Source organism: Pyrus communis, chromosome 13 (assembly GCF_963583255.1).
Source record: "Pyrus communis chromosome 13, drPyrComm1.1, whole genome shotgun sequence".
Lineage (NCBI taxonomy): Eukaryota > Viridiplantae > Streptophyta > Magnoliopsida > Rosales > Rosaceae > Pyrus > Pyrus communis.
This window is the reverse complement of record NC_084815.1, coordinates 7,290,650-7,362,738: the sequence shown is the minus strand read 5'-3', so window position 1 is coordinate 7,362,738 and position 72,089 is coordinate 7,290,650. Positions and strand designations below refer to the sequence as shown.

General features: G+C 37.7%; 3 protein-coding genes across 3 annotated transcripts; 1 reads left to right on the top strand and 2 right to left on the bottom strand.

Moving 5' to 3' along the window:
* Positions 1 to 1,424: 1,424 nt before the first annotated feature.
* On the bottom strand, positions 1,425 to 6,338 carry LOC137713429 (triacylglycerol lipase SDP1-like). Its single transcript, XM_068452720.1, has 3 exons — positions 4,023 to 6,338; positions 3,240 to 3,383; positions 1,425 to 2,956 (listed from the first exon to the last, which is right to left on the bottom strand). Exons 1-3 carry the CDS (start codon positions 5,436 to 5,438, stop codon positions 1,958 to 1,960), a joined length of 2,559 nt encoding a protein of 852 aa, XP_068308821.1. The 5' UTR covers positions 5,439 to 6,338; the 3' UTR covers positions 1,425 to 1,957.
* A 32,592-nt stretch (positions 6,339 to 38,930) lies between these two features.
* LOC137712905 (calmodulin binding protein PICBP-like) lies at positions 38,931 to 43,349 on the top strand. Its single transcript, XM_068452104.1, has 3 exons — positions 38,931 to 39,495; positions 39,686 to 42,994; positions 43,211 to 43,349. Exons 1-2 carry the CDS (start codon positions 39,223 to 39,225, stop codon positions 42,986 to 42,988), a joined length of 3,576 nt encoding a protein of 1,191 aa, XP_068308205.1. The 5' UTR covers positions 38,931 to 39,222; the 3' UTR covers positions 42,989 to 42,994; positions 43,211 to 43,349.
* LOC137712906 (endoribonuclease Dicer homolog 2-like) lies at positions 43,245 to 47,818 on the bottom strand. Its single transcript, XM_068452105.1, has 10 exons — positions 47,635 to 47,818; positions 47,214 to 47,289; positions 46,761 to 47,029; positions 46,217 to 46,662; positions 45,940 to 46,043; positions 45,408 to 45,604; positions 45,087 to 45,296; positions 44,527 to 44,928; positions 43,964 to 44,242; positions 43,245 to 43,759 (listed from the first exon to the last, which is right to left on the bottom strand). The coding sequence occupies exons 2-10, from the start codon at positions 47,275 to 47,277 to the stop codon at positions 43,541 to 43,543; spliced, it is 2,190 nt and encodes a 729-aa protein (XP_068308206.1). The 5' UTR covers positions 47,278 to 47,289; positions 47,635 to 47,818; the 3' UTR covers positions 43,245 to 43,540.
* Between the last annotated feature and the right edge of the window lie 24,271 nt (positions 47,819 to 72,089).

Genomic DNA, 72,089 nt, shown 5'->3' with positions numbered 1-72,089 from the left:
GCTGCTTTATTAAGAGCATGAATCTCGTATTACGAAGAGAAAAAATTTTACATGTGCTTATTTTGGCAATGTGATGTAATTAGATCCTTCTTCGATATCAAGGCCCTTTAGAGAAAGGGGCGAGGCACAGGAGGATGTACTAGGCCAACCATGACCTTTTCAAGCATTTCTTTCAATTGCCGCCTAATCTCCTTACTGGCCAATGTCAACGTCCTGAAACGCCGTTGGGTAAGAAAGCTCCCTGTGTGAGTTCAGACGAGTTACCATTCATATTTTCCATTAATTTTTTGATGAAAACTCAATTTCTTCATAGTATGAATTCCACATCAAAAAGAGAAAAGACTTATGCATTACTTTGGATGCTGGGAACACAATAAAAATATATTCCCAGAATGCTAAAATGTTTAATACTTTTAAGTATGTGATGTATACAGAATTAGAAGTGGAATCCCAATTTAGGTTCTGGAACTTTCATACCTTGAAATGGGGTTTTCGATGTCATGTCTCTGTGTGTGTGAAAATTGGAACCCATTGGTCCCACTCTCTCCCATTTAGGAAAAGTCCTCTCTCTCCATTATGATTATGAAACAGCAGAACCAGAAAAGAAGTCGGTCCACTTTGGACACATTGTAAAAGCAAGAAAGGAAAAGATGAGGCACCTACGACAAATCAATTAATCTGTCAAAGATTAATAATTTGACCGAAGGGATTTCATTGCTTTCTCGTTGTTAACTGTTCCCGTTAGTACTACCAGCAATTTTCGTTGCTAGCAGCTATTCTTGTTAATGCATGATTTATAAATTCATATTTAAATTTATATAGATGGTAATTGACAGTTAGTTGTCATGCGTAAATCCTTTCTGATCAAAATTATGGATATATATGATGATGAGACTATCTAATCTCGCTAGACTTTTTGTAACCAAAAGGAAAAGAAAGATCATTTCAAGCGTTTCCACGAGAAGAAGTAACATTACCTTCGCTCACCTTTAATCAAAGCTTCAACCGCTAATATCAAAAGCTACGTGATTTTATTGCTTTCTTTTATATATTATCTTGTGCACTTCTTTTTATGAATTTATCTTGTTTTAGTTTTTGTTATTTTTATATAAATTTCTCTTCACCATCGGGACAAGGCAAACCTTGGTGCCTAAATTTAGATATATAATTAAAATTAAATAAGCGTCACACATGAAATGCGTTTTAGGGATGACAAAGTTGTGCAATATTTTATAACAAGTGGTTTGACAAGAAATTCCATGAGACATCCATCCACAATCAAGTTTCTTGACTTTTGCCCACATGAACGTTATTGGATGATATCATATAGCTTTGTATTGGCTAATTCGCGAGTTGGAGATAAGCAGACTCAAACCGGTGACATCCGCCACATGGTAAACTACTGTCTCTCAAGCCTTCGACTGATTCTACTATACAAGCCAACGATAGACAATAATTCCCCCCTGCACACAGCTTACAACTTTCATCGTACTGTGTTCTCCAAAGAGCAACTCTTCTCAAAATCTCAAAAGGAAACGTGTTGAGTTGGAATCCCATTCTAACTAAGGGGGTTTGACATGATTCAAGGTTACTACCATTTGATTTGATATCAAGAGTTGAGATAAATCATTATATGCACATCAATTTGTTTCCAAATATCGATATTAAATCTACGGATGAGCGACCATGAGAATATTTCTAAAACTTCCTAATGCACAGAGAGAGTACTCCTTTTTTCATTCATTGATCCATATGAATCACAATCGTGTACAACTTGTGTAAGCAAGTAATTTACATATTCATGGGCTACATGTATGCAGAGCTCAAGATCATTTTCTTTTACTAATTACTGCAGAAGCAAATGAGTGCAACGGTAAAACGTAAGCTTCAAGCAACTACAGTATTTATTTTGGATCGAATTGTCGAAAAAAATACGTAAGCAGAACGTACCTTCAAATTAGCCATCCACAGTGCTCTGATGATTACAATCTTCTTCCTTAGGTTGATCCGTTGACAGGCAATTGGGTTCCGTTTCATTTAAGAAGGCTGCGGAAGTGATATCGGCATCATCATCTTCAGATGCAGACCTAGCGTCCATGTCATTTTCCAGACTGTCAAGTTGCACACATTCAGCTTCTTCACTCCCGTAATTTTCCCCGTCATGACTACTCCTACTTGACAATGTTTCTTTCTTCACAACATTAAATACAATCCCATTAGGTATCCTTTCAGGCTGCAACAGATCACCTTCAGTCACCGTGATGCTAAAACCATTTGCTGAAACCATGCTTCCAAACTCCCTCTTATCAAATTTTATGCTTTCGGGACTTCTTTCAGGTGTTGTACCTCTCGGGCTTTGATAATAATGATTATTGCCTCCCATCTGAAGCGTCATTGAGTTAGGATTAGTCAGCACACTTCTGTTCAATTCAGCATCAATGTCCAAATCTTGGACAAAGTCGATGAGTTTATTTGCTGATGTTGTCCTCATCAAGGGTCCACCAGATCTCGTCCAAGAATTAAAATCAACGTTCTCGGATTGACTGTCACTTCCATCATGTATATTATGGTGGGTTTGAAAGCTTTTACCAGAATGAACTCCACTGGTAGATGCGCCAACACCATGATGGAATGAGGAACCACCATCTCCAATGAGGTCTTCTTCAAGGGAACCACTTGAATTCTCTCGAGCAATGCAATTCCAAGACGGAATTCTTCTAGATGCACTAAATTTGTTTGTACTAGCTAGGCCATGAGAAGAAGAAGAAGCCGCAGCTCTTTCTGCACTCCTTTTGAGTCTACGCATGTAGTTGAGAATTACAACACACTCATCAAGAGCAAGCTCAATGCCACAGTTTGCTTTTATGGCCGAGAGCTTCTCCCAAGTGCACCTTCTACCTTGGTTGGCTGCCTTTTGAAGCTCAATATGTGTTGGGTTTTGTATAATTTTAGAGTACTGGTAAATATGTCAGAAAAACAAAACGCTAGTTAGTCTCCATCAAGGATTATTAAAATGATCCAGATGATTGAAGAAAATAGAAAGATATCTTCAAAATAGTCCCTAACGAAATTTGGTAAACTTGACTGTGATCAATGTTCAATGTAGTTATCAAATACTTTAACGGAAGTTATAGAAAGAACTTTAAGTAAGGTTCCATGGAAACAACGACCAATCATAATTCAGTAGTTAATGCCTAGCCGATACTCTGACCATCATAATCATTATTTTCTCCGCGCACCTGAGCAAGTGTAGCCGGCATAACAACAGTAACGTCACCCTCCCAATCTTGAGCGAACAGCTTGGCAAGTCCACCTAATGGAAAACCAAGTTCCAGGATCTGATTACATCTATGCTTCACCTCCATTTCAGCAAGATGAGCAAGCTACATAGTTAAATACTAAAATGGATTAATATTCATCTCATCAGAATGTCAACGTAACAAAATCATGTAAAAGACCGAAAAGAATCCAAAGAATATGTTACAACCAATGCACAAATGATAAGAAAATCTAGCTTAATGTTCCTACACTGTCAATAAGGTGTTTGCTAATTAACCAAGATGACAGACTAATTCAATTGATCAAGAATGCTTTTTGCAAAGCCATCGGACAAGTCCGTAAAGATGTGGCCTGAAGCTTAGTTCAAAACAAATAATCTTAAGCCAGTGCAAATCTAACCACATCTCAGTGATGCATCCAGGGTTTTTGCATCAGCTGTTATCCCAACTGAGGATTACCTTTTTTTTTTTTCGGCTTGCTACTGAGGACACCTTTAGTGCTAGATGATCATACAACATTTCATCAGCTATAAGAAAACATCACTTTTTCCTTCTACCTTCTACAAAGTTGTTAGGTACAGAAAAGAAAAAACAGCATTAAGAAGGCAGATGCATGTTGATAAGCATAAGCCATTTCATATTCCTAATTAGCAAAAAAAAAAAAACGACAGTGAGAGACGCAAAAAAAAGTGGATAAAATCATAAATTTCAAAAGGATATGAATTGAGGTCCATCAAACAATACCTTAGCAGCAAAGTTGCCTCCACAAGCTCTCACAAATTCCTTTAGCCTTAACAATGGTGCAATATGAGGATTTGCCTGACTGACAATAAAATGATTAACGTTGAACAGTTCTTTCAGTTGCATCATAGGTAAATCTATCTCCAAGCTACCATCCCTCCACCTACGCACTGGCATCGACCCTTCCTCTGGACCCAAATTAAAAGGAGGATGATATGGAACAATCTCTCCACTTCTATCCTTTGCCATTAGTTCCTGAGCCTCAAAAAGGCCAGGAAAAGCACAAGAAGCTGTCACTGCACTCCATATGACAACATGAGGTGAAGTCAAGTAATTAAGGCATCTAGGTGGCTCATGCTTCCTTGGCGAGCAAACAGTTATCCCAAGAATTCGACCTGTCATGTCATAAGCTTCTTGAAACGTCAGGTTACTCGTTAGATGCCTTAGCATCATTTGTAACTGCCTGATCTCATGAACTGCCCCACGTGTCATGACCCTCTTGACAACTGTAAAAATCCCACCCATCTGATCAAAAAACTGCAATGAGTGCCAAGAATCCTCAAAAAAGCCCTGGAGCTCAGGCCAAGACCTAGTGGCAACAACAGAACACATAATGGATCCTACACTGGAACCAGCAATTATTCTCGGCAAAAACTTATGTTCGACCAGCGTTTTAACCACACCAACATGGAAAGACCCAAGAGAAGCGCCCCCACTCAAGAGCAAGGCAGTTCTCCCAAAAGCATGTCTAGTTTCATGCACGAAAGCCAGCTTTTCTTCCAACGAGAGCTCTTCTGAGTCTGAATCACAAACCATTCTCAACTGAGTTGAGACCTCATGTATGTATTCCTTGATGAGTTTGGGAACATGAAGTTTCTCCTTGTGAAGCTCAGGGTTGCACATATTACCGAGATTTCTAACAAGATCTGCTCTCATGCAGAACATGATATCTCTGAGAGAACCCTCTTCACGACGGTGGTGGAGCTCTTGAAGCTTGTTCCTAACTACTTCTTCGTCATAAAGGTCCGATTCATCCATCTTAGGTGTCTCTTTATCAAGCATCCTAGCAGCATGAGCCCACTCCTCATAGGTCAATGCCGTTCTCATCATATTTCTCCAGAATTTCCTTCGATAAGCCATTTCCGCCTTGACTTTGACATTTGTATATCGTTTCAACAGAAAAGCAATGATTGTCACCATTGCCAATATCCCTTGAGGGTTTCGGGGATGCAACCATGAGAGCATGGGAGCCAAAAAGTTCTTGAATCTATAGACGAGACTCAAACAGATATGAAACATTTGATGCCACAAATGTGACATTGACTTGCAAAATAAAACCCTGAAAGCAATCGTCCGGCCAACAATGGTTGAAGGTCCAATAGGAAATGGTTCAACACTGGCATCATTACTTATATCCATGTTTTTGGAGTCAGGAAATGTCTGTATTTCTCTATTTCTACGGCAACAAAGCTGACGAGCTATAAAACCTACAGCAGATTATACAGCTACAATACGGTTTTCGAGCTCTCAAGGTTTTCAAAAGAACGACAAATCAATCCTGGATGTATGAAGAACTAAAAACACAAGTCGATGAGATATGATTCCAAATGTTCAACAAATAGATTTATCTAATGCTACAACCTTTTAGCTCAAATGAAAGGAAAAACTAGTTGCAGATGAAATATTAGTTACCAATTTTCCAAGTCTGGAAGCTTTTCCAAATTCCAGAGAAATCTCCCAAATGCAACAAAAAGAGACAGAATTTGACCCCAAATTTTCCAGCAACCCCACCAACTCAACAGTTAGGTGGGTACTTTCCCAATCCTCTCCTACCAAAAGCCCTAAGAAACCCCCAGAATTTCAAATCCTTCAACTCCACCCAAGAAAAACTTGATCAACAAGCAAAACAAAAACCAACTTCGCAAATAAAAAATCCAACTGGGTTCCTTCGACCTCAAATCCTCATGGCAATCAAATTAACAGACAAATGGGTTATCAGATCAGAACCCAAGTTTCTCAATTACCTCCAAAAACAACCCCAAGAAATTGAAACTCCAAACATCAACAGGTCCTTCAAATGGATTGGGATTGGATTATATTTGCTTAAAGTATTATTGGGAATTGTGAAGGGATACAGATATCGGTGTGGCGACGCCGCCTCGATCAGTTTGAATGGGATTCGGATTTGGGAGAAATTTACAAAAATATGGATAGGGTGGCAGAGAGGGGGGAGAGAGAGAGAGAACCCTCCGGCTAGGGCCTCCACCACCTATCTGACACAATTTTCTGTTTGATGGAAGTTTCTAATTATACTTCTATTTCTGGAAAGTTAACAGACAAAATGGAACGCCCAAAAAACAAAGATGAAACAAAAGAGTGTTCAAATTTTAGGATCTTCCGTAGCAAAAACTTTTAGGTGCTTCAAAGTTGTGGCACACATGCCCACGCTTGACACCTCGCAACTATCTTTGAAATAAGACTGCATTTTTGTTTTTGCTTTTTAAACCCGGAATAATAGAATTTTAAACTTGAAATGCATAAGTAGAAATCTAATACCTAACTTCTGTGATATTGAACCATATGCGAGAAAGTGGTTTTGTTTATCATCCTATTAATTAGAGTTAAAAGACTTAAGTATGTAGTCTGTAGGGGAGTTTTCTCATCTTCGTAGGAGACTAATATAAACAAAGCCTTTGTGTTGCTGCATTTTCAATATTAATTGATTTAATTTATTACCACTCAGTACTATGGTCTAGTGATATTTTTGTTTGCTTAGAATTGAGAGGTCTTAGGTTCGAATCTCGTAGATGGTGATTTTGATATCAAGTTAAGCTGCCTATTGTGTGGCTTAGCCGAACTCCCCCTCTCTCTAATGTAAAAATATTGATGTACTCAACAAAAAAAAATTATTATTTTCATTATTATTATTCGTAGTGGGGATTATGAAGGAGTTTTTATTTTTTTATTTTTTGAACAAATAATAGTATCTACACTAAACGGGTGGGGGAGTGGGTTAAGCCCTATAATGGGCTTGCTATAGTAATGTGGTTCAACTTCTTATTTGATGAGAATCAAACCTAAGACCTTTCACTTATAAATGAAGAGGAATACCACTAGACCGTAGTACTAAGCAGTGTTTTAAAAATCGCCCTAGACGCTCGGAGGTGGGGCCCCGTTCCGATTTTAGCCAGGACGTTTACAAAAAGCGGAGAGGATCAGGCGGTCTGGGTGGCCCTAGGCTGTAGTCTAGGCGGGTTCTACAATTTCCGATTCATCACCATCTGCAACTGATTCACCATCTGCAACTTACATCTGCAACTCGCATTTGCAATTTTCGACGGCCTCAAACTTATTGTTATGCTTTACTGAGTGAAGATTGGTTCTGCAGAAGGTGGTTTTGAAGGTGGGTTCTGCACAAACCCCAGAGGAGGAAGATGAGAGTGAAAGTGGTTTATGCAGAGACAGAATGAGAAAGGAGGATGAGAGTAAATTGCAAAGAGTGAATGGAGAGAGACTTCGCGATCTGCACAGAGAATCTATTATATTAAAGCTATTAGATGGACAAGGATTAAAGAGTAGGTGGGTGAATTCCAGTCTCCCAAGGTAAAAGCAAAAATATTAAAAAACTTATTAATTAACTATTTCTTTGACCCAATTATCTAGAAAATTTAGCCGTTTGAGAGAAAAGTGAGGTGGGTGGGTGACAGCTATTGGTTTGTGGTTAGAGTTTCTTTTATTAAAAGTCTTGTGACGCCCAATAATAATTTAAAATTTATGATATTAGAAAATTTTTAAAATTTTACATAATACTCATATCTTATAATAAATATTTATTTATGTATTCTTTTATTTTTCATTTTATCTTCTCAAATTCCCTATACAAGTATGTTTTTTTGTTGTTGTAAACATATATTTATTCATATATTATATAATAAATCTATTTAAAAAATATAAATTCGCCTAGTCCCGCCTAGGTGCTAGGCCCCAGCTCGCCGCCCGACTAGTGTCTAGCATTTTTCAGAACCTTGGTACTAAGTGACTTATGGATGAGTCTTTTACACCTTTTACTTTCTTATAACTTGTGTTACTCACCATTAACAGAGAGACCCTTGAACTTTTGTGTTACTCTTCATCTTTTCATAGTTTTTTCAATACCCAAAGAAAGGTGTCTTGTGATGGAGATTTGGACTATATCTTTTGTTCATATAGGTTTGAGTCATAAACGATTTAGTTGGATGTTGTATAGGGAGGCGACAAGTTTGTGATGCATTGTGTGCAATTGTTTTATGTGTACTTAACAGATTGTGATTAGCCTACACCAAGATGCAACAATATTACTATTTGAATTTATCACTGAACTTAATATAGTGTCCTGTAGGAGTACAACTCTGACACACCCCGACCCGGAACGTCCACCTGGACTTCGAATCGAGCTGTGTCGGCCGACATCCGAAGGGTGACGAAGCCATAAAATGCAGTGATGTGGAAATGTGAATAAATTTAAACCTAAAAGTGCCTAAATATAAGGGTGCGCTGTGAACGAAATAAGCCCATTTCACACGTGATGACAAAGGATAAGTAAAGTACAGTAAGGTAAAGTACGAGTTATACCATCAAAGATAGCCACCTATACTGAGATTTTGCCAAGAATCCTCATCAATACAAAAGTTCAACTGCTAAAACCTAGAGGAGCAAAAAACATGGGTGAGTGGGCCTAAAAATAAAGTTTTGTAAAAACCTTTCTAAAAATATTGTAACCCCTCGTTGTAAAACAAGTATAGTTTCTAAAATATACTTACTACGTATAGTATAAAAATACTTATCGTAGCTTGCAAAATCTCAAGAATTCATTATGGCACAATATCTCGTAACTAAGGGCAGGATATCCAAAATCACAAAATCTCAATAGTAATATGAGTAAAATCAGGTGCTCAAACAATCTATGCTAACACATAAGTTGGAGTCACCTAATGTGACTTGTACGATTGAACTGATGCTCATCAATCTATGCTAGCACACGAGTTGTAGTTGCCTAATGCAACCTGTACGACAGGACTGGGTGTAATCATAATACACACTTTAGTGCTACAATCACGTGAAGACTGACACTATTTACGATCACCTACGAGTCAGAGTTGCCTAATGAAACTTATACGACAAGACTGGCACCTACTTGGATCCAAGGCGAGCATGCGATGCGGAGGTGAACATACAAGTGAAAGACTAGCCTTGGCCCTAGGTGAGAACTAACATCGAGGTGCAACAATGATAAGCAGACTACATAAATATAAGCATGCCACAATGATTAGATAGTTCTAATCAACATACTAACATTCATAGCCGTAAACATAATTATGAAATCAATAATCATACCATACTTGTGCATCCCTTATGATGTAGCATATTTCATAAGTTCCACCATTTTGCTAATTCTTATAAACTTTAGTTTGATCCAGGCATACGTAGAGGATTCTTTTTCAAATGTATAAATGGAAACTATCAATCATATATATTTATACTATAAAAAGGAAAAGACCCACGCACAAAACATGTCGTTGGGTCGAACCCGGCATGCGGGCTTCGAAGATTTTTGCAATGCGTTTCACCAAGAAATGAAACCATTATGTAATTATGTATAATGTATTAACGTATAAACGCATTTTTCGTACAAAGTACGGCTAATGAAGAAACTATTTTAAAACGATCGAATTTTGGAAAACGGATGGCGGATTCGGGTTCGGCACATCGAGAAACCTGAGAGACCTTGGGTTCCTCTATGTGCCGCCGCATGCACCCCCACAAGTGGCTGCATTGGCAGCCACGCGCCGTAAGTGCCGATCACCAATCGTGAGCCCACTCGCCCACATGCTTGCGAGTACCACAGTACTTGCATTCCTCGCAAGAACTTGCAACTTTAGGTTTTAGCCCTAAACTAGCTTTTCTACTTCAACCTTTCTGGCCTAAATTTGTTAGCCTGAAATTATTAAAGAATAAATTTAGGCTAATTTTTTCTTTTAAAGTAATTTTTTTTAAAACAATTATGTACACTATCATAATTTAATTTTATGAACATTTTAACCTAAAAATATTTAAATTTTGATAAATATTGAAAAATCACTAAATTTAGGTGAATTTTGAGTTAAATATTTTTTTTAATTCTTTTAGCTGTTGAATTTAAATTTGGGCTGTTAAATCTTTTTTTTACTGTTATATTTAATTATATTCGATCTCATCCGTTGGATTCAATAAATCCTAGGAGACATGCCCGTGTGGGTGGGGTTCTGCTGGTGGTGTCCACACCATTTTCTGGGTTAAGTCCTGGGGGGAATTTGGCTTTTGTTGGCTTTTAGCTTTTAGCCCACACATTTAGCATGGGTTGGGTTGGGTTTTTGAGGGGGGGGGGGGGAATAAAACCTAAAAAATAGCATTTAGCCTAGAGTTGGGTTTGGTCTTAGGAAACACGAGGGATAGGGGGAAAATGGGTTGTGGGCCCCTACATGTCTCACATTTCAAAACAAAAATATCCCTAAACATGGAATTACCAATTTGCCTTCGATATTCGATGTTTTGTAAAATTTTAATCGTAGCTTCGATTTCGATTCCGCTTGCGCCTACGCGTTCGTATTGTTGAGCACTTCGAGAATATGGTAAAATAGAAGCTCGTACACGTCACGAAATGCCGGTCAATAGAAGTCGACTATTTTGCTTCTAGTTCATTTCCGTCATTTCATTTGTTTAAAATTTATAAAATCGTAAAATTAGGGATGGGTTGTCACAACTCCTTGAATATATTACATACAAACAACTATAAAATTATATATGTAGACAGAGCCATGGAGATAACTTTTGTTTATCTTGGTATGGATGAAGTCGTATAACTCTCATAATTTTAAAATTCTGAAATAGTTTGTTTGCTAAAATGCTGAATTTGGCATGAGTTTATGAAATTTCCGAAATTGGAAATGACATGCATGTTAGAAACTTTTTAGACTGGAATAAGAAGCATGAATTTCCGATCTGATCCAACCGAAAATCAAGCTTATAGGTAAATCATTTGATAATGTATGATTTATGAGTCCAAAGTTCCTGCTGCTAGTCTTGTGTGCGCGTTATTTTCTCTTTGTTGGTTAGGTAAATCATTTATCTTTCTCTTTATGAAGATATTCAAAGATTGGTAATGACTAAATGGTTGTTTCTGCAATTGTTCAATATGAGGCGCGCTGAAGGCCATCTCCAACCGAGGGTTGGCTAAAGAGCTCGTTTTAGCCCTCTGGCCCTCCAAGATTCTCCAAGATATTAATATTTTAATGAACAGTACAAGGCCATATTTACTTCCGTCTCCAACTGAGGGCCAGAGGGCCAGATGGCTCGTTTTAGCCTTGCCACAAAAAACCGTCTCCAACTGAGGGCCAAAAGGCCATAGGGCCAAACATAATTTATTATTTAAAAACTACAACTTAAATTCAAATCTAACGGCTAAGTGACGTCAGCTAGCCATTGGATTTGAAATTTTCTTTTGCTATAAATAGGGTGGATAATGGGCTATAATTCACACAACTTTGAATTCAATCTATTTCAACTCAAGTTTGCAATGAATTCCAACTTTGGATCCTCTTCGGATTCCAACTGGGGGTCCTCATCCAATTCCAAATTAGAAGCAAAATGGGTGCAAATGAGATGAGAAGATGTGGAGTCTGATGAAGAAGTTCAAGTAAGGCACGCCAAACAAAACATAGCAGCAGTCATGGTGTGTTAGCCAACTAAGGAACAACCTTAATAAGGTGGCTCTATTGCTGGTCGTTCTTACAAACCACGAAACAGAGCGATGTCGCATGCCAATCTGATGAACAACTACTTCAACCCCAACTCGGTGTACACAGAAGAGGATTTCAGACGTCGCTTCCGGATGAGGCGTCATGTCTTCGAGCGTTTACTTCATGATGTCCAACAAGTCAATCCATACTTTCGACAGAAGCAGGACAGAGCAGGTCGCCCTGGTTTCTCACCTCATCAGAAGGTTAATGTTGCACTCCGAATGATGGCCTATGGCTCCTTAGCTGATTCGATGGATGAAATCCATGGTATGTCTGAGTCTACATGCCTTGATACTCTTCAATAATTCTGTGACACAATTGTTGAGGTTCACAAAGACGAGTACCTCCGCGAGCCAAATCAAGAAGATCTGAATCGGCTCATTCGCAAAGCTGAAGACCGTGGATTTCCGGGCATGATAGGGTCATGAGACTGCATGCATTGGGATTGGAAGAACTGTCCCACCGGATGACAAGAAGGCTTTAGCGGAAGGTCGAGAAAGCCAACTGTTATGTTAGAGGCTGTTACCTCATATGACACATAGATTTGGCATGCTTTCTTTGGAGTCCTTGGATCCCAAAATGACATTACAGTTCTTGGGCGTTCACCCCTCTTCAATAACTTGACGGAAGGTAAAGCATCTCAACTTCACTACTACATTAACAACTGTCAATACAATATGGGGTATTACTTAGCAGATGACATCTACCCAAAGTGGGCGACACTTGTCCAAGCAATTCCAAACCCTAGGAATGACGCAGAAAAGTTGTTTACCTTACACCAAGAGGCATATCGAAAAGATGTTGAGAGAGCTTTCGGTATTCTACAAGCACGGTGGAAGATTATTAGTGAACTGGTAAGAGGGTGGAGTCGAGAAAATTTGGACTTCGTCATGATGTCTTGCATCATATTACACAATATGATAGTGGAAGATGAGCGAGATGGGTATATTGATGGAGAGTCCGATAACAACCAAGAAGATCCAAATAGGTCAAGAAGGGCTCGTGAAAAAATATATGATGGGTCTAATTTGCCTTTCAATCCAAGAATTGGTAGTATCTCTATAAATGAGTACATGAGGTGCTATAGAATGATATGTTCTCGTGCCACAAACAAGTACCTACAACATGATCTTGTTGCACATCTTTGGGCCAAAAGAAGCATGGAGTAGACGTTTAAGTTTTATGTTGTTAAATGTTTTTTAAAATGTTGTTTAAGTTTCATGTTGTTAAATGTTTTTTTTTTATGTTGTTTAATTTGTATGTTGGTTAATGTTATTTGATATTGTTTAATGTTGTTTCATATTACTTAATTTAATTTAATGTTGTATAATGGCTTAGGAAGTTATAGGAAAAAAATATAATTTTAAAAAAAATATGAAACAAATTTTGTGAAATAAAAGTTATAGGATAAAAATAGAATTTAAAATAAAATAAAGCAAATTTTGTGAAATAGAAGTTATAGGAAAAAATGGAATTTAAAAAAAAATGAAACAAATTTTGTAAAATAAAAGTTATAGAAAAAATAGAATTAAAAAAAAATTAAAAATAGAAGTTATAGGAAAAATTTTGTAAAAAAAAAAAAAAAAAAAACTAAAAAAAAAAAAAAAAAAGTCAAATGCAACGGCTAGATGACGTCAAGAAAACTGAATTTTCTAGCTAGCCCTCTAGCCCTCTCCAATTCCGCGGGGCCCTCTCAGATTCCAGAGCCCTCTGGCCTAGCCCTCGATTGGAGACGGTTTTCGGACTATTTTCTGCCTTTTGGCCGTCTGGACCATTCGGTTGGAGATGGTCGAAGAAACCTAGGCGAGGCTATTCAGTTTCTTTCATGATTTCTTTATTTTTGTTTCTTATTGTTTTTATTTTAATTCAGTATACCACATGTCACATCCCAACCCTCAAGCTCCAGTGATATTGTCCGATTTGGCATTCCCTGCCCGAAGACAGAGCTACCGCACGGTTTTGTTTCTGTGGACCGGTACTCAGCCGTAGCCAGCGCCTGCCCTCCCCTCAGGGAGTCCACAAAAGGCCTCATTGAAACTTAAGGTTGGCAATGGATATATAAGGCCCAAAGACCAAGCCCTCACGGGCGATGTGGGATACTACAATCCACCCCCCTTAGGGAGCCCGACGTCCTCGTCGGCACACCACGACCGTGAGTCTGGCTCTGATACCAAATTGTCACATCCCAACCCTCAAGCTCCAGTGATATTGTCCGCTTTGGCATTCCCTGCCCGAAGACAGAGCTACCGCACGGTTTTGTTTCTGTGGACCGGTACTCAGCCGTAGCCAGCGCCTGCCCTCCCCTCAGGGAGTCCACAAAAGGCCTCATTGAAACTTAAGGTTGGCAATGGATATATAAGGCCCAAAGACCAAGCCCTCACGGGCGATGTGGGATACTACACCACAGCCCCAAACGTTAGTAATGTATCCATCGAGTATTATATTTGAAGGGAAATAATTTGCACACCCTATTTCCTCCATCTGCCCTCATTTCAAAACCAATTCTGTTGTGGGTCACGGGAAAACTATCGATTTTTTTGCAAAATCCGTCACGTTTGAAACATTACATTAACACCATTTTAGACTTTAATTCATTTTCACATAACCCCTTAAGTCAAAATTCTGCTAAAAAATTGCTAACTTTACCCTTATGACTAATTACTTAAACAATAAAATGTTTTTGATTGTATAGAAAAAAATATTAAAATAAATAAATAAAACATTAAAAATGGCAAAACGACAACACCATGAATTCCCCTCCTTCCACTCCATTGCGACCCCAGCCAACCCTCATTTGGCTGTTTTCCCAAAACCACCACTCCAACTTCAACAACAAATTAAAAATCTGAAAAAATGACGTCGACGATCCGGTTAATAAATGACCAGCTATTGCAGGTCAGATCGATTCATTTTAGACATCGCGTTCGCGTCATGGATTCTTGATCTGCTGTGCTCAACTTCATTTATACCCATTTGTTCGACTTGAACCGACAAGTCCAATTTGCTCGAATTAAGCCGCCAACAACCAAATTCAAACCCCTTTCCCAATTTGCACACCTAACACTCTTAACATCTCTAAATTTGGCTCCATTTTCCATCTACTCCTGATCTCTGTCTTAATGGAATCTCTCTTTATCTCTTTGTCGGGATCGATGTGGGAGGGGGTCGAGGGAATGAGAGAGACGGAGGGTTGCGTTGTGGGGGAATGAGTAATGGGTTTTCTTTGGTGCAGTGAGGGTGGCACCGAGTTACTTGTTCCCTATTTTTAAAGTTCAGTTTATTTTTAAATATTTTCTTTTTTATATAACCAACATTTGCCTATACACTTTGTGTGTATGAATACATTTTTTTTAGAAAATGAGAAGGTAAAAGGCAGAGAGAGAGAAAACGTGCGGGGAGTGAGAGGTTTTTGTTTTTGGTTTTTTTTTTAATTTTTTATAATTTTAAATATTAGAGATATTTTAACATCACCTGTACATGAGGCTTCAATAAAAAACAGTAAAATTTGGACCGGTGAAATTAAATTATTGCCCATCATTTTTTTTTTGTATGATAGAAGACTAAGTTGTCTTTTCACCCTCTTTTGGTTGACAAAAAGGGTTTCATTAATAAATAGAGATTATAAAGATTTTCTTTATTGTTTAAGTAATTAGTTATAAGGGTAAAGTTGTCAATGTATTAATCAGCAGCCTTTTAACTTAAGGAGTTATGTAAAAGTAAATTAAAATTTATAAGGGTGTTAGTGTAATGTCTCAAACGTGAAGAATTTATGAAAACTCAATAAACGTCATATGGGTGTTAATGTAACTAACCTGATTTTTTCAAAGTGTGTTCAAACTTATCCCGATAAAAAAGTTTCAAACTATTTTGATTTTTATAGTTATTTACTCAATTTATGTATTTTGAATCAACTTTTATATTTTATTTTATTTATTATTATTTTTTCATCAAACAATATTATCTACATTAAGGGGAGGAGGTGGCCTCAGAATGGGTTAGCAAGAATGTGATTCAAACTCGCATTTGGCGAGAATCGAACCTAACACCTCTTATTTCCAAGTGAAGAGGAATACCACTACACCGTAGTACTTTAAATACTATTTGTTCATTGTTTTTATATTCACTTGAGTATTTCATTGTAAAAGATAAAACATATTGTTTCCATGCTTCCTTTTTTTTTTATAACAATGCATGAAGCATTCTCCATTTGCTTTTCAAGGTCTTAAGAATTGGAAGAGGGTAAGTTGCGAAATGGAATGTTTTCTTCGCAAGCATGTAGGGCATTCTGTTTCTTATGACATCGAAGTTACATATCAAATATCAGTGCATTTAATTGTGCAAGGAACATAATATAATCTTGTTTGGGTTAATATTTGAACATTGGGCTGTAAGCGTGAGAAAGCCCAATGGTGCCAATTAAAAGAAGACTTGCCCGAAACCTAGCACCATGCCCATAGACAAATTGGCGCCTCCCCATTAATGCATAGGCCATGTGCCTATGATTTAAATGTCAAGTGATCGGGACTAACTCACAATCAGCCAAAAAGTACTTTTTAGTGGCAATACAAGTAAAATGCTAATGACTCACTACCCTCCAAATGCTTTCGGGTAAGAGCAAGGTCACAGCAGTCGAGCTAATTTGCCTATAAAAGGAGGAAGAGGCCCTAGAGACAAGGACACTCAAACAAACAAACATACAAACTCTGCTCTCAAGCCAGATTTGCATCCAAAAGCTGAAATCTACCCAGATTCAGTCTTTTTTAGCGACAAGCTATCTTTCTCTCTAGTTTAAAAGCTCTGCTATCTCCCTCAGTGGTGTAGTATCGATTCCCTTGTGTAAACTTGTTTACCATCTGCCCATTTTTAGCATATAAACCCCTATAAGAGAAGTGACTGTAAGAAGTTCAACCTTGACAGACAAGGTGAAATCTTGCTCGAAGCTCTTTGTTTGTTTTATGAATTTGTAGATCTATTACGTAATGCATTCTCTAGTATGTATTCAAGTCATATCCACCTATTTTTCTACTTTAAAAGTCTCATTCACATTTGGATCTAGTTAGTTTAATGGATATGTTATCCTTAAAATCAATCAAGAACCAAGCAGACGACTAAATGGCTTAAAGGGGATCTGGACTCCCTTCATTCAAACATACAAGACTATGAACTAAAAGTCTTTGGTCACAAGGCAAGAAAAAGAACTTAATGTGGACTTAACTCATCCACGATGATCCCTTGATAACAAGAAGTCTGAGTAACTTGGGGCGCAAGTAATTGAGTAAACACACTATTGTTCTACATTTGCTATACTGAGATAACAGTGGCATGCCTAGCATTCAGTTAGTTTTGATTGCGAGCCTCAATGCCTATGCCTAAGGCCCCATAAAGGCACTTTTCAGAACTAACTCTATCTTTTTCGCCTGAACATAGTTTTGGCATGCCTGGTGGGATAATAATAGTTTTGTATGCCAAGAAGAAGAATGAAGGAGAAAACCTTAAGGTGGAATGTAGAATCCGGGCCACCCCAGTGTCTACCAAGATCAAGCATGACAAATCATCCAGAGGACTTTCATTCCCTGCAAGGAACAACTATTCTAGAAAGCCCGACTTCATCTGAGAAGTTAGGAGGGAGGGTCACCAATGAAGATTTGAAGCCACCATGGTGCAAGTGCTGAAAAATATGGAGAATATTACTCTGGAAACTAAAGGAGATGTAAGCAGACTTTGTTCTTTTACAGGGAGTATGCAAAGAAGATTAGATCTAGAGTACTATACTCCAAATAATGGTTATGCCATGAAATGATGAGGGAAAAAAGCCTTTGAAAGAACCAATTATTCCCCTATTTCCTTTGCTTGAAGAAAAGAAGGATAAAGGAAAAAACAAGGAAGGATCTGGAGCTAGTCAGCCAGTGTTGGAGGAAATCCTAGATGCGGAGTTGCCCAACCCCCTATTATTTTCACTATATAGTAGGGGGCAGAGCGGACAAGAAAGAAAGAAGTATGGGATGCCCCAGCTAATTGGAGAACCCAGTCGAAAAGGTGAGCCCACCAAGGCAGATAAGCCTTCTCCTTATAGGCCCTCACCATTGGCCAGTAAGGGAGGGGATGCCAAGTGGAGACATCTCGACCCAAAGAAGGAAACCTTCTTGGGCAATGATCGCAGCCCGAAATGGGAAGCCCCACATACCCCATACAACAATACAGCTAACCAGCAGCTCAGAGATGAGTTAACTGAGTTAAGAAGGATGATGGCCTAGAATGCTCAGCCCCAAGTTCACCTGCTATTCAGGATCACCTACCAGAAGCCATACCCGGAATACATTGATGAGCAAAATCTGTTTCCACTTTTAGTAGGGATGATGTCAATGTATCCTCTAGAGATCACATCTTCAAGTTCTATAACCATTGCGTGGCATTTGAAGACAATTCTAATTATAAGTTAAGATTGTTTGGGAACTCATTGGTTGGCCTAGCATCTCAATGGTATTCTCGGTTGCCTCCTAATTCTATTGCTAACTAGGGGCAAATGGAGATGGCTTTCCATGAACAGTTTTATAAGGTGAAGCCCAAGATGTCTATTAATGACCTGGTAGAGGTGAAGCAATACGAACATGAGTCTACAGAAAACTTCATGATGAGATTCAAAAAGACAAGGATGAGATGCCAATTCCCTATCAATCATGCCCAACTCATATCTATTGCTTAAAGGGCTTTGTGGCTGCCTTTGAGGAAGAAGTTTTATGATGTACAATTTAATAAGTTGCAAGAGTTGGTGATTGCTACCACAAAGTATAAGAAGCTGTTACTTGAAGAACAACAAGTGAAACACTCTTCCAAAACCCTCCATTTCTACAAAAGCAAAGATGCAATTCACCAAGTGGAGTTTGAAGAGGCAGAGCCAGAAGAGAGTGATGGCCATAGAAGAGAAAGGATAGACATGTGTGCAGCAGAGATGACTACTTCCTTCAAACCTTTAATTGTGAAAGGGTTAATCCAGCCAGTCAAGGACCAGAAAGTGGTGATGAATGATGATGGATTTATCCCTATGAAGCCCCCCAAATACCAGAGTTATTCGTTTGATTTAACCAAGGCCTCGGAGATTTATGAAGAGTTGGTGCGGGCAAGAGTGATTGTGCCTGACAGCACCAAAAAAATGACAGAACCAGAAGAACCAAGAGGGAAAAAGTATTGCAAGCTACATTACACTTTCAATCACTCTATACCTAACTGTGTCTAGTTTAGGGATTGGATACAAGACTTCATAGTGAAAGGAAAGTTGTTGCTAGAGAAACTATAGGCCAATATGATGATTGACACAGATCTCTTCCTAAAAGCCTCAATAAACATGATCAATTTGACGTGGGTTGAAAAAGGGAAAATGAAGGCCACCTGGGAAGTAAAAGCAGAAATGAGGCAAGTTGACAAACTAACAGAAGGAACTATCAAGTTGCCTGAGAAGACCAAAGCAAACATAGTCAAAGGAGTGGTGTTATGCAGCAGGTGTCAATGTGAGTGTAAGTTGGAAATACCAGCATTAGGAACTATCATTGATAAGGAGTTGATCAAAAGAAGAGAAAAAGAAGAACAAGAAGCCTACAGAAGTATCTTCCGGATAGCTGAGAGAGACCTCAAGAAATGTTTTCTAAAGGTTGGGAGGAGATTCTCAATCAAATGGCTTATCAGAGGTATTAAAAAATTATGAAGCCTCTGAAGAAGTGGACAACAGATAAGCCAAAGTACCAAAATGGGTAGACGTAAAGCCACCCTAACTAGGCTATGCCGGTGGAGATGTTAGAAGAAGGGAAATGATAGTGAATCCAGTAATGAAGAAGAATCCTGCCTAACTCGAGCAAAAATGGTATGTGGTTGGAAATAATGGGAGCCTGTCAAAGAAATAGGAGCCTCTATGATCAGGATAGTTCAAAGGCAACACAAAGCTCACATGAACTCATTAAAAGTCTCTACTACTCAGAAATCTCTGAAAATGTGAAGTTTTAAGAAGAAACCTCAAAGGGGAAGAAATCAACTTCAATGGAGAAGCAAGAATGAGGTAGATAGAGCTAGTAACAAGACTAAGGGAGAAGGGAATCATGTACCACAAAACCCTCATCCTGGAAAATATAGAATCTTGAAGAAAGCTTAAGAGGATATGGTGATGATGCCAACACCAAGATGAAGCCCAGAACCCATATGTTTTGGAACTATCTCACCTGAGAGGGGGATACCTAAACCTTTGTTGATAGATACTCTTTGTCAAGTTCCAGGACAAATGCCAAACTTTGGCGTAACTCAAGAGGAGGCGTTGCCCGAGCAGATGTTACCCGAAGAAGCACAGGTTTGGTTAGATGAATTCATGAGCCACATTGAGGGCAAGAAGAAGGACATACCTGAACTTAGCAACTTCCATGTAAACATGACATATGTTTTATCTGCCATGTTTTATCCCAAGCATGATCAACTTACCGCAATGAAGGGTGATTACTTGGCAACAGAACCTATGATGGCATATGTTAGTATTGAAGATGTAGGAAAAGAGGATTTGGGTAGCATAGGTTTACCTGAGCTTACAAAGAAAGAGCCCAAGAGAGTGTACTCAGATAAAATGGTCTTCAGTCGCCTGAGTTTGACCTTAGCTAACCATCTCAAGCCTATTTATGTAACTGCTTATCTGGAAGGAGTACCCTTCAAGAGGGTTTTGATTAATAGAGGAGCTGCAGTTAATGTGTTGCCATACAAGCAAATGAAAATAATGTGTAGAAGTAAAGAAGATCTCATCCCTACAGACCTAACAATTTTTAGCTTCTCTAAAGCCATCACTAGAACTCATGAGATATTGCCCTTAGAGGTTGACTTGGGTTCCAAGAAAATTATGCTAGCCTTCTTCGTGGTGGACAACACTTCCACATATAAAGCTTTGCTTGGCTGAGATTTGATTCATCAGAGTCTATCTGTGTCTTCCACTCTACACCAATAAGTAGCAGTTTACCATGAGAAAGGAGCCATAAGACCAGGATTTTGGGAAATGGTGGAGGTCGAGTCACGGCCATTCCTCCTCACTACTAATGTTGCAGAAGCTAGCTTTTACAATCCCAGTGTTAAGATTCTCCAATGCTTAGGAGTTGATAAGAACGGCTGTCCGACTAAGGTGATGACCCAAAAGCTTCTAGAACAAAGGTTATTCCTCACCAAGGAAGAATGAGATATACTTTATATTGTCCCAACTCCTCAACACTAGTAACGACAGAACAAAGAAGGAATGACTAAGTAGTTGCAGTCAGGTTCTTGATCAAAATACTATTGATGTATGGAAGAGATAGAAAGCAAGAAAGGGAGAGTTTGGCCGACCAATAAGAGGAAGAACCTTCAAGCAGATAGAACAGAGGTGGAGAAGAGTTTTTTGGGAAGAAGTTGGAAGCGGCCATACAAATGGCTGTATATATGACCTGGATGGGCTATAAGACTTACCTGAAAATCCAAAGTTAGTCGAGTTTCTGTGTGCAGAACTTGACAAGCCACCACCAGAGGTGCAATACCCCTTGGAGACCATTGATTTGGGGAATAAGGAAGATCCAAGGCTTATACAGATTAGTGGAGGAGGATTGGGCAAGAGTAGTCAGCCTTCGGCACGAGTTCAAAGATTGTTTTGCTTGGCATCACACTGTGATGACAGGTTTAGATTCAACCTTAGTAGAACATATGATGCGTATTAAGGAAGGATATAAATCTGTAAAGCAAGCATCATGGAGAATGTCAAAGGAGATCGAGGAGAAAGTTAAAGAAGAAATTGAAAGGCTAGTGAATGTGGGATTTATTAGACCTGCTAAATATATCTAGTGGTTGGCCAACATTGTACTTATATTGAAAGTTATAACTAGAGCAGTTCGATGTTGTATTGACTATAGAAACATTAATGGAGCCACACCTAAAGATGAATATCCCATGCCCATGACGGATTTATCTATAGATGTAGTTGCCAGACACAAAGTCCTGTCTTTCATATATGGCAATGCTAGTTATAATCAAATAAAAATGGCTAAAGAAGATATACACAAAATAGCTTTTAGGTGCCCAGGTTATGTTGGAGAATATGAATACTTGGTAATGTCATTCGAGCTAAAAAATGCTGGAACAGCCTACCAAAGAGCGATGAATACCATTTTTCATGACTTGATCGGCCACAGCGTGGAAGTATACATTGATGACATCGTGGTAAAGTCTAAAATTGAAGAACAACATTTGGTAGACCTCAGACAAGCCTTAACAAGAATAAGGATCCATAAGCTGAAAATGAACCCTAAGAAATGTGCTTTTGGGGTAAGGTCGGGCAACTTTTTGGGTTTCCTTGTTCATCAAAGAGGGGTGGAAGTCGACAAAAATAAAGCTCGAGCAATAATGGAATCACCTCATTCCATCAATAAAGTACAACTACAGAAGCTACTAGGAAAGATCAACTTCTTGATCATTGCTAACTTGGCGAGCAAGATTTAGTCACTAACTCCTTTGTTAAGATTGAAAGACAAGGAAGAATTTGAGTGGGGCCCACCACACCAAGAGGCTTTTGACATAATAAAGGCTTACTTGGCATCTCCACCAGTGCTTATGCCACTGCAGAGGGGGAAGCCTTTAAAACATTATATTTCTGCCTCTGAAAAGTTAATGGGAAGCTTGCTAGCCCAAAACAATAAAGGTGGGAAGGAACAAGTAATATACTACCTTAGTAGAATCCTTATTGAGGTAGAGACAAGATATACACAAGTGGAGAGGTTGTGCTTGGCCTTATACTTCACTGCCTGCAAACTAAGGCATTACGTGTGGCCTTATCACATCCATATCATCGCCAAGATAAATGTCAAAACCAATGCTAACTAGGAGAATTGGAAAGTGGATTCTAGCACTATCGGAGTTCGACTTTCAATATGTGCCTTAAAAAGTGATCAAGGGACAAGCAATTGTAGACTTCCTGGTTGAGCACCAAGAGTCTTAAGAGGAAATTATCCACATCCCAGGAATTCTGGAGGTAGTTAGCGTGCAAATCCTACCAAGCAAAGCCTCCTCAGGCAGAGAAGAATGGATCCAGCAAAAGATAAAAAGAATAACTAGCCTTTGGATCACTCATTGGAGACTGTATTTTGATGGTTCTTGCACTCAAAATGCTGCTGGAACTGGGATTATCATCATTGATCCCAGAGGTACTCACCACTGTTATTCATTCCTCCTCGATTATCAAGAAACTACCAACAATCGGCCAGAGTATGAGGCATTGATAATTGGTCTGGAGATCTTAATAGAGTTGGGTGCATATGAGGTTGAGGTGTTAGGTGATTCAGAATTGGTGATCAATTAGCTAAATGGAGAATACAAGTGCAGACACATCACCATGGTAGGTTACTATTTGGCATCTACACAGCTATTGAGCTATTTAGGCACTGAGATATCAATCAGCCATATCCTCAAAGAATCAAATGCAATTGCCAATGAGATGACACAATTGGCTTTTGAAGCACAGATCCAAGAAAGGAAGTTTGAAGGGATATAGAAGTTCAAAAAAGACATCTCCCTTCTATCTTCGAAAGGGGATTCAGTTTAGATGTGATGACTGAAGAAATAAAGATAGAAGATTGGAAGACACCTATTGTTCAGTATTTGAAAGATTCGTCCTTCCCCACAAGTAAGAAAAATAGACAACAAACAACTAAGTATGTTTTGTGGGAGAAAAATCTATTAAAAAAGACTCTAAATGGACTTCTGCTAAAGTGCTTAGGCCAAGAAGAATCGATGAGGGTAATGGCCGAATTACATGAAGGAATTTGTAAGGTACATCAGGCTTGAACTAAGATGAGATGGTTGCTTAGAAGATATGGCTATTTCTGGCTCGAGATGGAGAAAGACTACAAGGCTTATGCTCGAAGAGGTGAAGAATGCCAAAGACATTGACCTCTCAACCATATGCCCTCGATACCTTTGAATCTCGTGGTCAAACCATGGCCCTTCAGAGGATGGGTAATGGACTTCATTGGGAAAATTCACCCAGCCTTTAGCAAAGTGCACACGTTTATAATCGTAGCAATGGATTACTTCACAAAGTAGGTGGAAGCTTCAGCTGTGAAGACTATCACTTTAACCGCAGTCAAGAAGTTCGTTGAAACCAATATCTTTCACAGATTTGGGGTGTCTGAGGCAATTGTCACAGACCGCAGGCCATCTTTTATTTCAAGGGAAGTAGATGAGTTTGCAAGTAAGTTCAAAATAAGGATGATTCAGTCTAGTCTTTACTCTCAGTCAAATGGTCAAGCAGAAGCTACCAATAAAGTCTTGGTGAACATTATAAAAAGAATGGTGGTTGAGAGTTCAGAGAAGTGGCATGAGACGTTAAGAGAGACTTTATGGGCTTACAGAACTTCCAAGATGGCAGCAACTGGAACTACTCTTTATGCTCTAACCTTCGGGCAAGACGCTGTACTCCCCATAGAGATTAATGTGAGTTTTATTAGGATTCATAACCAATTTGGGCTACACAGTGAAGAATACATTCAGGCTATGTGTCAAGGAGTTGAAGACCTAGATGCAGCCTGAATTAAAGCTCTAGATAAAATTCAAGAGAGGAAGAGAGCTGTTGCCCAAGCATACAACAAGAAGGTAAAATTAAAGACCTTTAAGGAATGAAAGTTAGTTTGGAAATCAATTTTTCCTTTAGGAGCTCAAGTTAAAGGCTTTGGGAGGTGAAGCCCGACTTGGTAGGGTTATTTCATTATTAACCAAGTACAGGACAAAGAAGGATATTACTTGGCAGATGTGGAAGAAAGCTTATAGAAGCATCCAATCAATGCTAAGTTTTTGAAGAAATATCACCCAACTTTATGGGCTGTTAGGGATTATTACATTGAAAAAGTATAAGCATTGCAAGAAATCTAAAGTCAGCTTGTGTGCTCATCATAGTTAAGTTTCAAGAAGGAAATGCAAGCCAAAGTGAATTAAAGAAATCATTTTCATTTCATTGAATGTTGAAGTTACATAAGAATCAGCTCAATAGTTTTACATCCTTGACTAGAGTAACTATCCTAGAATCCTGGTTGTCTAAGGTCGCTTGATGGTTGTTCTTCCAACCTCTCATGTTCAGAAGACGCCTCTGTGATCCTTGCCTCCATAGCAGAACCTTCTTCCATAAGTCTTACCAAAGTCTTTGACGTTGATCCTAAAACCAACAAGGTTGTGGTAGTTGATCCTGAAGTATACACCTATAATGATGAAGTGATCAAGAAAGCAGAAGCTATGAAGAAGTCCGGGCTTGTGGATATCAGTGCAAGAAAAGATAGCCTTATATCCACAAGTAGAATCTACCGGTGCGATTAAAGTTGCTCGGCTACTCCTTAATGTCATAGAAGTCCTAAAACAGAAGCTGGAAACGGTGCACTTTTTTAGGATACTGTGGGAATTCATTTCTCCTTGGGCATATTACTTTCAACAACTACAAAGACCTGAGAAGTCCTTGCAGGTCCCAAGGAGTGCACTTTTCTCTCCTCGAAGAAGAGTTCAGTGTGCAGACCTGCCCAAGGGCAATGAAGGCTGTTGAGCAAGTGGCGCATGGTGGAAATCCCCTCACCAGTCTCACAGGGAGATTGCATTCAAGCAACTTTGGGTGCCATTGGATGATCTTGAGGATAAGATAAGAAGAAAATCGGAATTAGGGGTAAAAACTGAAGAACGAGAAAGTATATGAGAATTCTGGAAAGTTCTGGGAATTTGAGGGCTTGAAATAGCTAAGATACTTTGCCGAGGAGGTTAAGTGAGAATTATATAGTGAACGGTTACTTAATGGTGGAGTAAGTTAGTTAGTGCAAGGGTTTTGGTTAACTACAGCCGCTTTAAATAGTGCAAGTCCTAAGCGAAGGCATACGATGGCTATTTAATCATTATTAGTGTCTTGGGTTGCAGACTTAAAATGATTAAAGGGGGCACTGTTTAGGTTAATTTTTGAACATTGGGCTGCAAGCATGAGAAAGCCCAATGATGCCAATTAAAAGAAGACTTACCCTAAGCCTAGCACCAGGCCCAGAGACAACTTGGCGTCTCTCCATTAATGCATAGGCTATGTGCCTATGATTTAAATGTCAAGTGATGGGGACTAACTCACAATCAGCCAAAAAGTACTTTTTAGTGGCAATACAAGTAAAATGTTGATGACTCACTACCCTTCAAATGCTTTCGGGCAAGAGTAAGGTCACAACAGTCCGGCTAATTTGCCTATAAAAGGAGGAAGAGGCCCTAGAGACAAGGACACTCAACCAATCAAACAAACAAACATACAAACTCTGTTCTCAAGCCAGATTTGCATCAAAAAACTGAAATCTACCCAGATTCAGTCATTTTTAGCGACAAACTATCTTTCTCTCTAGTTTAAAAGCTCTGTTATCTCCCTTAGTGGCGTAGTATCAATTTCCTTGTGTAAACTTGTTTACCATCCACTCCTTTTTAGCATATAAACCCCTGTAATCACAAAGAGAAGTGACTGCAAGAAGTTCAACCTTGATAGACAAGGTGAAATCTTGCCCGAATCTTTTTGTTTGTTTTATGAATTTGTAGATCTATTACGTAATGCATTCTCTAGTATGTATTGAAGTCATATCCACCTATTTTCCTACTTTAAGAGTCTGATTCACATCTGGATCTAGTTAGTTTAATGGATATGTTATTCTTAAAATCAATCAAGAACCAAGCAGACGGCTAAATGGCTTAAAGGGGATCTAGACTCCTTTCATTCAAACATACAAGACTATGAACTAAAAGACCTTGGTCACAAGGCAAGAAAAAGAACTTAATGTGGACTTAACCCATCCACGACAATCCTTTGATAACAAGAAGTCCGAGTAACTTGGGGTACAAGTAATCAACTAAACACACTCTTGTCCCATAAATGCACCTTTTAGAACTAACTCTGTCCTCTTCTTGCAGCACATCAGCAGGCAAGAGCTCGACTACACATCCAAAGTGCCAATCCCTTGGGGAGCTGTGCTGAGAACCGAAGAGCCCTCTCCGAATAAATCTTTGCCCAAACAAATCTCATGAATACTCCATCACGGATCCATGTCTTAGAAGAACAATAGGATAATATATCAAAGGAATGTAAAAAGAGTGATGATGCTAGTGCAAAAGGTAAAAGTTCGCAAGAAAAAATGACACAAGAAGTTCATTTTCTTCAAGAGAGGAAATAAAATCTTTAAACAAATCAATTCTTTTGAAGAGGAAAGGCAACGACTAATCAATTTAAAATTAATAAAGAGATAACCATGACGATGCACATACACATAAAGGGAAAAAAAAAAAAAATACATTTGAATAGATATCTTTGAATTATATGAGTACAAGAGAAAATTGGGATACAAAGAAAGTTATTGTTGATGATGTTTTTGCTTATACGGTCGATGTAGATCTGGTAAACGGCAATAAGGATTGTTGATGAATGTCAAAATATAAATGATTGGCCAAACTTGAAAAAAAAATTCAAGAAAAACTAAATTTCTTTGGAAAATGAAATGCATTTAGAGCATTAGTTTGAACATAAAAAATAATGAAGTTCGTTGGATAAGGTGTTTGGACATGAATAAAATGAGAAAATAAAATCATGAGATACAAAACATGATTTGTAGCATAATCTTTCCAGCACAGACCTGAGATTGATTATAAAGAAATATATTCTCCTACGATTACAGTGATACTAATAGAGAGACTACTTAATGAAATGACACTAATAGAGAAACAACTTAATGAAAATGATATTGACAATGTTGAAAATATGACAAGGAGTAGGATTGTATGATGCTGAGAAAGAATTCTAGCACCTGCTTCAGCTTTAAAAGGAATAAAGAATCCGTAAAAAATACCCATTGAAGTACATGAGGATCCATTGTACTCTAATGACAACCCTCAAATTGGATAGTGAGAAATGGATTGCAAAGATGGAGTTGTACATCCAGTGGTAGAGTCACATGAAGGCCAGGCTAGGCATAGGCCCATCCTCAAATTGAACAGGTATATAAGTTTTGTCTGCAAATGTTAACAATAAAGATAGTTTGTAGTGCTTTGGTAAGTGGAGTATGACTTTTTCTTGGTGCCATGAGTTCGAAATTCCTTGACGCCACCTTGTATTATTTTTTCTTTCCATCCAGTTCATATAAAATAAGGTCTATCCAATTTAGAAGAAGATTTAATTATGTTAAAGGGAAAATCTCATAGTAATAATTTTGAGTTATGAACTTAACTTTTTGTTCAAATCTTCCTTTTTTTTTATTTTTTATTTTTTATTTTTTATTTTATTTTATTTTATTAAAGCTCAAAAACAAGTTTTGTTCTTATGATATAATCATCTCAAAACTAAGTTTTCCTTAAAAAAAAAAATTAACAACAGATAACTCTTGTTTGAAAAGTTTTCCATGCCAACAAAAAAAGAAGAGAAAGAAACTACTTTAAATGTTGTTCTACTTAATTATATTGCTACATTTGGTTTAATTTATTTTATATGCCTTAAAAGGTACCTCCTGAGAGCAATTTATGGCTCCGCCACTGTGTACACCATCTGTCTAGTCATAAAGATTTTAAAAATCAACATGCTGTAGATGCAACAATCACTGACATATAATCAGTGTTTTAAAAGGTTCGCCTTAGGGCGCACCTAGGCGGCCTCTGAGGTTGGATGAGAGGGTTGCCGCCTTTGTTTAGTGGAATAGGCGGAAGGCGTTGTCGGAGCGCGCCGAGGTACACCTTAGGGCGTCCAGGTGTCTCTATTTTCTTTTTCTTCAAAAAAAAAAAAAAAAAAAAGCCTCCCAAACCCAAAACGATGCCGTTTGGGTAAGGTATTAACTCTTCCCTCCTTTATCTCTCTTCCTTCTATTGTGCTCTCTTTGCCTTCTTCATTTTCTTTCTTGCGAGCGACCTTCGACAAAGTACAACTGCCGGCTTCGAGCAGCAGCAGCCGCCACCTTTCGAGTAGCACCGCCATCACCCCACCACAACACCCAGCAACAACACTGCTACTAGCACACCCTCAAATCCTTAATTTTTAAGGTTAGGGTTTCTGAAATTGTGATTTTGATTTTTGTTTTTCTTTAATATAATGTTTGTGTGTGTTCTACTGCTGTGCGTCAACTCTTATAATTACAGTGGTTAAGGTTTTTAACTTTTTTATATAATGCAATGGTTGATGCAGTGAGCCTACTTAAAAATATAACAGTGATGGCGTTACTCATGGTCCACATATTGTTTAGGCATTGAAGAATATGCATTGAATGTTTATTGTTTATTCAAAAATTGATTAATTATATGCATTGAATGTTTATTGTTTAGGCATTGAAAAATATGACTTCTACTAAAAAAAGATTTTGCTTGGTAATGGACAAAAGATTTTGATCCTATCACCAAACACTTCTATTGTGGTTATTGTAATCACATATGCAGGGGTTCAATTTCTATATTCAACCATCACTTGGGTGGCGTAAGTTCGAGAATAATGATTAGTTGTAAAAAAGTCCCACCCAATGTGAAGGCACAATGCTTTGCTAATGTTCAAGAAACTAAAGAAAAAAAAAAAGAAAGCTAGCCATTACTTGTCTCGTGCACGAGTGGAGCCACCCCACAAGGCTAAGGTGGGCTGTAGCCTAGGGAGGTTTTTTTTTTTGTAAGTGTAGTGCTATCTACGTAGTTATTTTTATTTCTCACATATCCTTCTTAGTTTTCAACCTTCGGATTGCATGTAGCCTATGTAGCCCACTCAATTCCAATACAGGTTATTATTTCATGTATATTGAGTAGAGGATAGGTAATAAATAATACTTTTTATGGTAATAATAATAAATTAGTTATATCTTCCCTGCTCCTTCTATCCTATTCGTTAAAGAAAAGGATAATTTATCTTATGCAATTTAGCCTCAGTACTTCTTACTCATGAAAAGAAGAAGAATTTTCTTTTAGTTCACAATTAAATCCCTATCTCCACAATTTCTTATTTTTCGTTGCGATTTTTTCTAATGCATGTAGTCTTTGATACGTTCTTAATTGCTTTATTTACTTATTCTTGATTTATTGAGTAGGTTAATTATTTATATGGTCCTTGAAGTTGTCGGTTAGGGTTATAATTTCAAGAATTGTTTATATTCTATTGTTGTTCTTTTATATTGATTATTATATGATTTTATATAAGAAAAAAAACAAACATATGGTTTTATGGTTCTAATTTTAGCTAGCCCACCCAAGAAAAAAAATCCTGACTCCTTCATTGGTTTCCTGGTGGCGAAGAAGAAAGTGAAAGCGTGGATATGGACTTGAGAACACATTATGTAAGTACTGGTAGTGGAAGTGTGAGTGCCACACCTTCACAACAATCTTGTTCTTTTCTACCACCTAGGTTAAGGGGATCGATTGATATGTATGTTTCACTAAAAGCTCGTCAAGCCACATTGAATACACCTTTCAAAAAAGAGGAAAGAAAATAAGTGTGCTGAGAACTTGTGCGATGGTTCTACACTAGTGTCATTCCATTCAATGCGGCAAACAATGAATATTATGTAAAAGCAACGACAACGGTATCCGATTTTGGTCTTGGTTTTAATGCTCTTACAAGCCATGAATATAGGACTTGGATGCTCAAAAAAGAAGTTGAGGATGTACAAAACATGATGAAATGACATGTAAAGGCTTGGAAGAGATATGGATGCACTATGATGTCGAATGGATGGTCGGATGGCAAAAGTAGGTGTTTAATCAACTTTCTTGTTAATAGCCCGCAAGGTACTTGGTTCTTGAAATTTGTTGATGCATCGGCCTCCATTAAAAATGGAGATTTGTTGTACGGCTATTTGGATGATGTTATTCAAGAAATCAAGGAGGAGAATGTAGTTCAAGTTATATACAATACTTTGAACTACAAGAATTCGGCGGCAAAACTTATGGAAAGGAAAGAAAAGGTGTGGTGGATTCCATGTGCGACTCATTGCATTGATTTGATGCTAAAGGATATTTCTAAGATGACATGGTTTGATGACACACTCACATGTGCTAGATGTATTTTAAAGTATCTATATGGGCATTAATGGGTACTAGCTTTGATGAGAAAAGTACACCAACAATTCGAAAATTCTTTGTCTAGCGATGACTATGTTTTGCCACTTCTTTCCTTATACTTTAAAGCTTACAAAAGCAAAAAGAAAATCTTGTTGCTTTGGTTTCCTCTCAAAGATGGTCAGAAAGTAGATATGCAAAATCCCATGAAACAAAGTTGGCTTAGCATCATGTATTACATGATCGTGAGTTTTGTGGTAGAGTTTCCTTTTGCATTAAGGGTGTTCTTCTGCTTGTTTGTGTCTTGAGATAGGTTGACTCAGAGGAGAGACCCCCTTAGGTTTTATGTATGAGTTTATGGGTGTCGCAAAAGAGAAGATTGCAAACAATCTTAACAAAGTGGAGAAACATTTATGATTATTGGAGAAAGATAGATTGTAGATGGGACGATCAACTTCATCAACCACTACATGCAATGGGCTATTATTTGAATCCACAATTTCGGTATGAGAATAATTTCTTAAATAGTGACGAAGTGCAAAGTGGGGTGTTTGCTTGCATGAATAAGATGCTTGGGAATGGAAAAGAGCGCGAAGATACGGATATCCAATTGGATTCATATGATAAAAGGCTTGGTGAATTTGCAAATCCTATGGCGAACTAGGAAAAAACGAACACCAGGTAGGATTTAATTATTCAGTTGTTAATATATTTTTATCATTAACCTTTAAATTACTTACCTTAAAAACGGCTTAGTGGGAGTACTTTGGGATTAAAATACCCAAGTTAATGAAGCTTGTTATCCGAGTTCTTAGCCTTACTTGTAGTGCGTCGGGATGTGAAAGGAATTGGAGCACATTTCAAATAGTAAGTAAATATATTATTAGTATTTTATACGTTGGAATGTAAAAGGAATTGGAGCACATTTCAAATAGTAAGTAAATATATTATTAGTATTTTATACGTTGGAATGTGAAAGGAATTGGAGCACATTTCAAATCGTAAGTAAACATATATTATTAGTATTTTATGTGTCATTTTTGCTTACGATAATTTCACTTGAACAATAGAATTAATTTTTACATTTATTTGATTTATTTGTAGATTCATGCAAAAATGAGGAATAGGCTTGAACACAAAAGGCTTAATGCTTTACCCTAAGTGAAGTACAATTTGGCTTTGCAAGACAAATCTTAAAAGAAGTAAGATGTGTGATTCCATTATTGTGGAAGAAATTGCCTCCAATGATGAATGGATAATGGATATAGAAGATCTTATTCTTCCTAAAGATCCCAGATGGCTTGAGGATGAGTCATTGTACAATGTCGAGGCCATAAGGAATGTGCCACTCCCGGTTTATGAAGGTGGCCTATACATTCAAGAGCCCCGAGAGCCTTCTCCTCCTCCTCCTCCTTGTGAGCCTACTCCTTCTCTTCACGAGCCTACTTAATCTCGAGGTCCTATTACAAAAGAAAACGGGTTAATGAATAAACATCAAATCTAAGAAATTTGGAGTATGATTCAGAAGATTCGTTTGATGAATTGGTGACATACCCTACAAGTTCATCTAGACTTGGTAATGAAGAGGATGATGTTACCTTTGATTTAGATGAATGATCTCTTTGTTTGTATTACCTTTTGAATGATGAATTTGGATGATATTATCTTTGAATGATGAATTTAGATGATATTATATTTGAATGATAAATTGATAATGGATGTTTCTTTTACAAAGTATTATTTTTATATAATTATATGTATAATATATAAAACATATATATTAAAAAAATTTGATCCCGTGTGACATTGCCTTGGTTATCCATGAAAGGCCTTGCTTATGCCTTCGCCTTTAATACACTGCATATGATCTACATGCTTAATTGTACTTAGGAAGGCTTGCACATTGTGGGAACCTCCAAAGGGAAGTTAATAAGTTGTCTTTCTTATGACTATTAGGGTATGTAGACTAATTGGATGGATGCTAAGTATGGAATAAACATCCCTCATCATGCAAACGGTATTGGAACCCTGTATACTTCAATTGGTATTTTTTGACAAAGTCTTTATTCTTCTTAAAATTGGTATAGGTACTAACATTCTTTTTCAACACCATACGGTCTCGCTTCTTGTCGTATTTTTTGTGCTGCTTGTCTCGTAACAACATAGAGAACCATGGTGAGTTATCGTCTTCTTTAATGGCTTTGTGACATGCTAGTATAAGACCGTTTCCTTCCTCTATTTCTGCACAAGGTGTATGACACACCTCTATGATATCAAAATATTTTCTAGTATTAGACTGGATTGGTTGTTTCGTTTATTGGTGTTCACATAGACATTTAATCAAATAGTGTGCGAGCATAGACCATGAATCACAAACAACCAGGCATGGAGCAATTGCTCATGATTTTCGGCCCACGTTCTTGATTATTTGTACAAGGGAACTTAGTTCCTACTTATTTTTTAGTGCATCAAGTTTGGGGGTATTTTTCTACCAATTTTGGGTTCGGGGTGTGACAAACACAGAGGAGACATTATTCCACACAAATTTCCAGCAATTGTATTGGATTGGTTTTCAGGTGTTTTTTCAAGACGTTAAGGATGCCGTGCTGGATTTGATATACAAAGAAATAATATTGCACCATTGATGATGCCTATTTGGAAAAAAAAAAAAAAAAAGAAGAAGCTAAAGTTGGTACGAGTAAGGTGGTGTTATGGGACTGTGATGAGAAATTTTGCCAACGTGTTCCATGAGATGCTTGAGTATGAATCCACTCTACACTGTGAAGCATTAGCGGCAAGAAAATGGTTCAATTATTGTAGGAGTTCCAACCTACAACGATGATTTCAGAGAGTGATGGTTTTGGTGACTATACCGCATTCCATGGACCCACAATTAATAGACAGAATTCATATTTATCAACCTAACACCATTGTACCAATATTGCAATATAGGAATCAAATTCACCTAAACTACTATAAAAGCCCTAATAATACAAAAAAATTTATGGTAGAGATTCTTCAATCCAGGTATCTGTTTGAAAATATTAGTTTTAGGTTTATTTTATTGTTAGGTAATTTTGGTATTTTACATATTAGGTTTTCTTGGATTTAGGACTCTATAAATATAACTTGTAATTTAGTATGAGAAATAAGTTAGTCAAATTACAGTCCTCAGTTTGTAGCTGTCTTGACAATCTTGTTTATTTGTTTTTCAATTAATTAAATAATATTCCTAGTTTCGTAACTTTGTTCGTTTTTTGTTGTGCGTACTTTGATTTTTCAATTGGATTAACATGTAAAGCAGGAACACCATGGTGTGGTGCATCGTCTCGCATAATAGAGGATAGTCATTCTATGTATAATATTAGGTGCGGGACCTTTCTTTTCTGATTCATCTAGGTTGAAATTTCCGTCAAATTTTTTATTGAGGCCCTCTACACTCTATCATCTCGTGTATTACTAATGAATATTGTACTTCCTTCCAGAAAATCAATGACATTTAAATATAGGATGTGAACATGCAGATATTCTTGGAGTGTGTTTTTTGCTGACCTCCTAATCTAAGATAATCGCTACTCTCTTCCATAATTGTGCCACGTGTCGATTTAACTAACCATTGTTACCTTATTACATCAATCATCAATTGATAGGATATATTTTAAGGAATAAATGGTAGGATTTTTTTTTAGGGAGCTTAATATACAAAGACAAAAACTTTCACTCTATTTCAAGGAACTCTACTAGTTTTTAAACATATCAAGGAGAGACAACATCATAAAAACAACTAAAACCTAGCCTAAAAACATGGAACTAATATTTTAAAATACCAACATACCCCTAAGGCTTTAGGAACCCAGCCTTAACAACAAAATTAATATGTGCCAAAACTCAACTCATCAACAACTATTTTTGCAGAATCAATTTTGAAACATATGCATAATTAGTTTGTATAACTTATTACTAGAATTAGTTCAACCCGTTATCGACTATTTTTGTAGAATCAGTTCAAGTCGTCTTCGACCAATTTTGTAGAATCAGCTTAACCCGTTCTTGACCATTTTTGTAGAATCAGTTTAACTCGTCATCGACTATTTTTGCAGAATCAGTTCAACCTGTTTTCGACCATTTTTGCAAAATCAATTCAACCCGTCCTCCATTATGTTTTGCAGAATCAGTTCATCTTGTCGTCGACCGTTTTTGCAAAATTAGTTCATTCTGTCATTGACCATTTTTGCAGAATCAGTTCAACCCATCTTCGACTATTTTTGCAGAATCAGTCCATCTCGTCGTTGACCATTTTTACAGAATCAGTTCATCCTATTCTCGATCATTTTTGTAGAATTAGTTCAACTTGTACAAGACAATTTTTACAGAATCATTTCATCTCGTCTTCAATTATTTTTTTGTAGAATCAGTTTGAAATGCATGTAGAATCAGTTTTGTAATACTTTTTTTGGTGGGATCATATGTCACCATGCCTATGTGTGGACATTTGTTGTCATCCATTTAAAAACTCACATATACACCAACTACAGTTTTCAAACTTACTTTGCTTAGTATTGTTTTTAATATTAGTGATTTAATAAAGTTGGTTACTTTTTCTATTTTAATTCGACATTGGACAGACTAATACATAAGAAAATAATAACAAAAAACCAATATTATCTTGAAAAGTTAAAAAAAAATAATTTAACCATTTTGATCACAAGTATCAACCACTGAGGAATCAAATTATTAGAAAAGTTTCTTTTAAATTGTGACTATAAAACCACACCATTTATTGGATCTCTCGACAATGCATATTGCCTGAATAGTGACCCAAACAAAGAGAAATTATTCTAAGTTCTAGGCTCATTAACTGACCTGGAGTCCACCAACCATAACTTAACACCTGTTCATTTTTAACACCAACCCACCGCTTAAAGAAGAAAAAAAACATTTTGGGGTTTGCACCCCACTAGTCTCTCTTTCCTCTCATTCTTTGGGAAACTGAAATAACAAAAAGGTTTTTGCATTTACATTATTCAAAATCTATTTGATTTCAGAATTATGCTGTCTTTTTCAAATCATATTTCAATTGGGCATGCATGGCTAGAGAAAAAGAAGCACAAGATACCAAATTCATAATTCAATATGAAGACTGGAGTTTCGGATGGGTGTTCATGAGGCGTGATGTGGTTGTTGGGTCAAGTGGGTGATTTGCGGAGTGGCAGTGGCGAACGTTTGGATGCAGGTGGTGGTGATGTTTTGGTCAGAGATTGCTTGGTTAACGGTTGTCGTTTTGGATGCAGTGGTGATTTTTACCCTTTTTGTTTCCTGGAGAAAAGAGAGAGGAATGAGAGATTGTGGGGGCAAACCCCAATATGTTTTATTTTATAATTGTTAAATGGTGGGTTGTGTGGAAAATGACAATGTCAAGTTATAGGTGGTAGAATTCCAAGTCAGCTAGTGAGCCGGATGAATTGGAACCAATATTTCTTAACATTATATTTGGATGAGGGAAATAAACTTGGAATTTTGATAAAAGTCTGAATTTATAAATTGACATGCACCAATTTCCTTGTTTGGATTCATAAACATAGAAGTTTAGAATTTCCGTGTGGGAAAAAACTTGGAATTTGTGACCTCCAATTCCCAAGTTTAAATTCTATGTAAATATGAGTTATTTCCGAATTTCTATGAGTGAGAATTTAAAAATAACAAATTCCGTTTCAAATTTCATTGTTCTTTTAGATTAATCAAACAAGAAAATTCACAAATCCTAGAAAATAAAATTTCATCATTTTGAAATTCCTTAGTAATTTTCAATTTCTTCATCCAAACAGAGGGTAAAAGTATAAAGAGAATGGAACAATAAATGAAGAGATAAAAGTGTGAAAAAGACTTTTTTACTATAAAGGATAATTTTGTAACTTACACTTTAGAGAAAACAAGGCAATGATGTCATATTTCACATGTATTAATTTTTGTTTCTCTTTGTAATGTTTAAAAGGTGTTGTCTTAATATACAATTAAGTATTAAAAGTATAGTCTATGTGTAATTTTTTTCTTTTTCTTTTTTAATTGTTATTCTTTTCCTTAAAGATTAATTAAATGCATAAAGTAATTATGGTTAGTTAAACAGACACTGACACAATCCTACCAGAGAAATAGTGGTTACCTTGAATTAGGGGAGTGAGAAATGGACTCATATTCTTGAATGTGAAATACAATCAAAATCCAGTTTAATCATTTTTCAGTCAATAATTATTGCCGAAGATATTCATACCAAAAATATAACGGTGGTAGACATACAACCGTTTTTGTAGGTTTAAACTTTAACGGAAAGGGATTCTCTCCGGATCTCTTACATCAAATCTACTAAATTTTCGGATCCCTTCAACCAAATCCACCAATCCGAACCTTTGAAATTTGATCTAACGACTAAAGTTATTATAATTTTTAAAGGAGACTTATGTTTTTAGCCGTTGGACCAACTTTATATATATATATATATATATATATATATATATATATATATATCAAGCCCTTTATGCAAAGGGATTCCTATATTTTTTTCAAAAAATAGTGATTAAGTATGTGGCCTACTCTACATTAAACTTCAACGATCCGAAACATCTATTTTGTAAGTCTCGATTCATATATCATTTTTACAAAAATTCATATCAATCCGAAATCATTTGCCTATTTAATGATCAAGATAAAATTTCATTGTTTCTTATATAACAAAGTATTCGTTAATTATTTTGAACCCAATTAGATGTCTTAAATATTTTCGATTTAGCTAATATTTTATAAGGATGATCTATGAGATGCAACTTAAAAAATAAATAGTTTGGATCGTTAAAGTTAATTGTGATATGAATCCCACAACTAATTCTCATTTAAAAAAAAAAAAAAAACTGAAGATTCCTTCTGAGGCCTATATATATAGAGTTTTTAATTTATATCTCTGTCGCATGAGTAGCACCAGCATCCAACTCAGCGGCCCCACCAAGGGAGACAAATTTATGCTTTTCTTGATGGTGTAGTCATGCTTGCATATGTTACTGTTCCACCAGATCAATGAATTTCCTCAACACTTTGATCAATCATTGGTTTACTTTGTTGTAAGAAGTTTTTCTAATACAAGCAAAATATTAGGAAAAATCAATCAAACTCAAGACTTCAAGTGACAGGTGCAAGGGTGAATGTTGCTTTAAAAGCTTAAGCTACAAAGTGCAATCAACAATAGTATATTACTTCGACATAGTACTTCCACATCTTCCAAGGTAAGTTTAATCTATTTATTTGTTCATTTATTTATTTTTCTCTCAAATTATGGGAGTGAAAGTTTTGAACCATTGTCATATTTGTTTCTCATTATTTTGTAAGAGCTGGATTATTCTAATTCTGATGGTTAAGGTTTTCGTCTTTAATCCATTAAGTCTCAAACTAAAACCTTCTCATTCTCTTACTCTGTGGCAGAGTCAGTATAGGGACAACTTCAAAAACCTTATGAATATTTGTTTGTGTATTGTATTGGACTCTTAGGAACAATTAAGGCAAACTAAATTACAATCTTCTTCTCTTACTTCTTCAATTTTCTTCTAACATATTTGTCTTCACGTTCTCTCTTCTTGTGTGCGTCTCTATTGTGCACACCATGTGCTCGATGAAATACCTTAGTTGTCAAGCTTTATCAGCCTTCAACATAACTCCACAATATCTTTCATCCACCCTCAAAAAGTCTCTACAAAATAATAGTTTTCGACATATCTTGCCATAAGCTACTGACATATGATAGGTGCACATCAACATGGCTCAATAAATTTTTTTGATTAATATTATGATCCTATTATTAAAAATTCTGGTTTCACCACTTGCTCTAACATAAAGTTGTGCCATCGTTTTTAATAAAAAAAAAGAAAAGAATTAAAGGTCATTCCAACCAAGAACTTTTAATAATGTGTCACAGTTGTTTATCACTATAAAGGAAAAGATAAAGGGAATGTGAATAGTCAAGTCAATTGCAATAGTATGCATACAAGTCAAGAAATCAAAGTCCAACCTCAACCATATCATTCAAACTCAGCTGTTATTCATATCTCTTATTATTTATTTATTTATTTTGATTGCATACCTGGATTTTAAAATCATGTTAGAAAATTCTGAAAACACCAATCCCTGGATTCTTTTGATTGAGTCATCTCCCAAAACAGAGTCTGCAGAAACCTTTCTTTCCACCAAAATCGTTTTCTTTCTTCCTTTCTGAAAAGAAAAAACAAAAGCAAAGCAAAACAAAACAAAGAAGAAGAAAAGCAGCTAGATTCATATCAGAAAACTTGAATTCTGTCAAGGGAAGAATGGATGATAAGGAGCTTGAATTTGGAGCTGATTTGGGTTCCAGCCAAATGTGTGAGAAATTGTCACCATCTGTTTTGCAAAACCAGAATGGCGGACGCCAAGGAGAGCTGCTGCTGCAGAAGAAGAAGAAGAAGAAATTGAAAAAGTTGACATCAATCAAGCTCTCCAAATCACCAAGCCTGAAGCCGTCCCGAAAAAGATCCAGCAGTATATCCAATCACCATGTATCCTCCACTGATGGTTCTTATGATACAAGTACAGAAAACCTACAGGCAAGTCTGTTAAATTCTTGATCTCTTCTGTTTTTTTAAAGGATAATATATGGCGAAGAGAATAGAGGATTAGGCGAGCGGAACTACACATATGTTGAATTCTTATTGCTTTTGCTTACCAATTAAAATAGCTGGAAATTGAAGATTGCCCTTCTTTTTTGTGAATTTTCCTGTTTTGGTTTGTGTGTAGAATTCAGCAAGAACATTAACGAGACGGTCTAGTTTTAAGCCTGCAAAGAATTTGACGAGAATTTCCAGCTTAAAATTTAGAAACCCTTTGATGAGGAAGTGCTCTGGAGGAACCCAAATGAATAATATTAATCTCAAGAAATCAAGAATGTCTAAGCTTGCAAGTTCTGCCTGCTCAAATAAATCTGCCATGTCAACCAGCGATGCAGAATCATCATCTCCAAGATCCGTTAATTTAAAGCCGAAAACTTTTTCTGGTCACAATTCAGCCTTGAATGTCCCAACAAAATCTATGATGACAAAACACTCCGAACTCTCTAAAGTTCCGGAATTGAGAGTACAAAGAGCTACATGTTCTTCGACACTCAAGGGTTCCAAGTTGCCTGAAATTGGGGATCATGAGGCAGAGGGAACTGAATCTGAGGGGGGTTCGGCCACCAAGGTTTGTCCATTCACTTACTGCTCACTTCATGGTCATCGCCACACCAATGAACCCCCACTCAAGCGCCTCATTTCGATAAGGAGGCGCATGTTGAGGGCTCAGAGGGGAGTGACACGGGCAACTCAACCGTTGGAGAGAGTGAAGGGGTCTGGCAAAACTAAGGAAGATCAGACAAATCACATGGCCTGCAATGGAAATGGCGCAGTTCATAAAACAAATGCTTTGGTGTCACTCCCTGCAGCAAATGGTGAAAGTCCGGAATGTTGTTGCATTGGTACAGATGTGGAAGCCACCAACACACACTGGAAGGAAGAGAAAATTGCTGCATCTAATCACAATGAAGGTGTACAATCCACTTGCACAGATGATCCCAGCAATGGTGATCCTAAATTGTTTGGAAAAAATATGGAGGTCGATGATTGTGCAACTGTCAAACTACCCAATAAATTGGAAAGACCAATCCCTCAAGAAGCTGTGCAATCAACAAGTAACAATGAAATCTCTGCTGCTTCTGATTCTCAAGCTTCGAAGGAACAAAATGCAGGTAAGGAGGACCAAAGTGGAAGTAAGCATGCAAAGGATCAGAAATATACCCGAATGTGGCAGTTGATGTACAAGCACGCTGTAAAAGGTGTCACTCCAAATGTTGATGACCAGATCCCTCTTAATGGAGCAGACAAGGAAGAACAACTAGAAGGTGCCAACACCATCTGCGAAAAGGACAATCTAAGTTTCTCTGAAATAGATGATCATACAGCTTTCATAAATCACAGCGCGGGAGGCGAAACTACTGAGATATGCCGCCATGATGCCATTCAGCTGGTGCAGGAAGCATTTGATAGCATTCTTCTCCCTGAAATTCAGGACTGCTCATATGGTGATGAATCATTTACTAGTGGCGTCAGCTCAGACTGGGAAGCATTAGAACAGACTACGGATGAGAGTGGGGAGCGGAGGACTTCAATTGCCACCAGTCGTTCGTCTGAGGACAGTACAGCAAAAAATACAAAAGAAGCGAAAACAGCGTCAGAAGTTGGAGAGAAGACTGACAAGAAAACACCCAAGAGCTGGAGCAGTCTGAAAAAATTCATTCTCCTCAAGAGATTTGTCAAGGCAGTTGACAAGGTGAGGAACCTCAATTACCCGAAGCAGAAATACTTGCCCTTGGATCCTGATTCAGAAGCAGGAAAGGTCAACCTAAGGCAGCAAAAGACAGAAGAGAGAAAGAATGCCGAGGAGTGGATGCTTGATTATGCACTTCAACAGGTTATATCTAAACTGCCTCCAGCTCAACAAAGAAGAGTAGCATTGCTCGTCGAAGCTTTTGAAACAGTTCTCCCGTTTCCAGAAATTAAGAGTAGCCAGAGGTCCAATGTAACAAATTCCACTGAATCAAATATTCAAGTCTGCAATGGTTTGTCAGTTCAAAGTTTTATTCATCAAGGTGAAGAGAGTAACTCGAGAACATCTGCCGGAATCTTGCTTGGGAATGTGTCATGTCCAAAGAAAAGTTTCAATGAGTATCCAGATCAGGTCATTGATTTTCAAATGCAAGAGCAGCAAAGTCAAGTGATTTTTCATAAGCTCAGGACAGACCACTGTTTTATTCAAACCACACGAGATATTACTGTTCCTGAGACCACTGGTGAAGATCAGAAGGAGAATCAAATTGTTTCTATAAATGCTTGCTATCGGGATGACAAAGTCATTGACTTAACCAATTTTGCTTTATCAGAAACCAAAGATCCCTGGTTATGTGATGATACCTCCTTGAAGCGAGATGAACACGGTAGGGTCATTTGTGATGGTCTCGTAAGTGAAGCAGTACAAGAAGCCTCCAAGGAAGTTACTTCAATCACGAGTTTGGTGGAACTTAGCAACCTCGGTCCCATATTGGAAAACATCAAATCTGACACCAATAAACTAATGACCGACACTGCTGAAAAATCGAATTCATCTGAGGACCAGAGCACTGAAAATCATGTGGACTCAACAGCAGATAACACGGTGGTCTCTTTAGCTTCCATAGGATCAACTGAGGAGCAAATGGCAGCAAGAGAAGAAGTGGGCGGGGTAGCAGATGAAGCCTGGTTGGAAAAGCAGAACTATACGAACTTATGGTTCTTAGTGTATAAGCATATGGCATCAACTATCGATGCAAAAGATGGAGACGAACCACTCGAAGGAGCTGAAGAGGAACAAGTAGACGACGCCAACACATTGCCCGAAATAGATCAAGAGAAAAGTCACCATGAAGACAACAAAAAGGTTGAACTCCACCACATTGAAGCAATCAAGCTGCAGGTCGAGAAAGCGATTGATGAAATTGTTCTTCCAGAGAACCAGGATGAATCCAATGATGATAAATCAAGCACTAGAGGATCAAGTCCAGAGCAGGAACCTCCAAAAAATAAAGTTGTCATAGAAGGGAAATCTTTCATGTCGAAATCCACCAACTCTACCAAGTTTGGTAATGCTACCATTCAAGAAGAAAATTCAGTCACAGAGGCGGAAGACAAACCTGCCAAGAAAATGTCGAAGAACTGGAGCAATCTGAAAAAAATTATTCTTCTTAACAGATTTATCAAGGCCATGGAAAATGTAACGAAGTTCAACCCACAAGGGCCACGATATCTGCCCTTCGAGCCTGACCCAGAAGCAGAGAAGGTTAATCTAAAGCATGTAAACATGGACGACAGGAAGAATTCCGAGGAATGGATGCTTGATTATGCCCTTCAACAAGCTGTTGCCCGATTAACTCCAGCTCGGAAAAGAAAAGTATCACTTCTTGTAGAGGCTTTCGAAACAGTCATTCCAACCGATGGAATTCCAAACCCATTCAAGCCACAAGTTGCTCACTGACTTCAGGTAAAAGATATAATCAAACAAAGCATTACATTTGTTTTCCTAAATGATCCAAGTTTAATCTGCGGTATATAGTAAAGCTTGTTGAGCTGCTCTTATGTTTTGACGAAACATGTCAGTCTATCTTGAGCTCGGTTCTTTTCAAAATTGGTTCACAAAATTTAGACTCTTGAACGTTATTGGTAGATGCTCACCAGTCTATTTTAAAACATTTTGCAGGTATGGCCAACTGGAAGAGGGGTGCATGTCCATGGTAGGAACCTCAGTTTTTTTATTGTTATTTTTTTTCACAGTTAAAATTGTAGTTTATTGCATCATATAAAAGGCAGAAGTGCACAATATACAGATGTAAGTCATCATCAAATGTTCGTAGTATCTTTGAAGCTATATGTATGCCGGAACATCCTTTGAACTAGTTTCCATACTTTAATTCAAAGACCTTTCAGAGACCTCAGTACTTGTTTACGAGCTAAATTTTTTGTTGTGTCCGTATTAGAAGAAGTTGATGTATGCTTGTATGTGACCCCTTTCGCTTCAACCTCTATTCCTCTATTGTAGCCGAACCACTTTGGAAGCACTTGACAGGTTTCTGCACTTTATAATGCTTTTTTTGAGCAATTCACCTTGGAATCTCGTCCAGAATGAAGGCTCGTATGGAGAAACCAAGGGCTCTAAGAGAGGACGGATGCTTTGAAAGACGATTTTTTTATTGTATCCGGAATCAATATAAATTGCCCCTGCTAGAGCCTCAACGATATCAGCAAGTACCTACATAAAAGAGAATTCTTATGAGTGTTTTCAATTCAGATATCTTTAGTGAATGCTTGTTAGACAGACATTTGTTGTAACATGGATAAAACCATAAAAAGTAAGAAAGCATAGGCGAAGCACCCTAAGTTTCCGGTCCTAGAATCGCTAAAAAAATGCAGCAGAGGAATAATATGAGCATGATGATATGCGTTAGAAACCAACATCGCTGAAGTATGTCTCAGATTTTAATCCAGAAGTTGATTCCGTAGACAGCAATCCGAAATTGTTAACAGTGCGGTCAATATTACTGTGGACTACGTCCGAAGCAAGAATGTGCTTGTGTAATCCAGCCTTCACAGCAGATCGTGCATAACACTCATTGTTCACAGAAGCAGACCTCAGAACAGTTAAAATTCCTGGGGCCATCATCTCAGGATACTTATCGTAAAAATGAGTAGTGATCATATAATCCAACACCGCATCACCAAGAAATTCTAGCCGCTGCACAACAAAGAGTGTACATCTGAAAAGTTAGGATCATATAGTAGGACTTGAAAGTAACAAATTGCCTAAAAATTAAGTGCAGCGTAGACTCATAGAAATTGTTTAACTGATGACGTGCACTAGCTGAATAAGCTTGCTGCTTTCGGGACTAAACTTTTATACATACCAGCTTCCACATTACAGACAGAATCCAGCAAGATTTGAAGTGACAAAAACTACGTCGTTATAAAAAGTAGATACGCATGGAATAAGTTTCATCGTCATCACATCATTGCACATACCTGGTAACCTCCGGCAATATAAGAACCATGGCTTAATGCTTCCATGAGAAGAGAAGGATCCTGAAATTTATAGTTGCCAAGCAATGACTCTAAATGTCCAACATCAACGGGAATCTCTGACTGCACTTGTAAGTGCCTCTCATATTGTTTGTGGTCTAAATCCACCTTTATACCAACCCAGTTCATGAAATATATGGCGTGTAGTTCACCACCTGTAGTAAGAAATGCACCGATTAGTGCCTCAACTACGTCTGCAACAATTTTAGCATCGATCTTCCTTGTTCCCCCAACATAGATGCTTCTTTTATCAAAAAGCAACTTCTTTTTTAAGAAATAACTTCTACAATAATCTCCAGGTATAATCCACTTTTTTGGATCAAAAGCCTCGTTACGAATAAAACCCTACAACACGTAAACAATGGCAGATTAGTCAAGCAGGAAAGTTTACAGAAAAAAGTTCTACAAGCATAGCGGTAACAATTTGAAGCAGCTTTCAGAAAAATTCATGAGGATAACAAGATTATAACCCAAAATGAAATGATTGAAAAAATAATTGTTACCGAAATTTTACGGTCACATCCAAGCTTGCCCAGGGAAAGATTAGAAATTATTTTTTCCTTATATTCGCTAAGGAGGCCCTCACGATCATTTTGACAGGTTTTGAAAAACTGCTGACTTGCAGCATACTTAAGAAAGGAATCTCCAAGAGTTTCCAAGGATTCCAAATCTAAGTTCTCTTGGCAACCTTCTGTGGTAATAGATTCCAAGACCTACAAAGAGAAATTTAACAGCGAAAATTCAGAAATCTAGTACCTTATCAATACATAAATGGTTCATTAAATATAGGACAATACCCTTCTGAATGAAAAAATGTAGTATACCTTAATGGTTGGGATAGTAACATTTTGCGGCAAATGATCCAAAATCATCTGTTTCAAGTTGACAGCGAGTAGTAATGACTCAAGCCGATGCATGATGGACGGAACAAATGAGAACGAATATAAATTGCTGATTGATATAGGTGACATGATTATAGTGCAAAGTTCTGGCGGCAGTTCAACGGATGCATGACTTGATTCTGCAAAGAAGTGACACACATTAAGCTTCTTATTTGATAACGATTAATTATGAGATAAGATTGGATTAACTTTTGATTCTGCAAGACTTTGTGTCAAAAAAATCAAAATGCATTCTCAACGGTATCAATTCGATTTCAACTAACAATGGAATAGCAAGTTAGCAACCATGTGCATTTTCCTCTAATCAATATATGTATGTATATGTTTTAGAGGTGGATTATGAATTATTGATCAAAATTTTCATCCAATAGGAAAGATTAAAGCAGAGCAGAAAACAAACAGAAGAATTAAATGATACCAGGCTTCCTATCTAAAAGAGGTTAGGAATTCAGACCTCTTTTTCTCTGTTGTCTGGACCACAGAAGATAATTTTGTGCCCGAAAGATGCATCTCCCATTCAGCAATAACTGTTGATCAAAACGCATATTGATCCCATGCCTGCAGCAAGGAAACCATCCGAGTTACTCAAAAATAGCTTGCATATATCATTTTAATCCAACATAAACTGAAACTACACCGAATACTTCATGATTTCTTTTTCTTTGGAAACGCTTGATCCTTAATGCAACAAGACATGCAAATACAAAAGAGGTAAGAAAAGAAGAACATACTTTGCTTCATAGTAGGCTTTGTAGGTAATAGATTTGTTGTGCCTCATTAGTGAGTTTCCAGTCAAGTCATCCAACAGGCCAGTGATGCAATACAGGCTATCGGTATGAGGCGTATAGACCACGGAATTCTGGATCCTGCACGTACAAACCATACCATTTTTGGTATGTAGTGGAACATGGGAATTGTTGTTTGGTTGAGGACAATCTACACAAACACAATTCTCAGAATCTTCGTTACTATGGGACGACATAGACATAACACTGTCTAAATCAATGATGGAAGCTCTCTGGTGTATCCTTGCTGCTGGTAGCAAAAGGTAATCAATCGATTCAGTCTCATGGTTTTGTCCCAAATGAAATCTTTCTAAAACTTCCTCCAACTTTTTCACTTCCTGATCCACCAGAATCCGAAAAATTGTGATTTGGAACCTTCTGCAAGCAAGAGCCTGGCAAATAAAATTACACAACCAAGATTAACCATTGATATATTTTTTTTATATCATGTCATTTATCACTAAAAGTAATAACACACTGGAAATCGTACCTGCTCTGAACATAGATTAACATCTCCAGCATATTCAAAGTTTACTGTTAAAGGACCCCTTTGAACTTTTAATTCAAAATTCATATTTGCAATGGTATCACTATCAAGTTTATTCCTTGTGCCAAGTACGATATCACTAACTGGAATATCGCAATCAAAATTCTGCTTCAGCTTAATTAAGTAGCAATGATACATTACACTAGCATCATTTGAACACGGTGGTTTGACCAGCTCGGCTGGAACATAACGAGGTTGTTCATCGTCACGCCCTGCAAGTATAACACTTACAAATTACAAATAGAAAAAAACAAGTTGTATGAATCATATATATAAATTTGTTATACAAAAATGGTTAGAGAAGTTACCAACTTATGGTACTTACCAGATAATAAGTTATGTTTAAAACTAATTATAAGAGGCAATCAAGGTATTGAAAAAGGTAAGAGATGTTACCAAGTTCTTGTGTGGCTTCTTCCACACCGAGAGGATCAGCAGATTTATTTCCGTCTTTCTCCATGTTTGCTTCTCACTACAACATTCACCAAGTTTCCAGCAAAAATAACTAAATCAGCAAACCTATTTCGCTAAATAGCAAAGTCACACAGAGTACTGGAGTAACTAGAGTCCAAACCGCAAAGGCTCATTTGATAACCATTTCAGTATTCAGTTTTTAGCGTTTAGTTTTCAATAAAAATAAAAATAATTAAAAAATTAAAAAAAACAGAAAAGTTGTTTGCAATTCAGTTAAAGTTAAAAGAATATTAAAACAGGAACTACAAATCGAAAACGAAATAGTCATCAAATAGCCCAAATGATAAACCAAATTTATCGATTCCTAAATTGCAAAGTAATAAACAGAAAGTGGGGAACTCACAGAAACCGATCCGCGCAGCGAGTAAAGAGTGAAAGTAGGAAGCACAGAGAACTGGAGAAGTGTAGGTAAATGTAAGAGTAACAAAGAAGTGTGTCTAAATGTAAGAGTGTAACAGACTAGTTTGTCTTTAAAAACAACTGATGGAGCTTGAAGCTGCAAAAGCCTAACTGGATTACTTTGGAATTTCAAAAGACACTGGATCGGATTCTTCGGATGATGGTGAGTAATATATAGTAATATTTAAAAACTTGGTGAGGAAGCAACTTCCTCTGTAAGTTCGTATCGAGTCAAGTCAGTGATGAGAAGAAAAAAAAAGAGAACCGCCCACTAAAGTTCTTTTGGGTGGAAAAGAATAAGACACTGCTTTGTGGGTCCGTTCATATGTATTTTATTTTTTATTTTTTATTTTTTGAACAAACAATATCATCTACATTAGGAGATGAGGGAGTGAGCTAAACCTCAGAATCAGCTAGTAATAATGTGGTTCAAATTCGTCTTTGGCGAGAATCGAACCTAAGTTTCAAATTCGCCTTTTACGAGAATCGAACCTAAGATCTCTCACTTACAAATGAAAAAGTATTTATAATTAATAACCAAAATTTAATACTCAATTTCATAAATGTCATTTTTTATAAAAACTTTCAAATATAGCATAAAACTCACATTAATAGACCTAAATACCCTCAAAATCCAAAACCCATTTACTCAAAAAAAAGCTAAAACACTTAAGTAGAGCTTCTGTCCATTGTTGTTCAAAGTGCAAGGCTGCGAGGGGAGTCGGTAATATCAAACTTGTGCAAGTTAGTTTCTGATTAATTTGTAACTCTTTGAACATGGAAGCAACTCAACCGCGCCAAACTTGGAACTCTTCTTACTCCGAGAAGAATATAATTGCAAAAGAGTTCATAAGCAGATGAAAACTCCTGTAAAATTCTTGAACATAACTGACTTGTCCGAATATAGAATCGATGGTCATCCATCCATATAAGCAGCAAATTACATTCCTAAGGGAAAAATTGCCTATTTGATAATATAATGCAAGTGACTAGATGGTTTTTTTTGTGAACAACTCACATTCAACAATATTATTCCCAATCAACAACTCACATATCAAAGTCTACCAGATGATCTTTTTTTGTTGAATTATTTGTGTTTTCCTATATAGCTAGGCAATTGATACATCATAGACAAGCGTCTGCGAATTTTTATTGATCTCCATTTCTTTGACTTTTTGTTGAGGTAAAGTACCATATTCATTCATAGATAATAGGAATACGTATGTAAATATGAGCAATTACATGGGTCTTGATACAAATTTTGCTAGGGATTTCAACCTGGATGAAAGGAAAAAAAGCGTCCCGTACCAAAATTAAATATGAATTCTATCCTAAAAAAGAATGTCACAAATTATATTGGGTGGTTCTTCAAACCATGCTCGTTCTGCCTCCAAAAGCAATCCGAACCATGCTAATCGATGAGCCACCCAATTTTCCCCTCTCCGTGTATGCAAAATCTTCAAAATTGGGAGTGATCGTAGATAATAACGCCGTTAATTACTGTACCAAAATGGAGGTTATCATCACGGTCCTTCTGGTTTATGGTAGCAAGTACAATGGAAGAGTCATCTTCAAATTAAATCGCTTCAACTCCCAGTTCCATGGCCAATTCCGTCGCTGTATGTGCAGCAAGAACCTTCGCGAGTAGTGGCGAAGTCACACCCTCCACCTTCTTAAGGTATATTCTACTCCATTTTCTGTGCATAGGGAACATATCTTCTTTCCCACTTCTTTCGACAATATCTCTAAAATCTTTAAAGTATGAAATTGTGTCTGAATTTTCTTTCATATAGAAAACCCACACATACCTGGATAAGTCATCAATGAACATCATCATGTACCACATCCCACTTATCGATGGTTGCTTAATGGGCCCGAACAGATTAGAGTGGACTAACTCTACTGGTTCTCCTTTTTTTTTTTTTTTTTTTTTTTTTTTTTTTTTTTTGTGTGAACCATTTGGTAGTTGACATTCTTTCCTATACTGGCATCATGCACAAACCGTGTATGTTCTCACATCAAGTTGAGGTAGCCCCTTAAGCATTGACTTCTTTATCATCACATTTAGCTTGTGATAACGTGACCCAAACTTATGTGCCATAAATCTGTTGTCTCGTTCCTCCTTATCTAGTCTACACATGTAGACTCTATTGACATTACAGACTAACTCTAATCTTCATCCCTCCATTGTTAGCATTTTCTAGATCTTGAGGTGTTGGTACACCTTCACATCTTGTGAACCAAACATGACATAGTAACCTGACGATGTCAGCCACTAAAAGCAAATTTTTCTTCATACCTAGAACATGGTAGACATCTTGAAGCGACACTTGGTTAGTGTTGTACTGGGGCACAATTATCGTCTTACCGATGATAACCTCGAGTCTTTTGCTGTCACCACCAAGCGGCCTGCCTTGTACTCAGATAGATGTAGTAACTTTTTCTCATCACCTGTCATGTTGTTTGAGTAGCCTGAATCCACGATCTAATCATTCTCGTGGTCAATCAATCATGAACTTGTTGCCATGAGAGCTACCTCGTATAGCAAAAGATGCTTCAGCGTCCCAATCTTCCTCATAGTTTTTCTTTGTTTTGGAAGTGGCAACATTACTCTTGATGGATGTTTTGTTAGACCAACAATCTTTCACCATGTGACCCTTCTTTTCATAGTTGTAACATTTGCCCTTAAACCTTTTATTATTCTTGGACTAATCACAATTGCTGTGATACTTTGGAGCTCCCCCTGGCCGAGAACTCCATTCTTTTTGGTGACTTGCTAACTTGTGACTTTCTCTTTTAGATCCACCACCAATGTGTTGCTTGAAACTACTTTTACTTTTGTTGATGTAGAGCGCTTACTCCTTACCTTTGACGAGACCCTTTCCATTTGCTTATCCATATCTTCTTGATCGACAAGCAAATGTTCAAACTCAACAAGTGATGGTTGAGTCGGCCACCCTTGTACAGCGGCAATGAAGCCATAGTATTCGAGTATCAAACCATGAATAATTATTATTTTTATCTTGGATTCTATCTCATGTCAGGTTATGCCACTGATAACAGCTCATTCTTGTGAAACTGCAACCTTATGTCATTCTTTCTTGAAAAGAGCGTGGTGAATGTGTCCCATGCTTCTTTCGGCGTTTTGGCTTTTCTTATGTGCTGCAACAATTCTTCTTCAATTGTGGTCTTCAAGGCAAACATTGCTTTTCCTACTTTGATCTTCCACTTACGCAAGATTCCATTGGTGTCTTCTTCCGATTGTGTAACCTCATTATTGCTGACGACCTCCCAAAGATCTTATCCTTGTAGATAAGACTCATGCACATCGCCCACGTGTTGTAATTTTTGTTGTTGATCTTCGTTATTCCTCCAACTACTTGAAGATCACCCATCGTGATGGCAGAACTTTGATACACCAAAAAAGATTAGTTAACAATCTTGCAAAGTACTAAACTTCTCACGATTCGTGAGAGTGTTAGAGAGAGTTAGAGTACACAACTCTATTAAAGTGTTAGAGAGAAAACAAATTACTTGTATTACAGTCACAAAATATTACAACACACAAACTCTCAAAAACACAATTTTAGAAGTTATGGCACTTTCTCACTTTCTAGATACAAACTCTAAACCACTCACATTTCTCACCAAGACCTTATATCTAACCCTGACACTTAGAATGAAACTCACTTCTTGGTTCTCACGTCTCTCTTGGTTCTTGGTTACTTGCGTCTCTTGGTTCTTCTCTTCTCAGTTGATTCAAATGGGGTGGATGCCTTCTTCTTTGATAGGCATAGATGGAACCTTGGAGAAGCACGGAAAAATCTCCATTCACCAACTGAACAACATGCTAGAAATATCCAGCTAATTCCACTAACCTCTTTTGCTGGAATTGTCTATAATTAAATACATTAATCTTTCTTGTTGGTGAAAACCTCACCGTTGTTCTAGACTTTTCTTAGCTCAAGTGTTAATTATTTTTCATGGATTGGGGCTTTATTCTTTGGGCTGGTGTTGATATTCAACACTATTGGCCTCTGAAGTACAACTAACCTCTAAGTTTCCAACCGCGAGCTACAATTGACGATGAATCTTGTCACTAATATATATAAAAGGACGTCGAAAGTAATTTTGGTCTAAATTTCAAATGACTGTCGAAAGTCATTTATTATTAACCTTGCCTCTGTATCAACTTTATCCTCTACTGCAAGTCCATTAGAACAATGGATCCTCACATTCCTCACCAGCATCTCGGGCTAAAATTTTAATGGACTTGACGATGATAGGGGCAATAACGTGGGACAAAATTTGATTTATGGGTCAAGTTGAGTCAAAGTGTTTTTCGGGTGGGAAAGGGAGATCTAGTAAATCTTTTAATTAGTATGGTATCTTATTGTTTAATTAGTTGATCATGTATAATTTTGTAGGTTACACCAACTTATCTTGAGGACTTAAATGATTATGATAATCTCGAAAATCTTCATGTAAGTGACTGTGTTAGTGTAAGTGATTTTCCAACTCAAGAGATTGAACAAGAAGAAAGTAGTCACTCTGTTGAAGCATTCAATAAAGTGAGGTCCTTGCGGTTACATAAGTTGCCAAATTTAAAGCGTGTTTGGGAAACGGGTAGTTCACAACCAATGTTCACAGGAAGCAGCTTCGGAAGCTTGAAATCACTGCAGGTCGATTGTTGCAACCAGCTGGAATATTTGTTTTCGTCGTCCATAGCCAAACTTCTTGTTAGTACAGAGGACATAGAAGTTATGAACTGTGAGCAAATAGAAGAAATCGTTGCAGCAGAAGAAGAATCTGATGAAATAATTACATTACCTAAAGTGAAGTCCATCAAGCTTGAAAGCCTGCCAAACCTCAAGTATTTTTGTGGTGAAGCTTATACTTTGAAGTTATTGAAGGTTATTAATGTGCAAAACTTAAGGCTATTTGCTCCTAAGCTTATTGGCACACATAATCCCCGATTGCAAGTAAACACCGCGTTGGGACAGGCTGAATGGATGGGCGACCTCAATGCCACTCTAAGGAATATTTACGATTCAAGGTATGCATTAATTTAAAGTTTCTAATTAATTTCTAGTCACATGTGTGCATATGTGCACACTAAAGTGTATTTAAATATATATATTTTTAAACTCGATAATATTTGAAGAAAACATGTATCTTTTATTTTTAATACATGAAAGGATGAAGCTGACGGAATTCTAGGCAGACACCACATATCGATGATGCCAATTCATTGCTTTAGAATATGTGTGAAAATAGTTTTCCACCAAATATCAATTCACCTAAACTGATGAGAACAAACAATCTGTAAAAAAAAAAACCAAATTAGCACACAGGTACTATGAAGTGGGCACCAATTATTTCATGAAAACAGAAACATAATTTTCAACTGGGTTTTTATCACAAAATGGAACCTGAAAATGATTTATCCAATCAATGTGGTATTTGAAATTGAAAATCGATCAAAGTAGTAATTGAAAATAAGCATTGCAAATCAATGTGGTTATTTCGTCATAATTCCATTAAAAATTCTGTTATGTGCTTATATGACACATAACGAGGTCTTATAAGTCTAATTAAATATTACCATATGGATTAAAAATATTTAAATAATAAAAAATAGTTTTATTTTTGAATAATTTAAAACTAAAAAAAATGATTTGAGAATTCTACGGAGCTCGACTGCCTCGACAACGATGGCAGCAACATTGGGTTCCTTCAGGTACTGTTTGGTACGTGGGACGGGACGGGACGGAACAGAGTGGGACAAGACGTTCCGTCCTACGTTTGGTGCGCCTAAAATGGGTGGAACGAGCTGTTCCACGGGACGAGTTTTGGATGAATTTTCGTTCCACCTCACCCCCCCTGGAACGACTCGTTCCACATCCGTGGAACACAAAATTATAACCTCTTCGTCTCCTTCTTCTTCCTCCTTGTTTCCATCCGAGGGCATCTTTGCTCCTGCTCTGTTCCGTTCTGTCCTGTCCCGTCCCGTTCCGTTCTGTCCCGTCCCGTCTGCATACAAAGTACAATTTCCAGGAGAAGAGAGAGCGATTGCTCTTCCTCCAGAAGGACTGCTCCTACTCCGGGCTGGGTGGCTTCCCCCACATCGAGGAGCAAGACCCGTCGTTGGGATTTCCCCGCTGCTGCACTTTCCGATCAGTCTCCGACCAAATCGTCGTCCGGTGCTAAACCGTGCAACATGTCTCGAAACGGGCGGTTCAGATGGTTTTGTGCACTTTCTCTATCTGTGTATTTTTGACCCTCTCTATGTGTCTGCCATCTCTCTCTCAGCTTAGTTCTCCTACCCCCCATGAGGAATCAATTCCTTTTGGAACTCTATTTCTACCTTTTTCTTTCTTCTTTGGCACCCTGTTCAAATCATCAATTTCATCAGTTCCTGGTTCATTGGTAACGTCGGTCGCAGAAGAAATTCCGTTTTTTTTTTGTCCCCTTGTATGAGAATCATGAATTCTAGCTCAGCTTCATCTCCGTTGCTCAAGACAACAGAGGACCAAGAGTTTGTAAGTTTGGTAAAGAGAATGTTAGAAAAGAGTAAATATAATGGATAACCTTTCAATGTAATTGGAATCGGGCCGTTGGCTCTATTTCCCGTCCGGAAGTGGAAGAGTTCCAAGATTATCATCTTCTTCCCTGTTTTTCTTTTAGTTTTTAATTATTTAAAAATAAAATTATTTTTCATTATTTAATATTTTTAATCCACATGGTAATATTTAATTAGATTTGTAGGACATAGTTAAATGCCACATCAGCACATGATAAAACTTTTAACGAAATTGTGACGGAATGATCACATTAATTTTACAACGCTTATTTTGAAGGATTACATTGATCAATTTTCAATTTCAGAGACTATCTTGATATGATGAGTAAATTTTAGAGATAATTTGTGATAAAATCCCTTTTTGAAAATAAAAACAAAATGAAATCATGTGTGACTAACCAGACTTGAGTGAGTGGAGATGTGATCATAACTCTTTCATGCTTTCGGGAAGAAAAATGAGAGAGAAAGAGGACAAGAAGAAAAAAAACCATTAGATTGATCTCATGGTGTATATTAATTAGTTGGAAAAATAATTATAATGATCTTAAATATAAATGAATGATTATATTTGAGATTTGTCATGTGGCGAGTTTTGAATGAATTGTAGTATTAAGTAAAATCCAGTGACAAACCCAACTCCACACAAATTGTTTTCTGATTATTTATTGTATGTTTCCAAATTCGCATTATCAGTGTTTGTTTATTTGTGTTTGAGGTTGATTACATTCTTACATTTCAGTTTATAATGATAATTTGGAAATGTTGTCTCAAGTTTATTTGTTAATGTGATACTTTACATGCGGTCTTTAGCTATCAATATTCTTTGACTTAAATCTTATTTGTTTTCAGTTTTTGTCGAAGTCTAACATTAATATATTAATGTATTTCCATGTTGTTCATTATATTTTCTATTAATGTATTTCCATGTTGTTTATTATATTTTTTAACTTCAAAATTGAAATTTGTAGTTGCTTATATAATGAGATTTTAAATAAAACCCACGACTTGTGGGACTAAAAATATTAAAAGATAAGTTGTACTCTTCACTCGTGGAAGAAAATTCAAAATCAATAGAAAATCATGTTTTATCATAACAAGTAGGGAAATACCCCAAAAATGGGACAATTTCTTAATTTTGGGACAAAGATAAGACAAATTGGCCATGCACAAGCCATCCACACCATGCACAAAATTAAAATTACTAAAATACCCACATATAAATACTAAAAAGAGGGAGGTCCAAAGAGAGGCAAGAAGAGTGAGCTGGGTTTTGGGTTGACCTTATACCTTTGATTTCGAAAAAAGTGATGTGATAGAAAGGTGAGAAGAGTGAGCTGGATTTTGTACCATATTTTCTGTTGTGGCCGGAAAGTTCCATTTTTTCGTCTTCCCTTATGAGTGGAATCGCTCTTTTTTCATTCAAAATACGGAGTTCCAAGCTCCATCATCAATGATTTATGGAATAAATGGGTTGTTTGTAAGATGAATTAATACTTAGAAGTTAAATTAGGGTTTATGTTTCATGTTGGTGCGTATGGGTTGTGGAATAAACTTCAAGTTTTGACGTGCTAGAAAGCTTGGATGGAACAATTTTTGGTTCAAGTGTCCAATTGCAGAAATTTGTGAACTTTTTCCCATAATGTGCATGAGATGTGCATATGGTGTGCATGGCTACATCTTAATATGAGAATTGGGAATGTTCACTAGTTATGATGCATGTATGTTGTGCCTTGAAATTTAGCGAGTTTGACCATAACCTAGTTGGTCTCGGAGAAAAACAAAATTAAAAAATAAAAAACTTAGAGGACATTAAGGGTCATATGTGTCCATGACATAATGACAACGAGTATCATGTTTTCCACGTGCACGGTTAAGTGGTGGTTAATATATGTAATAAGACTTTTCAAACTGTCACTGTAACCTTATATATGTAACAATTATGTTTTAATTGTATCCACTATACCAATATGTTGCCGTTAAAGTTTCTCCCGCTCTGTGCATATCATGTGCATGTACTGTACATTTTATGTGCATGTGGTGTGCATATAGTGTATATGGTGCCTATTTACATCTTTGATACTCTTCACATTAACGTAGTTGACTACTTTTTCCTTTGATTCAGAGGTAGGCCTTGCAAATACGAAAACAACAAACAAGTTAGTGAAAAATTTCTTTTGATTCAGTTGGGTTCTTTCGTGCTCATTCAAACTGCAATTTTTAAATCCTTGAAAATTTTGAACCCAATCAAATTTGATACCAAATTCAAATTAATGAATCTTCGATTCCTCATATAAAGTTTAGGGTCATTTATCAGATTGTGTCATTTTTTTATATTTCAAACAGAAAGTTGTGAGCTATGAGTCTTTAGGTTGATCTCAGATCTATAAGCATAACATGTGCATGCCATGTGCATGTCGTGTACATACAGTGTATGAGCGAGCTTAATACGAAGAGAGCGAATAAGTACGCGCAAAATTTCGTCCATATCCTTCTCTCTTCCTTCTTTCCACTCTTCATTTAATTGCACCAAAAGCCAAACCTTATTTTTGTTTATTTTTTTTGTCAAACCATATATTTTGTTAGATTAGCACCATCGGGTTTGAACCCACACCATTATGCAAGGACCCAACACCTTTCCACCACTACGGTAAAGGGCCACTTGCAAAGCCAAACCCTATTTTAGTGCTTGAAAATTTGGATCGAGAGAGGAAGCAGAGAGAGGAAGAAGACAGAAGAAATGAAAACCCACATATAAATCAGAGAAATGATAAAAAATAAAAAATAAAATAAAAAAATGAAGAATTTGGGTCTCCTCCAAGAAACACCAAACCAATTACTTCAACTCCAAAAATCCATCAATCAAAAAGAAAATTTAAGCAAACCCAGTTCACAAAACCTACAAATGAAAAGGTAAAAATCGAAGAAGAGGATGGGTTAGAGAAAGAGTGCATATTCAAAATGTAGAGAGAGAGAGAGAGAGAGAGAGAGAGAGAGAGAGAGAGAGAGAAAGAAAGAAACAAAGAAAGAAAGAGAGCTTGGATGAAGAAGATGGATTGGTTAGGGTTCTTCGAATTGGAATTGGGCAAGATGGATTTTCTCTCTCTCCTCTCTGTTCCCCTTTACAAAATGAGAAATGAAGGCTGAAATTTCTGGATAACCCATTTATATAATAGGACAATTTGGTCATTTCAAGGTGTAGGAAAAATCCTATTTTTATCTGATTGTTGTGCATGACGTGTGCATGCCTTGTGCATATTCGAAATGTCTTATTTCCATCCCAAAATTAAGAAATGTCCTACTTTAGATTATTTTGCCAAAACTGTGTGCATGTGTGTGTGTGCATATATATATATATATATATATATATATATATATATATATATATACCATATTAAGTATTTTTGATTTTGATATTGAATACATTAAAGGCAGCCAGAATTGCATCCCAGATTTTCTAACCAGAGAATTTTTGCAGGGGAAGAATGGGTACTAATCCTACTCAGCAACGAAGGCTCCCAGCCACCCTTACCCAAACCCCAGCACCAGTAAAACAAGAGTCTATTCACGACTCTTCATCGGCCCTCGCCATTACAAACAGATTTACTCCCTTAGGATCAACAGTAGGAAATATCCGACCAAATTACCAAACGGCCTTAGCCACCCCTTATGATCCTTACTCATCTTTTTTGACCGCAAAACGTATTTCATCTCTGGACTGAGAAGTTAAGTGCTTCTCCCACCAAGAATGAAGCATCCCGGTGAAACCAGTGACGAGAAGATCAACTATTTGTGTTTGTGTAAAATTGTGATTTGAAATGTAGCTATTAGCAACCATGGACATGTGTTGAAGTTTGTTCAAAAGTTCTTGTTCGGACAAGCCATCTATGTTCCACTCATAAAGTTTGTCGGCAGAAACTGAAAATTGATTTTGAATATTTCGTTCTTCAAATTGAAGGTCAGGAGGAGTTGGCCTGGGATACCAGTTTTTTGTGAGAGAAGTAGGGTTGACCGGATGAGTACGAATACGTTTTAAATCAAAAGTTGGTTGAAGATCAATGTTTTGAAAAATATTTTCAATATTTTGGATAGCAGAACTAGTTTCCGTGTCCTGAGAAGAATCAGAAGTATTTTCTTCTTCGACAGAAACATCATTGTTTTGCAAAACATTAACAACTTTCTCTTTTTTGAGCTCAGTGAGCATATGATCAATTTTTTGTAAAGTAGTCATGGATTTTAAAGCAGTGGAACTTGAAGCAGTATCAGTAAAATTTACTAAAGGTTTTTCTTTTGGAGAAGATTTTGGTTGAGACAATTTGTCGATTTTGGTTTCTATTTTGTCTAACTGTTTTCCAATGGTATGAAGACTTTGGTTTGTAAAATTATTCTGTTCAATGACAGGTTTAAAACCAGAATCTTCTTTTGGAATTTTAAAAGGGGTTGCGGGGATGTTGGTATTACCAGTGGAAATCAAAATAGTTTCTTTGGGAGGATGACTGGAAGAAATCAAAGTTTTGTCTTCCTTAACCCAATTTTCTTTGGTAACAACCGTAACTTTATTTTTTGTTTCAAAATGTTTTTCAATAAAATCAAAGAAAGATATTTCAAATTGGTATTGTTCTACAAAAGCTTTCCATTCGGCATATATGGCTAGCTTTTCTTCATCACAATACTTTTTTCTAAAAATATTTCTTCTGGGGATGTTTTCCTCAGAAGCGATGTCAGCTTTAAGCTTCCTCCATCGGATTTTATGTGGTTTATTTAAAACAAGTAATTGGTGATTCACCGATGTTGTTTCAAAATCAGAAGGAGTTGGAGAAGTGGGTTCTTCTTGGTTTGGAGGATGATAAACAGGATGTGCAACTTGTGAAGAGGTGTCGACAGACTTTAATTTGAGTAAATCATTGACTAGATCTTGTTGTGCAGCTTCCTGCTCTTTTAACTTTTTGTTTACTAAAGATTTGATCAAATCTTGATCTCGACCCAGTCTATCGGTTGACGTGGATCCAGAAAAAGACTGTCTGCTAGGAGTAAAAGATTTGTGTGACAAAACTGATTCACAAGATTTTCTTGCTGGACGATCAAAATTGATTTTAACTGTGCCGTCAAAATATTGTTCAATGTTGTCGAGATTAACGAGGCTGTTTTGGACGGAAACCGGCTTACTTTCATTAATTAAACACCAATCTGAGGGGAGACTGATGTCTGACCACCTAATGGTTCTTGGTACTTTAATGTTTGCGCTTTCTTGGGTTGTTTGGATTAAAAGAGTGTGGTCGCGAGGACTTTTGTTCAAAGCTTGAAAATTCATGTTTGTGCCAGTGACTTTGTAATAAATTCTAAAAATAAGTGCCAAAGGTTGTGTTCCTTCCAGGACTTGGTACCCGGAGGTTTTGATATTAAGAGTAAGAGCTTTTAAAACATGTGGGTCTGAAAGACTTATTGTGAGATCTGGAAAACAATCAAAATGGATAGGTCCGTTATAAAGACTTGATTCAATCATTCCAAGAATACTATCGTTAAAATCAGTAAATCGGGCGTCACGAAGACATAAAAGAATAGAGGTATTAAGACCTTTTCGTGTTAAAGGTTTAACAGCGATTTGAACTAAACCAATGTGAAGATAGTTATGACCGTTTTTGCGATGCGCTTTGATTTGTTCTGGAGAAAATAATTGACAAGTCTCATGTTCTTTGCTAAGAGCATAAGCCTTCTCAACTGTTTTGACGTGATGTTCGGATTTAAAAGAGGTCAAAGACCATTTTTTCTTGTAAATATTTTGGGTTGAAACTTTTGGAATGTTCCAGTCGGAAAAATCAATACTTTCGTCTGTTTGAAAATCCAATTTTTGTTCTTCATTGACAATGTCAGGTATAGTTCCTAAGGTGGATCTAGAGCTAGTGCTGGCCATTGAACTAGATCTAAATAATCTACTCATGAAATGCACAAAACAAGTATACTATATGCAAGACTTAAAAGATTCACCTTCCTCGTATGTCTAGACTCTTCCCCCGCTCATGCGCTCCGCTCATGCCTCTCCTGGGACTTATTGTTTGGACCACGTCTTACTGTTTGGCTGGAAGAAAGAAGAACTGAGGACCGACGATTAAGAAATGCAGATAAGATACAAGTATGTGAATAACAATGAACATATTAGATAGATGCTAATGCAATTACCAACCACTTGGCTCTGATACCAAATGGGGCGGAACTAACAACAGGCGGCAAAGCCGGCCATAGAATGTAAAGTGCGGAAGTAAAATATAAAATAGCAGCAGGAGGCATAGCCGTCCATAGAATTTAAAGTGCAGAAATAAAACATATAATAACAGAGTAGCATATCAAAATAATGAATTAAACGTAATGATGCAAATATATATTTGGAAAATAAGTTTTATTGAAAACTTACTGCAATGCAGATAACAAACAAGTATTGCCTAATGGCAGATGAAACAAGTAAACAAAGAGATGGAGCTCGCAGGCATCCTGAATAATATGTATGTATTACAAGTGTTTGAATAATCTCAGAGAGATATGGTTGAACTGAGTTCTTGAAGTTAAAAAACTTATTTTTCTTCTGAAGATGAATCCTCGTTATATAGAGCGAGGAGGTTGAATGAGACGTGGCCAAATGATCCGGGAATCCCGCTGTCTGCTAAAGCTGGGTGAAAGAACAGTGAAGATGCTTTGATTCTTTTACAAAAGTTAAATGAATAGTGACCTTTTTGTTTTTCACTATTTGTGAATAGTGACCTTTTTGTTTTCACTATTGTGAATAGTGACCTTTTTGTTTTTCACTATTGAAGAATAATGCTTTGTCTTTTGCGGAAGAGATGAAAACAGCTACTGCTGATGATGTTGCTGGGCTGACACAATCACATGGGCAAATATTGCTTCTCAGATATCAAATGGGTCCTGGGCATCTTGAAAATCTGCTTGATCAGCCCATTTGGCGGGAAGCTGAGACGAGGCATCAGAATTATCTGAATCTGAGTCCGAATCTTTTTTCTTTTGCAGCAATGCTGCTTCCGCCATTAGCAGCTGAGCCATATCCAGCAGTTGGGTAGTTTTTTCTTTCTTTGAACTGGAGGACTTGGCTGACTTGGAAATTCCTTTGAGAGAGGAAGATGGACTAATGTCTGATAAAGACTGAACTGGTTCCTGAGTTTTTGGTAATTCAGGAAATTGCTGATGAATTGGCAAAGCTTGTGAGGACGAAGATGAAACTTTGATTGGCAGTGCCTGAAAAGATGCCTGGGGAAATTCCACTTTTACAAGATCAATAATTTTTTGGTGGTTGAATTTATCCCACCATTTTACCCATCTGGTTCTGTAAATACCACCGGTGTCCACTTCAAAGTTCCATTTGAGAATCCATGGGATCTTGTACTTGGCCATGAGCAGTGAAAAAATAGTAACTCTGTTGTCGAAACGACTTCTGTCAAAACTGGGCTGGAAGTTGTTTGTGAGTACATGACGAAGGTCATCTGGAATGATGGAAGAGCTTGGGCCATGGGAAGCCCACCAATCTGGAAACCATGCAGGAAACCGCAATCTGAAATTTTTATCAAAAGTTATGAACCATGAATGACTAAAGTCTTCTGTCTGGTGGAGAAAAATGTTGGTCCATGCTTGGATATAATCATAGTAATTGTAATGATTGTTTGGGATGAGAACATGCTGGGTATGAAGGGGTTTTGTGTGAAAAAGGGGAATTCCCCATTCGAGTTCGGTAAGGAATTTTCCAATATGGAGTGAATGATACAATATTTTGTTTTGGTGAGTGGTACTGTAAATTGGCTTAATAGCAATGCTTTCTGTTTCTGAAAGGATAGCCTGGTAATATTTTAGGCTTTTATAGGATTCAGTTGGTAAGAAATGAAAATTTGGTGGAAGGAGTAATTTGGCAATGCGCTCTGGGGGTTGGTTTTTGTCAATATGAAGAGGAATGCTAAAAAGCTTTTCAGAATGAGGGTTCTGGACATATGGTGATGTTTTAGCATAGCTAGGTGTTTTTGGTTGTGAGGGAGCTGGAGAACGAACTGATGAGTAAGGATCATAAGGGGTGGCTAAGGCCGTTTGGTAATTTGGTCGGATATTTCCTACTGTTGATCCTAAGGGAGTAAATCTGTTTGTAATGGCGAGGGCCGATGAAGAGTCGTGAATAGACTCTTGTTTTACTGGTGCTGGGGTTTGGGTAAGGGTGGCTGGGAGCCTTCGTTGCTGAGTAGGATTAGTACCCATTCTTCCCCTGCAAAAATTCTCTGGTTAGAAAATCTGGGATGCAATTCTGGCTGCCTTTAATGTATTCAATATCAAAATCAAAAATACTTAATATGGCTTGCCAGCGTGCAAAAATCTGTTTTGATGCAATATTTTGAACATCTTTTTGTAAAACATGTTTTGCAGATTTGCAATCAACACGAACTAAAAATTTTTGATTTAATAAATCATCTTGGAATTTGCTAATACATAATACAATAGATAAAATCTCTTTTTTAATAGTACTATAATTAGCTTGAGCAGAATTCCAAACTCCTGAATGGAAACGAACAATTTGTTCAGGAGCTTCGGAAGAAATTTTTTGTTTAAGGATACCTCCATAACCGATTTCAGATGCGTCGGTTTCGACTATTTTGAGAGAGCCGGGAGTTGGAATGCCAAGGCAAGGCAAAGTCTTGACATGATTTTTGATCTGTTTGACAATGGAAGTATGATTTTGTGACCATGATGGGGCGACGGGACAAGTTATGGGACAATCACCTTATATATATATATATATGCATCCATTCATCAAAATGATCAACAATGTTATTGTGCCATAAAACACTTGATATGACACACCCTGACCCGGAATGTCCACCTGGACTCCAAAATCGAGTTGTGTTGGCTGACACCATGAGGGTGACGAAGCCATAAGGTGTAGTGATGTGGAAAATGTGAATAAATTTAAACCTAAAAGTGATTAAATATAAGAGTGCGCTTGTGAGCGAGAATGAACCCATTTCAAACGTGATGTCAGAGCATAAGGAAAGTACAGTAGAGTAGGAAGAGAATTATACCATTGAAGGTAATCTTCAATAATAAGATTTGCCAAGAATCCTTGCCTATACGAAAGTACAACTGCTACAACCTAGAGGGGCGAAAAATAAGGGTGAGTGGGCCTAAAATAAAGTTTTGTAAAAACATTTTCGAAAACATAATAACCCCTCGTCGTAAAGCAAGTAAAGTTTCCAAAATATACGTACTACGTATAGTAAGAAGACACTTACCGTAACCTGCAATATCTCAAGATTCAATACGGCACAATATTTCGTAAGTAAATGCATGACGTCCGTAATCACATATTCTCACATAAATGAACATATCATATCGATTGCTCATCAACACAAGTTGACACACAGGTTCATGTAGAGGTATTCTGACATGAACCAGACTGGGTGTAACCATGATATACGCTCTAGTATTGCAATCACATGAAGACTGGTGCTATGTGCAACACATACGAGTCCTAATTGCCTATAGAAATCTAGGTCAGGATTGGCACCTACAATTGATCCAAAGTGAGCGTAAGGTGCAATGTGCACATACACGTGAAAGACTGGCTCTGGCTTGGGCGAGTACTAACACCTGTGCAGCAAACAATGAGCAGTTAACACAAATATAATCATACCACAGTGATTTGATCATTCTAGTCAACATAACATTATTCATAGCCATAAGTTTAGCTAAGGCATCCCTTAGGACTTATAATGATTTCCTAATTCTCGTCGTTATGTCATTGTCTATAAATATTAGTTTAACTATGAAATTCATATAGAAAATTCATTATTAGATGCATATATGGAAAGGGGTGTGATATCCACACACCTTTTTTTACTTCTCCCACACCTTTTAAGTTTTCAGCCGTCAGATCGGATGAATTGAAGAAGATCAATGGACATAAATTAATAAGGGGTGTGTGAGAAGTAAAAAAGGGTGTGCGATATGGAAACTAAACATATATATATATATATATATATATGTATATATATATGTATATATCAAAGAAAAGACCAACTCACAAATTAGGTCGTCGACTCGAACCCACCTTGTAGCATCGAGAATCTTTGCGACGTGTTTCACCTAGAAATGAAACCATTTATGTAAATATATAATGTACTAATGTATAAACACGGTGTTCATACAAAGTACGACTAATAAAGGAACTATTTTAAAATGATTGAATTTCTAAAAACAAAGGGCGGATTCGGGTTCGACACGTCGAGAAACCTAAAGAGGGACCTCAGGTCACCACACTGTAGCTTCCCACGCACGCCCACGTGCCTTCCCACACGCACCCACGCACCTTCTTCATGAAACCTGTAGTTTTTGCAGGTTGCAGGTATAACTTCCCGAGCTCCTAACGAGCTCATTTCTTAACCAAATTCGATGGTACAAAAATCAACTTCAAGATAGAAATGTAAGGAATCGATCTATACTTATTAGAAGCCTAGTCATGATCGGTGTTGGCTGGGAAATTGATTTGAAAGTGGTTGGATCGCCACGGTTCACATTTCCCATAACACTGGAAAATCCTCCCCCTCGTCCAATCCGTACCAATCTTTCCCTAAATCACATACAAAGGTTAAAAACTGTACCTAAACATGTTTAAAAGGACAAATAATAAGGATTTTGAGACTTACCATGGTTGCACAGTGCCTCTGTGCACAGAGAATAGAGAAAGAAAGAGCGAGAGAGAATGAGTGTCATTTAGCGTTTCTCTTGATAATAAACATCCATTCATTAGTTCATCATCATCACCATCGCCAGTACCAGCTTTTGAACCCAGTCACTCAAGGAATCATGCTAGTGAAATTAACCACTAGGTTAAGAAGAAGGCCAGTGATGGTGATGCAGTGTCATTGTGCACAATAAGGGTAGAAAGAGTTTGAGAGAAAGATGCAGAATAAGACCGAGATAGAGAGGGACATACCATAGTGGTCTGGTGTGGTAAGGGCCACTAGAGTATGACAAAATGGTGGTGGTGCAGTGCACAGCAGCACTGACTTCACAGAGAGAATGAAGGGTCAGTTTTTGGGAAGGAGAAAAGAGAGATGGCTGAGAGGGTTAGAAGGAGAAAAAGGTGATGTGGCAGTCATGAAGTGGAGGAATGAGGTGAAGTAGTGTTGAGAAAAATAATGAGAGAGAGATAATCCTGAGAGAAGGGAGACATAGAAGAGATAAGGGGGAATGGGATGTGGGCCCCGCATGTCTTAGAAAACAATACAAAATATCTCTAAACATGAAATTACCAATTTGTCCTTGGTATTTGATGTTTTGTAAAATTTTAACCGTAGTTCCGATTTCGATTCCGCTTGCGCCTACACGTTCGTATCATCGAGTACTTCGAGAATATGCTTAAATAATATCTTGTACATGTCATGAAAAAAGGGTCAATGAAAGTCAAAATCTCGCCTCTAGGGAATTTTTGTCAAATCACTCTTTGAAAATTTATAAAATAGTAAATTTAGGGACAGGTTGTCATAATCTACCCACCTTAAAAAAAATTTCTTCCCCAAAATTTGAAATAAGTTGCTATACATAAAATACTCAAGGATAGAAAGAAGTATGTTTGCACCATACTTGACCAATCCCGAAACTACTGAGCACCGGTCAACAGTATACCATCAAAGACCCATAAGACTTTCCCTCCAACCAGGAGGCCAATCACAACGCGACACGAGTCGATATTAGAAGCCAATCACAGTGCAACACGTGTCGATATCAGAGGCCAATCACAGCACGACACGTGTCAATGTTAAAACAAAGCTAGAAACTCTCTTCTATAAAAGGGGATTATTCTCCCACAATAATCCCTAATGTCATTTGTACTAAACTATTCACTAAAACTAACTAAAAGAGAGCTTGATCCTATGTGTTTGTGTAAACCCTTCATAACTAATGAGAACTCCTCTACTCTATGGACGTAGCCAATCTAGGTAAACCACGTACATCTTGTGTTGTTTGCTTCCATGTCTCTATTCATTTACATATTTATCCACACTAATGACCAGAGAAATCTAGCGAAGGTCACAAACTTGACACCTTCTGTTGTACCAAAGTCCTCACCGATTTTGTGCATCAACATTTGGCGCCATCTGTGGGAATCGCTCTTATTCCTACTCTCTCTAGCTTTGTCAAGTTGGTTTCCACCATTCGTACACTTTCTTTCGACCAGGCACCCCTCTCCAACATGGGGAGCGAAGGGAGCCATAACACACAGAATGACACCCCCTCGCACTTAGTGCGAAGCAACGAAAGAAGAAACGAAAGAAGTTTGCTCTTTAGGCTCAAGTCGATAAGTTAGAGGCTCAAAACAATAAGATAGCAAAGAATGAGATCCTCCAAGACCAGTATGAGAAGCTCTTCGGGATGCTCCATGAAGCTAGGCATACTTAAACACACGAACTCATTGCCCTCGGGGAAGTCAACCACCACTTGGGTGCCCCACAACACGGAGGATCATCTGCCTTCAACATGGATATCCCTAATGGGGAGCGAGCTATTCATCAAGGTGTTGATCAACATGAGACCTCTCTTGACCCGAATCAGGAAAAGTGTAGGAAGGCACATTCTTGCAGAAGGAGCAGAAGCCGTTTATTGCAACTGTCGGGACTTCCTGAGGCAACGTCGAGAGAACCCCATCCACATAAGCTTGAAAGTCAATGACCCAAGGGTTTCTGAAAGATTCAATCTTCTCCCATGCCCCAAGCCAACTACCAATCTAGGGAAGGAGCAACATGTCCTAAAGGAATATGAAGGTACGGGGGACTCGGGGTGTTTCGACAAGTTCGTCCTAGAAGTCAGTACAGTGAGTCCAAAGAAAAATCTCATGCTCTTGATCAAGCTTTCCTACTTCCAAGAGGAGATGGAGACTTACGAAAGAAGGATCCAGCAGTACCTGACTCCACTCAGGACCCCCTTGTCCTACAACTTCTTGAGGAAGTAAACAAGTTGAAGGCCAAATGTCAGGCCGAAATACCTGACTGGAACCAACCCAGGCCTGACCCTCTTACAAGGAGGATCCTCGACACCCCCTCCAAGCAAAAACAAAGCAGAAACTTAGCTTACAACTCTACACTAGAAGGGAAGACCCGATTGAACACCTTAACCTTTTTGAGTCCACCATGGCATACCAGATGCACATTGACGAAGAGCGATGTCTTCTTTTCCCCTCTACATTCTCTGGCGGAGCTCTGAATTGGTATTACCATTTTCCACCTGAGACAGTAGACTCTTTTGAGGAATTGAGGAAACTGTTTGTCTCTCAATACATCTTCAAGATAGATCATTTGTATTCCGCAGATGATTTGTACACTATTCGGCAAAAGCCGAACGAGTCACTACGAAAGTATGCAGGCCGCTTCAGCCATGAGTATTCTCGCTGCGCTGAGGCAAATGACAAGACTGCTCTTAAAGCCTTCATGGCAGGCCTACGCGACTATTTCTTCAAGTACATGATCAATGCTAACACTTGGAAGACTTACTCTGAGGTGATGGCACATGCTTACAACCATGCCTCCGTCGAGGCAAGGACATATCAAGGGAAACTCCCTACAGCCATCCCTTATCAGCAAATGGGGAATGGAAGCTAGATCTAACCGAATGAGAAGACGTCAACCTTCCAAATGGCAGTGACGCTTCCCCCTGCCTACCTAATACCTCGCTAAGTCAACAGGCGTATCATTCTCAGGGCAAGAGGAAAAATTTCCATCCTCACCAGTCTCATTTTAATAAAAAGAGTAAGGGGCACTATCGCGATAACCAAGGGTATCGCTATGATAATGCCCGCCCCTAGGCAGTCAACGCAGTAGGCCAAACACATGTCAAGAAAGGTCCTACCCCGAGGTATGAGACATACACACCTTTGAACGCCCCATGCACGACCATTTACCCCAGTATAGCTCATTTGATACTGAAGCCAAGGCCGATGGAGCTAGATTACAAGTCCACGAAGCACATAGGCATGTTTTGTGGTTACCACGAGTATAATGGCCATGACGGCGAGAAATGTATCATCCTCAGTGATCATATTGAAGCTTTGGCACGTGAAGGAAAAATTGATCAATTCCTTCTTCACCCTCCCAGGGATAACCGCAACCAACGCCAACTGAATGTGATATATTCCATAAGCGATGGCACACCCATATCTGAATCTTCCAATAGGGCCATGAAAAGTAATGAACGAACTTTGAGGTCTGGCCACCAAGTGTTTCATGTGGAAGACATCAGGTGAGGCAAGTATCAAAAGCCTAACTGGGATCTAATATAATTCTACCCTGAGGAAAAAAGAGGTATCATCTATCCTCATAATGACCCACTGATCGTAAAGGCTCATATAGCCAACTTTGACGTACGATGAATCCTGGTAGACACAGGGGCGTCGGTCAATATCATGTTTGCTGAAGCTTTCAAAACACTTAATGTAGCTGAGCACTTGCTCGATCAATCGGTTTCTCCTCTGATAAGCTTCTCCGGTGATATCGTGAAACCTTTAGGGAGCATACACTTACCCTTCACCATTGGCATAGGCCCTTACACAATCACCATCACCACTAACTTCCTGGTGGTTGACTGCCCAACGGCATACAATGTCATCTTTGGGCGCACATGCATCAATGATCTCAAGGCCATGATATCTACACATATGTTGTTGATGAAATTTCCAACCTCTCATGGCAACGGTTACATCAGAGGAGATCAACTTAGTGCACGATCATGTTACAACACTTCAGTCAAGTAACAACACTTACATGTACCCAAAGAAACACTTTCTATACATGACCAAGTTATAAAGACCAGCTCGGACAAAGCCAACTTAGATCTTCACGGTGGTAACAGTCAACCCAACGATCCTCGAGATGACTCTTTCACCCAACAAGCACAACCTGCTGAAGAGTTAGAGAATGTCTCTATCTCAAAAGATTATCCGGACCGCATAGTGAAGATTGGCATCACTTTGTCACCACCCATTCGGTTGGCATTGATCTTTTTTTTGCAAGAGAACACTGAAGTCTTCCCCTGGTCATACGAAGATATGCCAGGCATCTCTCCCGATATCATTTGTCATCGCTTGAGTATTGATCCCAAGACCAAGTCGGTGAGACAGAAGCGAAGATCTTATGATGATGAACGATATGAGGCAATGAAGGCAGAAGTTGAAAAACTCAAAAGCATAGGCTTCATCCGTGAAGTCAATTATCCAACGTGGGTAGCAAATGTGGTCCTTGTTAAGAAAAATCCGACCAAGGAAAGTCTCTTGCTTCAAAAGATCTTGTGGAGAATGTGGGTCGACTACACCGACTTAAACAAATGATGCTCGAAGGATAGTTTTCCCCTTCCTCTCATTGATAGACTTATAGACTCTATAGCAGGGTGTGAATTCTTAAGCTTCATGGATGCTTACTCAGGGTACAACCAAATCCTCATAAACCCTTTGTACCAAAAATACATGGCCTTCACTACTAACAAAGGACTATATTGTTATAAAATCATGCCATTTGGCTTAAAGAATGCAGGGGCGACTTATCAAAGATTAGTCAATTCAATGTTCGCTGAACAGATTGGAAAAAACATGGAAGTTTATGTTGATGATATGTTAGTCAAAAGCAAACATGCTGACCAACACATCACTAACTTGTCTGAAACCTTTTCCATCCTGAAGAAGTATCGAATGAGGTTGAACCCCAACAAATGCACTTTCGGTATGGGCTCTGCAAAATTCTTGGGCTTCATGATTAGCTAACGAGGCATTGAAGCTAACCCCGAGAAGATCAAAGCAATCATGGATATGAAAGAACCAGAACCTCAAAAAACATCCAGAGCCTTACTGGCAAGGTGGCAACCTTGACCAGGTTCATCTCTAAGGCCACAGACAAATGCGCTCATTTTTTCAAAGCACTTAAAGGAAGTAAGAAGTATATTATGTGGACTGATGAATGTGCCGAAGCATTTAAGAACCTCAAGGAGTACATGAGTAAAGCCCATTTGCTTTCCAAACCTGAAGTTGACGACACCCTAATTGTCTGTCTATCTGTCTCGGCTTCAGCAATTAGTTCTGTCTTTATTTGTGGGGATGGTAGTATCGAACAACCTGTCTACTACGCTAGCAAGGCTCTACAAGATGCGGAGACATGATACTCCAACATTAAGAAATTAGCTCTAGCATTAGTCATGTATGCTCAGAAACTTCGCCCTTACTTCTAAGCATACTCTATCATCGTGCTTACCAATCACCCATTTCGATAAATACTTCAGAGTCCTGACACTTCGGGGAATTCTGAACCGAGCGTCAAAATTTTGACCAGCGTGGTCCTCACTTTAGATATTTTACAGCAATTTCGAAGTGTCATCTCTAGGTCCCGATGAACACTTTCAACTCTCTTCTCAAGGAAGAACTCTTGGGCAATGAGTTGGGGACTTGTTAACGTAAGGTTCTTTCCAACCCCGACAAGCCCACTAGAAAAAAATAGCCGAAGGAATGCAGGCCCAAAAGAATACAGACCCAAAGGAACACGAGTACAAAGGAAAGGCAAAACCAAGTGCTTTAGGGAGCCTATGACCTCTCAATATCTTATTTGTAGTCAAGCCGAGCGTTTTCCCATAAAGCGCCTCCTGAGCACCAAAAGGAAAGTTGGCTACTCACAGCTTTAAGCAATGGGGTCCTAAGAATCGACTGAGTAGGTTTAGTTAGATGTCAACTCTAGGCCGTGTGGTAGCCAGATAAGGCAACAAATGCAACTTCTTCTCTTTGAGGCACAACTTTTTCTCTTTGGCACACTAGCTCTATCACCAACTGCTGCAACCTAAAAGATGTCCCGGTTGGAGAAGGAGAGCTAGATGAAGAAAAAGTCTCCTCGAGGTCCAGAACCGGACTTGCCCCTAAGCTGCAAAATTCTTCTCCTTTCTGTCGACCATCCTCGTCCATCAGTAACTATAGAGACACCTTAGCATCAAGTATCAGCTTTTCCATTGATATGTTTGGTTGTTGCGGAAGAAAGGTTGGTGAGGTACTTGTCCTTCTTTTGCAACATAAAAGCTTACAAAAAAGCAACATAAAAGCTTACAAAAAAAAAAAAAAAAGATTATCTATCATAATTTAAATAATTTTTAGTGTAATAAAATTTGAATTTAAAATGTAAAACGGAATACTTACATAAATGTCATCAACGACCTAGTTGCCATGACTGGCATGCATATCCTCAAGCTCCCCTTCATGGGAAATGTGAACCCTTTGCACATTGTTTCTTAACCTAGTAAGAAATGGGTTGAGAACCGGTTACCCTTGCTTGCTGCCACAAAGATATGTCGTCTTCGGCTTTGAGGACGTCTGCCAGAGCAGGTCACCATCTTTGATGCATCAGAAGTACTGAGCCCGACCATCGACTCGGTAATGATCACCTGGGTGGTGCTGGGTACCCCTTTGAACCCTAAGCAGAGGCAGAGCAGTGGCCAATAGTGATCAACTGCGATGACATCTATGTAAAATAAAATACAATAATTTCTACAAATTAATTTCTTTGTACAAATTTAATTTCTTTTCTACAAATTTAATTTCTTTTCTAAAATTTTAAATTCTTTCCCAAAGATTTAATTTCTTTCCTACTATTTTCACAATATTACCTATTCCCTATTTCCACAATATTCACTATTTTCACAAAAATCACAATATTCACTATGTTCACCATATTACTTACTCTCTATTTTCACAAAAATCATAATATTCACAAAAGTCACAAATATGCACAATCTTATATATTCACAAATCCTACCAATAT

Excerpts from the sequence above, each read along its gene's own strand:
- LOC137713429 (XM_068452720.1), bottom strand. The coding sequence starts at position 5,438 with ATGGATATAAGTAATGATGCCAGTGTTGAACCATTTCCTATTGGACCT. Across the intron at positions 3,384-4,022 it reads GAGGCAACTTTGCTGCTAAG|CTTGCTCATCTTGCTGAAAT; the intron begins GTATTGTTTGAT and ends TTAACTATGTAG. Across the intron at positions 2,957-3,239 it reads TGCCGGCTACACTTGCTCAG|TACTCTAAAATTATACAAAA; the intron begins GTGCGCGGAGAA and ends CATATTTACCAG.
- LOC137712906 (XM_068452105.1), bottom strand. The coding sequence starts at position 47,277 with ATGGAGAAAGACGGAAATAAATCTGCTGATCCTCTCGGTGTGGAAGAA. Across the intron at positions 45,297-45,407 it reads TTACTATCCCAACCATTAAG|GTCTTGGAATCTATTACCAC; the intron begins GTATACTACATT and ends TTCTCTTTGTAG. Across the intron at positions 43,760-43,963 it reads CTGAGACATACTTCAGCGAT|GTACTTGCTGATATCGTTGA; the intron begins GTTGGTTTCTAA and ends TCTTTTATGTAG.
- LOC137712905 (XM_068452104.1), top strand. The coding sequence starts at position 39,223 with ATGGATGATAAGGAGCTTGAATTTGGAGCTGATTTGGGTTCCAGCCAA. Across the intron at positions 39,496-39,685 it reads CAAGTACAGAAAACCTACAG|AATTCAGCAAGAACATTAAC; the intron begins GCAAGTCTGTTA and ends GTTTGTGTGTAG.